At 38.8% G+C, this 71,501-nt stretch overlaps 5 protein-coding genes across 10 annotated transcripts in view; all 5 read right to left on the bottom strand.

Moving 5' to 3' along the window:
* LOC104116221 (protein WVD2-like 7) overlaps positions 1-6,246 on the bottom strand; it is a 6,815-nt gene extending 569 nt beyond the window's left edge. The window contains exons 1-10 of one of the 4 annotated variants that reach the window (XM_070196041.1): positions 6,194-6,246; positions 5,844-5,908; positions 3,515-3,616; positions 2,770-3,213; positions 1,876-2,247; positions 1,555-1,613; positions 1,365-1,439; positions 503-605; positions 336-398; positions 78-188 (exon numbers count right to left, since the gene is read on the bottom strand). In XM_070196041.1, the coding sequence (XP_070052142.1) occupies positions 78-188; positions 336-398; positions 503-605; positions 1,365-1,439; positions 1,555-1,613; positions 1,876-2,247; positions 2,770-3,213; positions 3,515-3,583 (1,296 nt within the window). In that variant the 5' untranslated portion in view covers positions 3,584-3,616; positions 5,844-5,908; positions 6,194-6,246. Of the gene's footprint in view, positions 1-77; positions 189-335; positions 399-502; positions 606-1,364; positions 1,440-1,554; positions 1,614-1,875; positions 2,248-2,769; positions 3,214-3,514; positions 3,617-5,047; positions 5,187-5,470; positions 5,621-5,843; positions 5,909-6,193 lie in introns of those variants that run through there. The other 3 variants (XM_070196040.1, XM_009627038.4, XM_009627037.4) reach the window with 3 other exon arrangements.
* Positions 5,616-9,910, bottom strand: LOC104116220 (uncharacterized). Its single transcript, XM_070194034.1, has 4 exons — positions 9,670-9,910; positions 6,194-6,339; positions 5,844-5,908; positions 5,616-5,763 (listed from the first exon to the last, which is right to left on the bottom strand). Exons 1-4 carry the CDS (start codon positions 9,908-9,910, stop codon positions 5,616-5,618), a joined length of 600 nt encoding a protein of 199 aa, XP_070050135.1.
* Positions 9,271-11,889, bottom strand: LOC104116223 (uncharacterized). Its single transcript, XM_070196039.1, has 6 exons — positions 11,454-11,889; positions 11,275-11,369; positions 10,728-10,864; positions 10,557-10,606; positions 10,374-10,448; positions 9,271-10,148 (listed from the first exon to the last, which is right to left on the bottom strand). Exons 1-6 carry the CDS (start codon positions 11,762-11,764, stop codon positions 10,100-10,102), a joined length of 717 nt encoding a protein of 238 aa, XP_070052140.1. The 5' UTR covers positions 11,765-11,889; the 3' UTR covers positions 9,271-10,099.
* Positions 11,890-18,741: 6,852 nt separating this feature from the next.
* Positions 18,742-26,723, bottom strand: LOC104116224 (serine/threonine protein phosphatase 2A 57 kDa regulatory subunit B' theta isoform-like). Its single transcript, XM_009627039.4, has 4 exons — positions 26,441-26,723; positions 26,229-26,352; positions 24,192-25,605; positions 18,742-19,636 (listed from the first exon to the last, which is right to left on the bottom strand). The coding sequence occupies exons 3-4, from the start codon at positions 25,404-25,406 to the stop codon at positions 19,277-19,279; spliced, it is 1,575 nt and encodes a 524-aa protein (XP_009625334.1). The 5' UTR covers positions 25,407-25,605; positions 26,229-26,352; positions 26,441-26,723; the 3' UTR covers positions 18,742-19,276.
* An 8,373-nt stretch (positions 26,724-35,096) lies between these two features.
* On the bottom strand, positions 35,097-42,924 carry LOC104095620 (AUGMIN subunit 6-like). 3 transcript variants are annotated; one of them, XM_009601783.4, is made up of 14 exons: positions 42,341-42,924; positions 42,202-42,258; positions 41,699-41,793; positions 40,157-40,307; positions 39,597-39,722; positions 39,324-39,480; positions 38,907-38,967; positions 38,530-38,827; positions 37,950-38,075; positions 37,468-37,629; positions 37,124-37,379; positions 36,785-37,046; positions 36,573-36,670; positions 35,097-35,833 (listed from the first exon to the last, which is right to left on the bottom strand). In XM_009601783.4, the coding sequence occupies exons 1-14, from the start codon at positions 42,554-42,556 to the stop codon at positions 35,793-35,795; spliced, it is 2,106 nt and encodes a 701-aa protein (XP_009600078.1). In that variant the 5' UTR covers positions 42,557-42,924; the 3' UTR covers positions 35,097-35,792. The 3 variants fall into 3 exon arrangements, with proteins under 3 accessions (XP_009600078.1, XP_009600076.1, XP_009600077.1); XM_009601781.4 differs by having other exon boundaries at positions 36,573-37,046; positions 42,341-42,923; XM_009601782.4 differs by having other exon boundaries at positions 36,573-37,043; positions 42,341-42,923.
* Between the last annotated feature and the right edge of the window lie 28,577 nt (positions 42,925-71,501).

The raw sequence follows: 71,501 nt of genomic DNA, 5'->3' as shown, positions 1-71,501 counted from the left end.
TGACATGTTTTGACAATGGGGGGAAATTGGTTTTTTAGGAATATCTGAATTGGAAATACAAACGATTATGGTATTACCTTTTTTGTGTAATTTTTTGCTGTTTCTCTTTCCTTGTAAAACTTGGGCAGGGGACGAGCTCTGAAACAAAAGCTTTGTCGAAGTTTCCTAATCTCCATTTCAGCTTTCTCCTGCAAGCAAAAGGGCATTCATTCATGCCAAGTTAATTTGCTTTGCAACTGAAGAAGTCATGCCAAGGCACATTAAAGAGTTAAGTGGTTGGGAAGCCAATAAAGAAAGAAAAATTGCACAAGCCAATAAGGAAGCTCAGGAAGAACCTTGATTGTTGTTTGTAGCTGAACTTTCTGTACCTCCTTTGCATTGAATTTCTCCTCAAGCTTCTGAAGTAAAATTACAGGCGTAAGATGGGATTGGACTTAGAAAGGCAAGGAGATAGTCCTGATCTGAAGATGCCAAAACATGTAAAAAAAAAAAAAGGCCTTACCTGTTTCCTTCTTGCAGCTCTTTCTTCTGTCCTCAGGAGAAAAGGAGTGGATAAACTAGGTGATTGTAATTTGTTACGGCAAGCTGTGAAAGACTTGGGACAACTGAATAAAAATACTAAGGTGAGAGAGATTCAGTGGCACAACAAACTGACAAAATCATATAATCTCCATAATTCAACTTGGATTCATGCGCAGCTTTTTCCACACACCTGGTATATGATGGATTTATGCACCATTTCTTATTTGGCATATAGATTTTGTGCGCCATAAAGAATCACTTTACTATGTAGTTTCAATCTCCACTCACTTATTAACAAGACTATGGCTGTCGGCTGTCTGAATATAGAACTATGTTTTAGTAGAATCAACTGCTCTTCAACCTAAAATTCTAAAAGGAAAGCACGGTGTACAAGGCATCCCGCGTTCACTTAGGTCCGGGGAAGGCCGCACCCCAAGGGGTATGATATAGACAGCCTACCTTAATGCAAGCATTAGTGACTGCTTCCATGGCTCGAACCTAAAGGTCATTGGGAGACAACTTTTTCGTTGCTCCAAGACTCCCCTCAACCTAAAAATCTAGTAGAAAGAATATCAAATTATTTATCTTTCTTTATGAATTACAACTTTTTCGATAGAATAATTCTAATGCCAACCTATATTAGCTTTCATCCACTTGAATTTATAAATGAAAGGAATCGTATAATGGTAAAGTGCATTGACGATTACTGGAATGTCGTATTGGCAGTTTTACATGTTAACTCAACGCCCTTCTACCAATATTTTGCTGTCATAATATACATGTAGTCATCTACTGCCCGTAAAAAGTTAAATCTAAGGCCATTATTTCAAAGATATACTTACACAGCTGACAAAATATTCCATTTAGGACTGGCTGTTTGACTTCCTGAAACTGTCGGATGAATTGGTGTTGTCATGCTGTAAGGCAGTGGGAAGACAAAAGAACCAAGTTAGTGGTTGTTGCTGAAGTGAAATTCATGCAGTAATTTCGCAGTCAGAAAGCTCATACTGTCTTAATATGATAATTATATACCTTCTATTTTCAGAAGACGGGGTTGTCATGGGACGTTTGGTTGCACCATCTGAAGTTGCCTGCAGGTTTTAAACGAACAAAAGTCCAACAAAATTATTACGAGTTTAAGTTCTATCCATCGATGGTGTAGATCATTTATAATAATTACAGGGTAAATCTCTTTAACAAGCATTAATTATTAACCAGAAAAATATAGTAAGTTACTTGCTATCAGAGGTTAAACTATAGTGTTAGACTAAATAAGCAGACAACTGTTAGTGTAAAAAATTCAGGATTAGCTTTTAGTAAATGAGTGATAAATAAGCAGAGAAAAGTGAGTACCACAGTAGTCTTGAGAGGAGTTGCACACTTCTTAACGGCATTGGGAGCGACCTTTGAAATTTCCTTCTTGAGGGTGGTAGGAGGGGGAGGAGGCACCTTATCTGGCTCTTTGGCAGGGGTGTAATTCATCAATTTGCTTAAGGAATTTGAGCTTGATCTCTTTTCATTCGCCAAGACTGATGTTTGATTCTTGGTGATTGGAGTGAAATTGTTTTCTTTATTGACATGACATGTAATGTTATGCCTAGCTGGTGAAGATGGGAATTTCGTTTTTATTGAGTGAACGGATGATTTGAATGAAGAAAAAGCTGATCTTTTCTTGCTCGTAACACATGTAACATCATCATCGTCTTGCTTAGAGCTGGAACTCTGCTGAATCATTGATGAAAATCAGTTTCCATATACTTCTAGTAGGAGTATATTTTAGATCAATCAATGACTTAACCAATCCATCAATTAATCAACTAAGTCTCAGAATCTCAACTTAGTTGGAGTCGGCTAGATGAATACTCTATATCCTTTCCTCCCTATTAGAAGCCATTTCATGCAAGTAAGTTCTAAGTAGTAATTAATTTCTCTAAAACTAGAGGCTCTCGACATCTCACACGGACAAGTTATAACCAAACTACAAAAGCGTTGAGTGTTGACACATAGTATAAATTTAGTATAAGTAATAACAATAATACCACTAAGGGGTGTGGTGGGACGAGTAGGATCCTCCACCCTTAATCGAACGGGTGTGATTGGAATAACCCACCCTTTAATGGGAGCTACACAGTGCAAATTTGGACTAGTTGGGCCAGTAGGCACCGGATACCACATGGTTATAACAATTCAACAACTTACTACCAAGAATAGAAAACCCATACATAGAGCTGTGTAGTTCATATTTACCTTCACCTTGAGCAAAGGTTTGTCCGTATGAGACATTTGACTAAGCTCTGATCCTGAAATTGTTTCTTTATTCTCACGCACAATACCATTCGTTAGTTCTTTCTCTGGAGCAACAGTAGTTAAAGGACCCTTCACTGGGGCAGCATTTGCTGCTGTTAGAGTATTTTGTGTGATTTCTACATCGGGGTCTTTTTTGGTACTGTTAGAGGAGGGAGTAATATTGGATTGTTCAAGCAAAGCAGCAGCAGCCTTTTGGGCAGCAATTCTCTTGTAATGAGCTTCAAAGAAAGCTTTCTTTTGGGCAACAGAACCTGGTTGTGCATACCTCTCTGCTTCCTCCACGTAGCGTTTGTGAGAGAACGTCGACCATTTCTCCCATGCCAATGATTCATTCGTAAATCTCCCGAAAGAAATGGACTCCCCTGGAGCATGCATGCGGTTCCCCTGTATTTACAAGAAGAGGAAAAAAAACAATAACCTTTCAAAGGAAAGCTATGAACAACAACAACAACAACCTAGTGGTGTCCCGCAAGTGATATCTGGGGAGGGTAATTGTGTACGCAGACCTTACTCCTACCTATGAAGGGTAGAGAGGCTGTATTCGATAGACCTCGGCTCAAGAGCAAGGAAGGAAGGAAGGAAAGAAAAAGGAAAGCTATGAAGAAAGCAAGAAAATATGGTATATGTAGAAGCACTTGCGCAGTGTGTGTGTGTGTGTTTTAAGTATTGAAAGAGAGTAAAGTACCTGTTTAGCTTCATTGGGTATGGCAGAAGCGTAAGAGAAGGCATGCATAAGACAAGCTGAATCTCCCATTACAGGACAAAGCAAGAAAACAAACTGAGGAACCTGGAACAGTACTATAATGTTACCAGAAAAATTTACTAGGATTATTGTACTGCATAAAAAAATTTATTGGCATGTAATTTCTCTCTCACTTTACTCTCTGTATGGATCTGAGCATTTAAATTTGAAATTCAAATGGAAAAAAGTGTAAAAGAGAAACGTTGTTTAAAGGTAGGGACCCCTGCTAGCTGGTAGGGTAGGGAAAGAAAAAGTCGATGAAAATAGAAAAAGTTCTTGTTCTGCTTGCTTGACCAAGTCAGAAAGCTTGATTTCAGCTGAAGAGGTAGGGCCCAACTTTTGAACTTGATCATACTTCAAAGTTTCGACTGTTTTGAGAAATTGCAAGTGGCAGATGATTTTCCGATTAATGTTGTCCCACAATTTGCTTCTCTGAATGTTAACGAATATATATTTTGGATCATTTGCAAATAATCCAAATATAGTACTAAGCGAAGGAGTAACAAAACTTCATGTGACGTCTGGGCAAGAAAATAGTTTTGATTTGCATGTTTTTACGGTTTAGGTAGATTTTTTGGTGTGTTTTGTGTTTCTCATTAGTGTTTATTTTTTGTTTCCCAAAACATGCTTCTTTACATAACAATATTATTTGAGAAATTAGGCAAGAGAATTTTCATGTCACTTGCAACAGGGCTGAACCACCAGCTGTTACAATGTCATCCTTTCAAGTGAAAAACTGGAGTTAGCAGCTTAGCTTTGGCCTTAGGATACCATTTGAATTTTACCAAGAGTGAAAGAGCCATATCAATGAGCTGGACCCAAGCAAAGGCCATAATTATCAATTGCTACAGTTCAAATGCTATTCTATCACATGCTAACAACATTATAGTTTTGGGATAGAAGGTTAATACTTAATAGGTTATCGAACGTTTCCCTTTGTCTTCCTTAACTCGATAGCATTAGTGTTAGTATGATATCGTTTTATCCTTAGATTGCTATTACTATCTACCGCTCTATTGCTATCTTGGCTTCGATTTTCTTAATATCGTGTATTGTTACTACTTGCTGTCAATGCTTCTTTCATATTTTCTTTAGCTGAGGGTATATCAGAAACAACATCTCTGTCCTCCTAGGGTAAGGGTAAGGCTACGTACATCTTACCCTCCCGTAACCCCACCTGTGGGAATCTACTTGGTGGTGGTTGTTGTTGCTAACAACATTCTAATTTTGTGCTTTATTCGGCATCATTCATTACAAATAGTATCAATCATATGTTGTGTTCACGAAAAGGAAAAAGAAAACAAAAAGCAAGAAACCATATGTCAAGCTCCTGCTGTATTACTTCGCTTTGAATTAAGAAAATATTGGTTGTTAAAATTGCTGAGGCTTCTCAGAGCATTTGTGAACAAGAAGTAAAACAGAGGTAACAAATGAGAGTACCAATAACCAAATTCGTTCTCAAATTTGACATCTTACAGAGATCTAAGATTTCCGTGTTGTGTCAGCAGTTCAGAGTTGCCTCATCTGCCCATTGAGATCTCATTAATCATACTGTGAAATAGTTCTCTACTTCTCTTTCCCTTGTAACCCCGCTTCTTTTTCAGTCCTTTATTGCCTAATTGCAACAGTTACAGTAATAGTAAACAAACCAAAGATCAAAAAGTTGCACAACCTCATGCAATGGAATGAACATTTTGGCGGTTCTACAGGGAAAGATTAAGAAACCATGAATGTCATTAATTTTTTCAAGTCCATTGATCCTTTTTTCAAACTGCAATGCAATTCAGCTTTTTGTAATGTAGTTTCTTTTGAAATACCAGAATTTCATTGCTTAAAATATGCCACAAACTTGACTGCACAAATGACAGATATGAAGAACTAGTCATTGCCATGCCTTACCACAGCCTACTTAAAGAGGGTGGTCATTGTCCTACCACTTTGAGTGCGTGAGAAGATTGTCCTCTAACCATAAGTAGTGCAATTCTATTGTCTTCTAACCATCATCGATGTATAATATTAGTATATTCATGGGTTGATTCAAAAATCACTTTCTTCTGGGAGGATCCCGGCTCAGTCCATGTTTCTTTAGAGTTTTGATGTAATTTCTCATGAGCGTGAACTTGTCGCTCCCAAGATGGTAGAGGTAGTCCCACGTGAAGATGCCAGTCTTATGCAAGTCATCAAACAATAACCTATATTGAACCACATGGAAGATATGACAAAAAATAGCAAATGAGACTCCATACTGAAGACAGTTATGTGCTATTATTACCTCATCCCATAATTTCCAATAGGTTCAGCAGACATGATTCCCACATGTCGCCTCCCAGATATGACCTGATCCACAAGCACATAAAAGAGGAGAAATTTGAGTATAATAAGACTTCTTAAATACTAAATAAAGCTACATCAAAGAAATTTATGCTTGGTAACTGAATAGTAGCTCGCATAGCTTCATTGAGCACTGTTGTAACTTATAAGAATGGTCCAGTAAAAAAAACCAGGATGATGAACTCTCTAATGTGGAACAGCAGAAGTACTTATAAATCATCTAGGCATGGTAAAAACTAAATGTTCATCTCGTTTAACTAACAAAAAAGAAAGAAATTTACATCTAGTTACCTTCTCACCACCAACTGATCTGATCTTACTATCAACGGCTGGGCTATATATTCTCAAATACTCTGCTGACAAATTGTAATGACTACCATTGTCAAACTCCACCTCTACCTGGAGAATATTCACCAGACAACAAGTCAGCCCAAGTTCTATAATATCAGAAACACACAGTAAACAAGGTTCCAGAAACTTAAAATTTGAAGTGAATATGAATAATTTACCTACCATTAGAGACTAAATATTACTAGTAGATTCACTTATTCTGGAGAACTTCTCAAAAGAGCAGCATACCAGCATTGGAGTGTTAAATAGGTGGAACCATCACTTTTCAAGAGTAATAACATTGTGTATTTTAAACTGACATCGTAGGTCCATGTAATATGGTGAATCGTGAATATCATTTCATCCTTCTTTATTTTTTGATAACGAAAATTGGTGTTCCAAGCTCTTGAATATCATTTTATTCTTTCAATAGCAAAACAGCTACATTGCCTGTGAAATGCTTCATTAAGTTCAGTGAATTGCCATAGGTATCAATTTGAATCCAAAAAACGCACTTGCAACTGATGTATACTTCCAATTCAAGAGTAAAATACACAATGATGGGTTCATATGCCTCACACCTAAGCATATAATGCTAATAAGCGTGCATAGTAAGTGACTTACTAAGTTAAAAAAAATGAAACAGTAATTTTAGCATGGGGTACATTAGTAAACAATACCAAAATTTATCCTAAAGTTTGAATCATAAGGGAGTTAAACAAACTTCCTTTTCAATTCAAAATCCAAAGCCTAACATTATTTTTCCAATGTCCATATTTACTGCTCAAATTACTCTAAACTCCTCCTCATACGAACATAATCACCACGAGGAGTTGGCTAATAATCCAATGGAAAAAAAATAAAGTGAAAGTAACTTTCTCGAGAAGAAGTATCATCAACGTTCTATTTTAATATAATTTCCATGGATACTGCTGCAATTGCACACATCTAATACTTTCCATAATCCTATCCACTCACAGATATACTATATTGACAGAAAGCAGATTTATAGAAATTAATACTGCTATCTTTCGAATAACACAGTAACCATTTTCTTGGGCAAATTCTTTTGCAGTGGAAGTTAAAGCATGTTAATAAGCTTTAATTAACCAAGTAATAAGTTTAACACAAACTTCAAACTAAAATCATGCCCCAGAATTCTTTGATTAAAAAATATTAAACTTTCATTAAGCACACTTGTATGAGTAATTTCTTCTTAAGGGGTTAAAGATATCTATTTGATTGTTTTGCTAGGAGCTGATAAACGCTGAGATGATGTAGTTCTAGACAGTAAGCCAATTCATTGGTCTTTTAGGATGCAGAATCAGCTCTCAAACTGATACTAAATACATTATCAACCGTATTCACCTTTGAAAGAAAACTACTCTTGTAATTAGACAATTACAACTTAACTCCATCAGAATGAAATTGGGGGAAAGGAAAGGACTTGAAGCCTCCTACACCATACGCAAAGCTTAAAGTTGATGGATTCAAGAAATTCTTTTTCGGGGTACTCAAAAATCCTTTTCAGACAAGAGTGAGTTGCTAAGGTATGCCCTCCCCAGATCACATACTGAGTTGTTGAATCCAAGAAAGACATCAGTAATCTCAGAAAATCCACAGAAAGAAAAACTTTATTGATCTTATTTGAAAGGAGAAACACACATTATTGACCCAACATTAGAATAAAAGCAAAAAGAGAAAGAGAAAGTCATCAATCAACTGCACCTCAATAACAAATTAATTCGAATCAGTTCTATGTAATTCTTTTCTAAAATCTATTTTTCTATTTGAGTTCATTTCATTTCAATACTAGAAAAAGAAAAGGATGAAAGGAGAAAATCTATAAGAAAGAAACGTACAAACTTAGGAGCGTGAAGAGCAAATTTGGTGAGGCGTGGACAGTTTGCAGCAGTTTGTATGCTTCGAAAAGTCGTTTGTACAACATACATCTTTTTGCTTCTCCTCGTATACAGGGAGTCGGCTCATGGGCGGACTATGTACGTTCGGTATGAATTGGGCCGGGTACCCGATATAGTGGTTTGGTGGGTTAAATTAAAAAATAGCGAGATTTATAAGTGTTAATTGAAAAACAGTCACAGTTCCAAAAGTAATTGAAATTTAGCTACTTTTTATATAATCTGAATGAAAACACTGTTCAAAATCCAGAAAATATTTCAGCATAATATACTGGAGTTCGAACTTTTTACATGTGAACTTCCATCATAATATATTGGAGTTCTAGCATAATATACCGGTCCAACATAATATGTTGAAAGTTCATACGCAGGTGCTCCAATCTCCAGTATATTATGCTGGAACTTTCCGTGTTGCAGCAAAATAGTGGTTATTTTTCAATAACTTTGCAAACGCTGGCTATTTTTCAATTATCAGTCCGAAAACTGGCTAGCCCGTGCTATTTTTACTGGTTTATAGCTGAAAAGTAGCTCCGTGAGTGAATATGGGCTGTGTATTGGATCCGGGCCTTCAGATCTAGCACTTGACTGTGCTGCTTGGTTCTAGCAGTGAAAATGGTTGTTTGTGCTGCTTAGGGAAAGTGCACAAACAGCCATTTTTAAGGCTGATATTAGGAATTAGCCGGTCCTTATTTTGTCCTGAAAATTTAAACTAAAAATTTTAATTTCAGGATAATTCAGAACATTTGTGTCTCAAAAAATTGAACTAAAAAACTAAAATTCAGAATATTTTGGCTAATTCCTAAATAGCAACACTTTAGAGTGGCTACCTGGTATCATTTCTACCACCCTTTAAGCTTCTTTACTTTTTAGTACATTTTTTTTTTCTTATTTAACACCTACAACATTTGACCAACATCGTTTATTTTTTCTAAAAACATTTTATGATTTTATGAATTATCAGTTTGTATTTTGTATAGTATAATATAAAGAGGTAAAGTACAACTTTATACAGTATTATTTGAAATTTGATATAACTTAAAGGTAAGTAATTCAATAAGTTCAAGCAATAATAAGTGCTTCACATATAAAATCTAATCAGGGAGATGCAAGCATCGGACAACAGGGATTAATCATGGCTTCTTTCGGAACAATTGTCAAGAACTATAAAGCATAGACAGAAAAGAGAAACAGATATGCTGCTTCAAATGCTGTGTTGTTGATGCGAAATGATTAAGTGGCCACAATGACTTTCCAGTAGGGATGATTAACTCAGTGCTTTATGAAATTGTTGGTCTCCGTTTTCAGCCGTGTCTTCTGCAGACACATTTATAGCTTGGACTTGCTCACTCGGAGTTTATCAATAAAAAAATATGCATAAGAATTCAAGCAGGCAAGGAGGTCCAATACTTTGTTTGAACTATCAAGAATACATCATTCTACAAGTTTGGTTAGTTTTCACTATTGCTTTAGTGGCTTCACATTAGGAAATCTAAGTTTATGTTCTTCGGTCTCTAATACGAATGTTGTTAATGGCTCTTGATGCCATGGCCCTCAAATTCGATCTGGCCAGAGCAAGAGAATTCCTATACTGCTCATCAGAACGCCTTGTCCTTAAGTTCCTCGTGAACTCCTCTCTCTGCAATCGCAATGCTAATGCAGCATCCTGATATTGGCTTGGTGGTAACTCTCTCCTTGCCCTTAGGCTAATCTCTCCACCTCCGTTTGATGTCCCAGATGTCCTGACACTATGTCTTCTCATAATGTGAGAATTCCTTCTTTGTGGATCTCGAGAGCCAGATTCTGGACTATGTAATGCTAGGACCCTATCTATTCTACTTCTTGAAATATTAGAATGATTAGCAATTCTTGCTGGACTTTGATGCTGAGCTTCTCTACTATTTAAAGCTCCAGCTGTTTTTCTTGCTTCTACTTCTTTAGGAAATAGTAGTTAAATCGTATTCCAAAGGACTGTGTTTACAGTGCAATACCTCCCATTGCTGCAAAATCAAGTCAGGGTGATCATATCAATTCTGGAAGTCTTGAAATTTCGCAAACCTAAGATAAAAAAATTAGAGTGCCATCTCTCTAAAAACACGTAATCTTTTAGATGTGGCAATTCACAAAAATCGACAGGAAGTCTAATCATTCTTTTCTTCCTCAATAAGATCTCCCCTCCAGCGTAGTAGAAGTGTTTCGCGAATGCTAATAAATAGTAGTAGTACCTGATAAGCTGTCTGCACTTGGGGCATTTCTTCCCGCATTTGTCAGTAGCAGATCGCAAACACTTCCTACAGAAACTGTAGACATAATTGGACCAAATAAGTTAGAACCTATTACTGAAAATTTCTACTAAGTATTGTTGTATGAATCTTAGTTAATGTGGATGTCAATTAGATTGTACGTACCTGTGTCCACAAGGAGTGGTACTAGGTTCATAACAAATCTCCAAACAAATCTGCAAATACAAATAAAATAACTCAAACTTGAAATTTTATAAAAGGCAATAAGCATTCCTGTGGATTTTGGACTAAAGAAAATGCACATCAACATTCAAGAATGGACTCCTTGACACTTACAGCGCAAGAAAGCTCTGCACGAAGTTGATCCATGCAGAGATTGGCTGAAGCAGAAGAGCTTTGTTCTTTTGATGCTTCAGCCTCTTTCTTATCTCCTTCTCCTGTGGATTTTGGTTCTGTCTTCTTCTTCTCAGTTTCTACTCAACATTGAAATGAAAACTATTTTACTACTTGTAACATGTTGAAATTAAGGTTTACTCAGAGGATTTGGCTCTGGCTTCCTTTACTCAGTTTCGGCTAAACATTGAAATGATTTTTTTTTTCTAGTTGTAACATGTTGAGATTAAAGTTGCTCAATCCTTATGTTGGTACACTTACACTAACTATGGTGTTTGGCAGAAGTCTTTTTAATTTGTTATTTTTATGTGTCAGTAGAAAATATAGATGAAACTATAGTATTGAAGAACCCAAATGAAACAGTTCCTAATTGAACAAAGTGAATATTAAGAATTCATACAAATGACTCCAACTAATTCGGAATTGAAGCATAGTAATTAGTATTTACTACTAAACAATTCACATTTGAGAAATGATAAAAAAGAAAAACCTTGTTTTGCAGCGTCGTCATCATCATCATCATCGTCAAGATCAAGAACAACAACACGTACGGAAGCAGGGCTCTTCTTCTGAGCCCTTCGTTTCCTGGAAATGTCAGAAAATATTAAGCATTTCCAATCACCCAAATAAAAATTGCCGAGACAATGTTCAATTTAACAGTGTAATTACCTTCTGGAATTAGAAGGCGGAGTCACAAAACGCTGCAAATCAGGAAGTTTGTTTTGTTTACGTTGGGATTCAGGAGTGTCTTCGACAATAAGAGTAGCCATCAAAAGCGCCTCTTCGTCCCAACCCGTCATTGCAGCCACTGATCTGAATCTTGGGCTGAACAACAACGCCTCACGTTTTTCTCCATCTTCGGCTTTTGCGTTACTGGGGCTTTTCTTCACCTCTTCATTCACCATTCTGTATTGTGATTCCCTGTTTCTTGGATGAAATGAACTGTTGCTTAAGAGAAAATGGATGCAGGTTTTTGGCATTAACGGTCAAGTATCTCGAATGTAACATGGGCTTCTTTCTGGGCCTAACGGCTATTTTTGGGGGATGATGACGATGATGACACTGTTTAGGCTTCTTTCTGGGCCTAACATGAGTTTTTCGGCTACCAACTAAATAGTTTCTGGCGTGGACATAACACCCCTAATTGTTTTTCTCTGGATTCGTTTTTTTCTCTCACTTTTTGTCCTTGTGCTTTAGGTTAACTCTAGTTTTAGTCCATCTATTACAATATTTAATACATTTACCCTTAGATTCTATGAAGTTAATGAGTTTAGTCCTCCAATTCCAATACATGCAAATCACAACCTTGCCGGCTAAACTAAGTCCTCCAAGGCTTGAGTAATTATGTCTAGCAACGAACTCCGTTTTTATGTTCAATTTTGGAAATGCAAGACTTATATAATCACGAACCAACGTTTTATATGACAAAAATGAAATTAATTATCTTGCAAGGTTGTGCACTTTATTTTTGAAAAAAACTTCGTGAACTTTCATCCGTTAAGAGCAAAGAAATGAGGAATTGTCATTGTGAGGGAAAGCCGGCTTAAGGTCTAAGCCAAAAAACCTTTATTTTAGGCCTCCAAAACATTGAGATCTCAGAAATTATTACTTATTTAATGACCCTATCTTTTAAAGAATAACAATTTCGATTATACTGCTGTGAATGAGCTTGAACCGCTTCAATGGAGATTCCATAGAATGTTCTCGAAACTCAGAAGCAAATGATATTGAGAGGAAGAAGAGAAATATTGAAGCAAGAATCTCAAATTTTATTTTGTAAAATGAGGACTTATATACAAGAAGTTTTAACAAGAAAATAACAACCACTAACTAACCTCCAGCTGGTATAAGTAACTGTCAGCTGACAACTAACTCACTTAACACACTAACATCTAATAATTAATAATTTTTGCATCTTAACATCCCCCCTCACTCAAGTTGGAAGTGAGTGAAGCACATACAACTTGTGCAATATAGCAGAATGTTTGATGCCTGTTAAGGCCTTGGTCAGTATGTCTGCTAGTTGAGCACTGGTGGTGATATGGTGCAAGGAAATGAGACTTTCCTGAAGTTTATCCCACCCAAAGTGACAATCAACTTCGATGTGTTTAGTTCGTTCATGAAAAACTGAATTCCTGGCTATATGAAATGCAGATTGGCTGTCACAGTAGACGTCAATAGGATGAAGGAATGGAACAGTTAACTCTTCAAATAACCTGCTCAGCCAAACCAGTTCTCCTACAATATTCCTCAATGACATGTACTCTGCCTCTGCAGATGATAGTGAGACAGTTTCTTGCTTTTTGGATTTCCAGCTAACAGGACTGTGACCTAGTAAGACAATATAACCACTGACAGATTTTCTAGAATCTGGACATGATGCCCAATCAGAGTCACAATAGGCTCTTATAGTATAGTCTTCATCTTTGAAAAAGAAAATCCCCAATGTTGGATCAGTTCTCAGATATCTGAGCAAGTGAAAGGGTGCCTTAAGATGAGGTTCTCTGGTGTCTTGTATAAACTGACTCAGGTGTTGAACTCCATAGGCAATGTCTAATCTGGTATTGGTTAGGAAATTGAGTTTTCCTACCAGCTTTCTATAGTAAGTAGGATCTTGTAATGGAATGCCTTCCTTGGCCTTCAACTTGACAGTAGGATCTAAGGGAGAAGAGAAGTCACTCTGAGATAAGCAATCATATTCCTTTAATAAGTCTAATGTAAATTTTCTTTGTGATATTACTACACCATCTGCCTTATACAGTACTTCCATTCCCAGGAAATAATGCAATTTGCCAAGGTCCTTGATTCTGAAACTGTCATGAAGAAAACTCTTCAGTCTTTCTAATTCTACTACATCAGTCCCTGTCACAACTATATCATCTACATAAACTGCATTAGTGCCTTCTTTCTTATGGAATAATAAATAGTCAAGCATAGAATGTGTATAACCTCTGGAGAACAATGCCTCACTCAGCTTGGCATACCACGGCCTGCTTGCCTGTTTGAGGCCATATAAGGACTTGTTTAACTTGCAAACCAGTCCTTCCTTAGTGACCTCTAGTCCTGGTGGGACCTCCATATACACTTCCTCATGAAGATCACCACGGAGGAACCATCCCTTCTTTACTGCAGTTGCAATCAAAGCTCTCACTGTGGTCATTTTTACCACATGGAGAATGTCTATGTGTAATCAATTCCAGTTTCTTGTGTGTATCCCTTCACAACTAGCCTTGCTTTAAACCTTTCAACACTTCCATTTGCCTTGTGCTTGATCTTATATACCCACTTACACCCTATAGCTTTCTTTCCAGGAGGCAAAGATACTAGATCCCATGTGTGATTGTTGTGCAAAGCATCAAATTCTTGAGTCATTGCTTCCTGGCAGGCAGGATTGATGACAGCTTCCTTATGTGAAATTGGCTCCCTATCATGACAAATGTTTCTCACAAGAGCTTGACTGTCATGGGTTAATGCCTCAGTAGATATAGAATTGTGATTTGAGAATAATGCATTGAGTGAGAAAGAGTTAGCATGGCATGTGGGTGCATTGTCTATTGGTTTGAGATTAGGAATAGAATGAATGTAGTCCTTCAAATGTACTGGTGTCTTAGGTTCTCTAAGTGATTTTCTAGGGCCAACATGTGATGTAAGTGGTACAGGACTGTTAGGAACAGAATCATTATGTGTGTGAAAATACTGGTCCATTGGTGGTATAGGTAGTGTAGGACTATTGGGAGTAGAGTTGTTTTGTGTGTGGAAATATGAGTCCGTTGGTGGGGAGCTACTATGTGTAGGGAGCTGGTCATGTGAAGTAGTAGCTGGAGAAGATTCCAAGGGTCCTGTAGGCTGTGTGACACTTGACTTGTGCTGACTAGTGTGTTGTTTTGGCTCAACTTCTAAATGGTCAATAAAGGGAATGGAATTGAGGACTGATGGGAAGGAAGTGGTGCTATCATGCATAGCAAAAGGGAAAATATATTCATTGAAAGTGACATCTCTGGAGATATGTATCTTTTTGGTGGCTAAATTCAAGACCTTGTATCTTTTTGTGTTAAAGGGGTAACCAACAAAAATATGAGGGGTAGTTCTTGGCTCAAACTTGTCTCTGTGAGGTTTAGGAACTGTAGGATAGCACAAACATCCAAAACTTCTCATCTATGAGTACTTAGGCTTCCTTTTGTATAGAAGTTCATAAGTGCATCTGTTGTTTAGGCTGCTAGAAGGTAGTCTGTTTATAATGTAAGTTGCACAAAGAATACACTCACCCCGGTATCTGGTTGGTAATTTTGACTCGAACAAAAGAGCTCTAGCAGTTTCTAGTAGGTATTTGTGCTTTCTTTCTACTATACCATTTTGCTGGGGTGTGTAGGGACAAGTCCTTTGGTGTACTATGCCCTTGGATTGGAAAAAGAGATTGGTTTATGTATTGGTGAACTCCAGCCCATTGTCTGATCTAATGGTTTTGATTCTAATGTTGAATTGTTTTTCTATTAAGATTACAAAAGCCTTAATAGTTTGAAGGGCATTACTCTTGCATGACAGAAGTTGAGTCCAGGTTAATCTACTGTAGTCATCTACTATAGTAATGAAGTACCTATGGTTATCATGTATGGTAATATGGTAAGATCCCCACAAGTCAATATGTAACAATTCAAACACTTTGGTGGTAATACTGGTCTTTTGAGGAAAGGGAAGTCTTTCTTGTCTGGCCATGGGACAAATGGAGCAAAGGAAGGGTTGTTTGGATGAGAAGCTTGCAGGTATTGAGACAATATTTTTCATCTTAACAAAAGGCACATGCCCAAGTCTATTATGCCACAGGACATTCACATCATTTTTAACAAGTCCAAGAGAGTTCAGAGAAAAAGACTGTCCTTTATTGCTTGCAGATGAGTTATTTACAAATGAAAGAGGAACACACTTATTTTTGAGTGATGGCTTATTTACATTGCTGTGAAGATGACACTGTGTGTTGCAAGCACAACAACAAGCTGACAAAAAGGGAACTTTGACTGTAGGACCTTATTGTTTGTTCTGCAGATATCTTTGACATAGGAAGTATAAGCCATCCATGGCTTTACCAATCACAAGAGGCCTTTTCATTGAAGGAGCCTGCAGCATACATGAATTATTAGAGAAGGCAACTAGACGTTCAGGTTTTGTTAGAGAATGAACAGAGAATAAATTATACTTGAAAGAGGGTATAAACAGCACTTTTTCCAAGATGATATCAGGTATGAGTGTCACACTGCCAATTTATGTTACCCTTACTTTATATACATTTGGAAGAATGACAAGGATAGGATATGACAAGGTTATAATTTTGGTCAACAAGGATTTGTTTAAGGTCATGTGATTTGAGGCTTCAGAATCCAATATCCATGAGTCAGCTCTATTTTTGAAACAATTACATGACAGTTTACTAAAATTAATTGAGGATGTACATGCAACAATACCTGCAAAGTTGGCAGTTGCACAGCCTGAATTCACATTGCTGGTACTTTCTCCTCCATTTCCTATCTGAAAATGATGTAGTAGGCTCATGATCTGCCCATACTGTTCTTGAGTCAGGTTGACATTTTGATTGTCCTTTTGTGCATCAAACTCATCATGTGATGGCATATCTACTTGAGGTCCATGTACATTAGCAACTGTCCTGTTTGTTCTGTTGAAACCACCACTAGGTCTGAAATTCTGATTTGAAGTGTGCTGACTATAGTTATTGTTACTCTTGAAGTTTTGTCCATAACTCTGAGGGTATCCATGCAGTTTGTAGCACTTATCCTTAGTGTGTCCCGGCCTCTTACAATACTCACACATTGATCTTGACTTGTTTGTACCATTGTAGTTATTGCTAGGAGAGTAATTTGTTCTATAACTGTTCTGCTTGAAAGTGTTCATATTCAGAGAAGTTGATTCTAAGGCAAACTGATTATTAGGTCTAATTTCCCTCTGTTTTTCTTCTTGAACCAACAGTGAAAAAGCTTGTGCCATTGAAGGCAATGGATTCATCATCAAGATGCTGCCTCGCACCACAATGTAGACCTCATTAAGTCCCATGAGAAAGTGTATTAATTGCCTATCTTGTTCTGCCTTGTGCACTCTCTTTTGCTCCACATGTGCAATGACAAATGCATTGATTCTTAGCACTTAGGTTACTCAGTTCTTCCCACAATTTCTTCATCTTAGTATAGTACCCTGTGATGTCAAGAGATCCTTAGGAAAGATCATTAATCTCCTTCTGAATTTGATACAGTTTTGTACTATTGGTCTGATCATATCGATCTTCCAATTCTTTCCACAATTCTGTTGCATCATTCACATATTCCACGCTATCTGCAATTTCCTTAGATAATGAATTCAGAATTCACGATGTTACCATATTATCACATCTCTCCCACAATCGAAGTTTTTGAGAATCTGGATCTGGCTTCTTACATTCTCCATTGATAAAACCTACCTTGTTCTTCACAGAAAGTGGACGCAACCCACTTCTCCTCCATGATCTGTATCCAACACCATTAAAAGGAACTGATACTAACATTGCCCTGGGATTGTCTGAGGAATGCATGTACAAAGGACTACTCAGATCCACACCGGATTGACCATTCCCAATTGGCAAATCAACCTCTAAATCATTAGATCGTTCGTTTTAATCTAAAATCTCCATAACTGACTCGATTGAGCTAAGTATTGAAAAACAAAACTACCAATTCTGCAATTGAGATTTGTAGTCGAAGAAAAATAGTGAATCATTCGAATGAATTCCAAAATGACTCGAATTTAGGTTTGCATGTGACAAAAAAACAAAAAGGATCAGTGAATTGATCGATCAAATACAGAATTACAGTTACCGGAGAAGAGATTCCCACCGGCTTTGATACCATAACAATTTCGAGTGTTCTGCTGTGAATGAGCTTGAACCAAGCTTCAATGGAGATTGTTCTCAAAACTCAGAAGCAATGATATTGAGAGGAAGAAGAGAAATATTGAAGCAAGAATCTCAAATTTCATTCTATAAAATGAGGACTTATATACAAGAAAATAACAACCACTAACTAACCTCCAGCTGGTATAACTAACTGCCAGCTGGCAACTAACTGACTTAACACACTAACATCTAATAATTAATAATTTTTGCATCTTAACAGAAAATATTGAAGTTTGTAGAGAATAAAAAGTACAAAATCTTTATGAGAAAGAAAGAAGCCAATCAACTTTCTACTTGATGATTACCCAAAAGGAAAACTTTTTAAAAAATGGGTTTAAGACACAAATTTTATTGAACCACTGTTTTTTTTCAGATTGAGATAGTGATGGACATGAGAAGTCCTATAGTTGTTGTAGTAGAAACAAAATAATAACTATGTCATCCTACAAGCACCTTGATGTTATGGTGTTTCAGAGTTATCAAGTGTTTTATAATTGTTTCACCAAATATCAAAGTTAAGAAAAGACTAGTGCATTCGATTGGACGAGCAAAGCAAAGGAAGCAGCCGTTTGGGACAAATACGGACATGAGTAAACATTGAGATCCCATTGATTTGCATTTAAACGAAACCTTCTGAAAAAATAACAAGTGGCGTTTGGACTTCTTGCAAGAAGTTTTGCGTTGACTCTGGATGACAGTTTTAGTGTTTTACAGAAGAAAATTTTGACTTCCAATGATTATTTTTTAATATTCAACTGCAACTTATGAGTGAAAATACGACTCCGATAATAGCTTTTCATCTACCTAAACCTTAGACGGTAAAGTTGCCTAATACTTGTACTAGTAGGAGAATTGATGTGCGTACAAGCTGGTCTAAATACTATCGCTAGAAGAAAAAAAAATGAGCCTTACCAAACATTATACTAGCTGGTCGAAATAATCAATTTTTTTTCCCCAACAGCAATTATAAAAGAAATATCCCAACTCCAAGCCACACCCTCCAGAATATATTTCTGACAAACTCAATGGCAAGCAATGGTAAATACAAAAGAATAAGGTCATTCAACATTGCCTTTCCTGTGTTAATTTGGAAAGTTCAGAGGATTATCTACAGAAACATTATGCCAAGCAGCAAATGCCAAACATACATGTGATACTACAGGGATTTATCTGCAGACTAGAACGAAACTAGATGCAAAAATAATCTTAACAGATACCTGAAGAATGATGTTCTTTTAATCTCATCACTTGTAAATTCAACTAAAAAAATACCAAATTAACTCCAGCTATGGCTGCACTGCAGAATATAAAACATGGAGGCTCTGCCACGCAATTCCATATGTACAATAGTCGCATCTGAATGCAAATAGAGTCGGTATCCAGTTCTGTTCACTGAGAGACCTGGGAAAGCAAATTTTTGGTGAGTATCACAGTATGAACAGACACGGAGACGTGGCTCATTTTGTTGATTCCACCTCCTTTGGCACAATTCCCATCCTCGATTAGCATACAGGTCAGCTCATCAAGGTTGATGTACGAGTGACAAATATACTAGTCTCTACTAGCCAGTGGATGAATGAGGGGTTGTCCTAAGAGAAACGAGCACTGGCTCATTGCTAGCAGCTTTTGTTGCAGCGATTTCCTCTAACCGTTTCCAAGTCATTTCACGTTTTGTCTTGTTCTCTTCTTCATGAGCCAGATCTTCTTCAAATTTTTGCAAGCATTCCTCAAAAAGTTCAGGATCTATATCAGAGAATATTTTGCGGACATTTAATGTCAAGCTTTGTACTGCCTGATTCCAGTGGCCTCTAGTATTCTTCTCCAAGGCAGGAAAGATTATTGGCAGTATAACTTTACGATTTTGTTTGATTAGGTTCTCAATATGATCATTGTTCCACAGGAACAAAGCCCTCTCAGCCACCTGTCAATGCAAGATTTGAACAGATTGAAAATGAACTAGAATTTTTCACACACAGAGAGGGGGAAAAATGGAAGCTGCAGATAATGGATCTGGTCTATCTCATTCTATCAAACAACCACATTACATTACATGTCCAGTTTCATTGGTTTGATTTCAATCATAGATGTCAGAGAATACACTTGTCCATCATTGGTCATATAAGGGTTTTGAAAAGGGTTTATAATGTCCTGGGCGGCTCCAACTATTGCCTAAAGATTTTGGGTCGGATGCTTATATTAGTTAACATGGTAGCAGTGAGCTCATTTGACAACTGTTTACTCTCTACCTACTGTATTGCTCTGGGATTCTGTCTCTCAACTCAGTCCATCGAGCCGCTCTAGAGCCCGTTTGGATTGGCTGAATTTAAGTAGCTTTTAAGCACTTGGTGCTTAAAAGCACTTTTTAATGCTGGAGCTGATTTTATAAATAAGCAGTTAGTGTTTGGATAGAAGTGTTAGAGCTGAAAAAAAGTTGCTGAGGTGTTTGGTAAAAAAGTAGGTGAAAAGGCAATTTTTTCTATTAAAATGACTAAAATATCCTTTAAAATGTTAGTTACTATAAAGGAACTGATTATTCAAGATTTCTATTTCGAATTTACTCATATACAAATAAATTACTCTATATTCAATTCACATTCAGTTCTACGTTGATTGCAGGAAAACCATTTTACCAATAAATATAGATTATGTATTTGAAGTGGCTATGTTCTAGCTGTTATTTGGTTTTAAAAATTTAACTAATTTATAAACAAAGTTGCTCAAACTATTACGTGCTCTCTGCTATTAGTATGCATATGGATTAATGCTAACCAATATTTCATATACACAACAGTGCACTAACTGGTGGCTTTCCAAAAAGTTTCATTTCCCACCAAGCCAACGTAATGGAAACCTTTTATAAATGAAGAACAAATGAGAGAATCTACATTCACTAGAAATTTTTTACTAAAGGTGGGTCATCTATTTACCTACGGAGCTTAATTATGCATACAAGCTTCTTCAAAATACTCATTTCGATTTCTTGAATTAATCAGCAACTCTGGATACTTCACAGAATCCAAATCATGAGAAGAAAGTAATGCCACAAAAATCTCAAAAAGAAAGACAGAGAAGTGATGTAGAGATTGCGGAAAGGAAGAGGAAAGAAGAAAGGAAACCAAATAGTAGCACAGAGGAAGAAAAGAAGACGGATGAGTCTAGGGATTTTGTTAGTAAGGAGTATTGTTGGAATTAGGAAATATTATAAGGGATAAAAAGGTAAATTATTGGTCAAAGTAAAATGGCTTTTAAGCCAAAAAACAATAAGTTGGAGTAGTCCAACTTATTGCTTTTGGCTTGTTTTGGACCTTTTGGCTTAAAAGCCAAGTGCTTTTAAGCATTTTTTTTTATTTTAACAAACACCCAAATAAGCTAAAAAGAGCTTAAAAGCTGGTTCTAGACTTCTCTCATTTATCTCTCCCAGTTCAACTCACCGAGCCACTAACATTACTCCATACCCACTCCTTAGCCTGTTGAGCCTACTCTCTTTTTCTCTCAGCTCCAGGCCCACTTTAGCCTATTGAGCCTGCTCTCTCATGCTCCAGGCCCACCCTCATCCTATCGAGCCTAATCTCTCCCTGCATTAGGTCCACTGTTAGAAAAAACGCAAAATAGAAGTCTTCAACACATGCAAACCGTAGAACATGGTTACCTGTGTGGGAGGGTCTTAGAACGCACTAGTTTCCATTGGTTGTGAGAGTTTCCAAAGGGATTTAAAACGGCGTGGGGCCCTTCACCAATTGCCTTAAGGTTTTGGATAGGATGCTTAATTTCACAATAGATATAATTAGCCAAAGTGTTGCTTCGCTGGTAGAAGGAGTACATTCTATCAAGTTATCCCAGGAAGTTACAACAGAGAATGTGTAAGTGAGTGTTATGTTATGTGAAGTTGTCGCAGTCACAACAGAAAAGTAGCAAGTTAGAGCATCTCTAGGAGAAAGGAAATCAAATTGGTCAAAAGACATGCACAAATCCTGACTGGTTAATAACGTATAGAAACAAAAGAAAATTGATAAGCACCGCCTTACTCTCTTTGGCAACAGGAGTGGAAAATAAGACGTAAGAGAAGATGCTTATATAGGCAAAAGAATCTCCAATGGATCCTAGGCTAATAATAAGCAACATAAAAGTCTTCTAAGAGATTTCAGGACTAAACTTTGTCTGGTGTTCTCCATTTTTTCCAGTAGATATGCTTTAACTAGGTTACTTCTAAAATGCGCAGACTGTGTCCCCTTCCTGAGGCTACTCAGATAGTATAAATAACAACAAGAACAACTATTCGTTTTGACTCATTTTTATGCTCCATAAGAAATGTGGTGCTTATCATCCTATACATGCATTTACCGCTGCAATTGTTCTTTTGGGAGCCAAAGCTGAAACTTGATCCTTAATAAAAAAAATTGCGGTCTGCACCGACATTAATATTGGGACAGATCATATACAAGTCATGTAGTTCTTACAACTTTATGTTGCCCAGACTCGTATACAGGTACGTAAGTGGCACAGTTGTGTGGAAGTATCCAATAAGTACCTCAAGCTTTTGATAATTTTTAGTGTATTTTGAAGAACCTGCACGAAGTACTCACACCCTTATCACACTCGTGGGAGAAATGAGGATTCACTAGGGATGGCAAGCGGTACGGGTGCGGTGCGGATTCTACATAAAGCCACAAAATTTCAACCCACCCCGCCCCGCATAGCACTTCCACCCGCACCACAATCACACCCGCATCCACCCGCCTCGCCCCGCTTCAGTTTTTATTTTTATTTTTATTATTTTATTATTTTTTATTTTGTTAGTTTTGTTTCTTTTTAAATTTTTTTGGCTAAAATTCTCCATGTCAATTAAGAATTTAAGTTTGGGTGCAACTGCTTTGTTTAGTTTCTCCAATATATTGCATAGGATTAAAAGTAGACAAAGTCTAAAATAATAAGGATATCTAGAAATTAAATTCTTTTTAAAAATATTTTGAAGTAGTAAAATTATATAAAAGTAGTAGGTAAACATGAAACTAATTTGTATGCATAAAGACTTGTGCGGCTTCCGTACTCCATAATAGATTAGTACACCATGTAATAAGACATCGTTAATCCTTGTAAATTATTTGTTATGAATTACTTATTAAAAAAATACGAATTAGGCTAATAAATTTAGGATTGTTTATTATGATATGAAGAAAACCTTTCTAATGCATACAAACATATTTTGACATGAACAATGAAGCTTAATATCTCAAAAGTAGACTGAAGTCATCACTGAAATGTTGTAATTTTGTAAAAGATTTAAGCTCTAACCCGCACCCGCCCCGCCCCGCACCTGCATACACTTAAAACACGCCCCGCCCCGCCCCGCCCCGCATGTATCTAAACCCGCCTCGCACCCGTCCCGCCCCATTGCCATTCCTAGGATTCACGCAACATAGCTTACAACCATAAGACATTTTCTGGTCTATTTTCCTTTACTGGCTCTCACTGAAAAGTTTACAGACTTGAAATGATAATATGTGCAGTTGGTGCTATATATGTGAGAAAGAGGAAGAACAGTGAACCATCTGTTGCTTCACTGCAATTATGTTTTGATGTTTTTTTAATCTCTTCGGTATCCAATGGGTTATGCCAGCAAATGTGAAGCAGCTTTTGAGCAGCTGGCAGAGGCAAGGAATGGAACATCTGGCTCGAGAGGAATAGAAGGTCCTTTGAGGGAAAGGAAGAGAATGTGTTTATTATGAAGAATAAATGTACTCAAAGTTATAAAGTCCTGGTGTAATGAAAATTTGTCTCCTGATAAATGTGATGCTGGAGTTTTGGAGTCCTTACAACTTTAGAGGACTCATATCCAGTAATGCTTTTGTACTATATCTCAATACTAGCTTGGTGCTGAGCTTTTACAGATTATAATATTACCTTTTTTCATAAAAAATACATTTTCATATTCATAGAATCATGTGAGTGGATATATCACAGTTTAATTATCGTACAAAAATCCATGTTTAGAAGCCTGTCCCAGCAGCTTCAGAAGTTTTGAATCTTTCAGTGGTAAGAAAACCAACAGCCTGCTTTGTTATAAGTTCTTTGGCATTTGTGCGGTCTCAATTTTCAAAGTACTGTATCGCGTAATGATTAAATCAATATTTTGTCCCATTCTTCTCCAAGTTTATACAGTTATGTCCAAATGCTATTTAGTCAAGTAATTAACGCTCATAAAGTTTGGATTTTAAAACTGTATTTCTGATGCTACACAGAGAACTTCCCATCATGCTTTTTAATTTAATCTCTGTCAGTTCCTACACATAGATTCTTACTAACATGTTCTCAGCGCTCTTTGGTGATTTTAGCAACTTTTAGCTTATTAGGAACCTTATATGAGGTTCTACATTTCCAAGCATATCAAGATTCAGTCTGGTGACCCATGAATTCTTTCAGGAGCGAACAAAGAACAGAAAAAAGAAGAATATGTCAAATCAACCAAAAATACCAACCTGAAAGTGTGAGCTGCTCAAGCAACGACTGATCTGATGAAACAATGGAACCATACAGCGCTGAAACTCTGGGGGCTGAGTTGCTTCTAGGACCTCTTCCAGCTCACCTAAGAACATTACCTCCTTTGAGCTGTTTGTGATAGGCCAATATTTCAACAGACCCCTTATGACAGTATCAGCAAGCTTGCAGTCCTTTTCCACAAATTGTATTATGCAGTAAGATAACTGCTGATGATACATTTGTGCGCACTTTGGTTTATGAAGTGGGATAAGAGCTCGAACGAGGAACAACTTGTGCTCTTCCTTGAGTGGTAGAGCAAATCCATTGATTATACTGCCCAAAATTTCTAAGAGTTCTGCTATTCCATTATGTTTCTCAGTTTCAAAAATAAACCGATAAAATATATTGTTGATTGATTTCCTAATGAATGGACGGTGCACCATGAACTTTCCATATATCCGGTGAAGTACAGTCTTCAAGTACTCTCTTTCCCTAGGATCTTCTGAATCAAAGAGATCTAATATTCTTAGAACAAATGAGTGATCAATGTATCTCTTAGCCAATTTTGCATCTGTCTCTGGTGATGCCACAAACCTGAGAAGGAACTCATACACAATTTGCAAATGTGGCCATGCAGGGTCCATCAATGGTTCATCTTCTTCTACGTCAAAAGCTTCTAAAACTTTGTTTTCGGGAGGCTGGGGAGTAGGAGGCCTGAATAAATTTGAGGATACCATTTTAATTACTTCTTGCATGACAGCTTCTGGAAATTTCCCATTTGCAGAAGTAACGTAATCAACTAGCTCCACCAATGTCTGCCGCTTGATGTCTTTCTCTTTCAAGTTTTTAGTTGGGTCAGAAAAGTCAAACAAGACACAACACAAGTTCAGCTTTTTGATGAACAAGTTTTGCTTCTCGGAAGCTGGTACATCCCTCAAATTAGGCAATGCCTCGTATGAGAAAACTGATGCATTTCCATTCACCTTAGCATTTATAGCCTGTGGAAGCCTATCCCCATGATTCAGTCCTGGAGTTGAAGAACCAGTGACGCCTGAAAGAGACGTAGCACTCAAACTTCCGGATCGGGAACTAGACAAGTCAACGCTTCTTGAACTATTTGAAGCATTTGACTGAAATGTAGAGCTTCCTCCATCACGATTGTCTGCTGACTTGGATGGCTTCCGTGGGAGCCTATTTAGTATCTGCTTGATCATCTCCTTCAAGTAGACCTAAATGCTTTGCTGCTCAAAATACTCAAAACTAAAGACGCATCGTCAAATCAGAAAGGTCTAAGCTGCAGAAATCCAATTACTAAACCAATTATAGTGACCCATGGGGATCATGCACCTCACAAAATTCTTATCTTCACCACCCTAAACCAACATAAAAGCTTTATATGATCCACTGTTGTGCCTGTATAACCAAATAACAAATGAATCTCCTCATCATCTCAAAACAAGATTAACATAAAGGGAAGTAAAATGAAGAAAATCCCAAATATCTACTAACGCAGTTTGACTCTGCACGGAGTTTTAAAAAGGAATGAAGACTTTTGACACATGTGGTCACAAGCATGCCATGACATTTGTGTGGCGCTAAGACTGTTGAAACTTGTGTCGTCATAACATTTGTAATTTTGTATGGCTATAAAGCTTCACATTAAGGGTAAACTGGAAGTTTAGAGTTAAATTATTACCAAATATAGAAATGTATCATTCTTTTTTGAACGGACTAATAAGAAAATAGTGTCACATATAATTGAGCAGTGTGAATAGTTTCTTTCTTATCCGGTAGGAATAACGCTAAATTATCAACTCTTCCAACCAAATCCATCTTTTTCTTCAGAACTATCAAGGCACTCCCATTAAAAGCATTAAAAAGTAGCACAAAAAACAAAACCCAGATGCAGCAAATGTAATCTAACCCATAAACAGATAAAGAGTATACAAAAACATCAGAATTTAAATATCAAGGATTACAATTCTGACCCATTAATTTTCTTTTGTACCTATAAAAGGTGAGAAATGTGAACCAACCTTGATTTTTTCTTGTATCTGAGGCTCAAACAACTCAAAGGTGATGTATCAAGATAAAAAAAATGTTAAGATCTGGGCATGATTTTTAGAAAAATCCCAGATGAAATTCCACACCAGGAATCACCTGCAAGAGAGCAAGAAAAAAAAGACTTTCAAAGAAAAATAACAAAGCAGCATTAAAGGCAGAGAAATCGTGAGCTTTGAATGCTTACATTAAGTTGATTTGGTGGTGACAAGAAAGAAATAAAGCTGGAGAGTGAAAAAAGAAAAAAGAAAAAAAAAGATTGAATTTCTTTTATTAGAGAGAGTTGGATGAGTGATTTCAAATCTGAAAACAAACCCAACTGAGGGGAGGGAAGACAGGAAAAGGGGATGATGGATTTGAGGAAACCAATCTCTGGTTGTTAGTTTCCTGATGAATGATGATGATGATGTGTTTGGTTAGCAAGAATTATTGTTCTTCCCATTTTGTCTCCAACTTTCCTTTTTTTCCTCTCTCTAACTTTCCTTTTTTCTTTTTCTTTTATTTTATTTTCTTTTGGAACATGGGTCAAATTTGCCCATATTATCCAAATTAAATAATTTTATCTTCCGTTATGTTATAAATATATTATATTATGGATGTTTATTTAATACTCCATTGTAAATAAGCTTCCTGAAGAAGTTTATCCATATGAGACTCCACCGTAAATATGTTTATCTATTTAGTACTCTATTAAAAATAAGCCTCCTGAAAAAGCTTATCCTTTCGTTACTCCGTTATGGATAAATATTACCCATGGTAGAAGATTATCTATATCTGGCACAACAGCTTAGAGTAGCAACTTACACAGTAGTTTTCTTTCTTCTATAAATAGAGGAGGATTCAGTTCATTAAATACATAAGTTTGAATTTGAATAATATATCAGTCTCTTTATACTTGTCTTCGGTTTTTTTACTTTACAGTCTTTATTTTATAACACGTTATCAGCACGAGACGTAGAAAATACTTTGAAAGTATCAGAGGTACGAACTTTCTTTTTCTAAATAATGTCATATCTTTCTAAACTTGAGTTTGTAGCCTTGGATATATCGGGCAAAAGCTACATGTCTTGGGTACTTGATGCCGAAATTCATCTTGATGCGATGGGTCTGGCAGACACCATCAAAGATAAAAATTAGGCATCAAACCAAGATCGTGCCAAAGCAATGATATTCCTACGCCATCACCTTGATGAGGGCCTGAAAATGGAATATCTTACTGTTAAAGATCCAGTCATACTGTGGAATAATTTGAAAGATAGATATGACCACCTGAAGATGGTCGTTCTTCCACAGGCACGTTATGATTGGACTCATCTAAGGCTACAAGATTTTAAATCTATCAATGAGTATAATTCTGCTATGTTCAGAATTATTTCCCAATTGAAACTATGTGGTGACAATATTACTGATCATGATATGTTGGAGAAAACTTTCACCATTTTTCATGCCTTGAATATGCTCCTGCAGCAGCAATATCGAGAGATGGGATTCAAAAAGTATTCTGAATTTATCTCACATCTTCTTGTAGCCGAGAAACATAATGGGCTATTAATGAAAAATCATGAAAGCCGACTTACTGGTTCTTGTCAATTCCCTGAAGTGAATGAGACGAACTTCCACCAAGCTAAGTGTGGAAGATGACGTGGCCTCAGTCGTGGTCATGGTTGTGGTCGGGGAGGAAACTCTAAGCGTGGTAATAACAATGCACCAAAGAACCCTCCTCACCACCAGCAGTGGAAAAGGAATGAACAAAAGCATGAAGCGGTGCAAGCAGCAAAGTCAGAAAATGCATGCTATAGATGTGGAGGAAAAGGGCACTGGTCACGTACATGTCGTACGCCAAAGCACCTGGTTGAGCTGTATCAAGCCTCCCTGAAGAAGACAGAGAAAAATGTTGAAGCAATTTTTATTTATGAAGATAATTTAGACTTCATGCATTTGGATGTAGCTGATTATTTTGCACTCCCAGAAGGAGAAACAAGTCATGTGATCGGTAGTGAATCTGTAAAAATATAAATATTTTAATTTTTATTATTTGTAGTAGATAGTATGGTTATGTAATTGTTATACATAAATAAAAGTTATGTTTTGAAAATGATATTTACTATCATATTTATTTTGTTTATGTCATTTTGAAGAATATGGATAATCCTCAAATTATGTTTGGATCAAAGACCAATCACGAAGATATTTGTGTAATTGATAGTAGAACAACGTATGCCATATTCAAAGATCAGAAATACTTTTCTTATTTGCATAAGAAAAAAGTAAATGTTTCAACAATTTCTGGTAATATAAGTTTGATTGAAGGCTCCGGAAGAGCTACTGTATTTCTGTCTAAGGGAACAAAACTTATTATCGATAATGCATTGTTCTCCTCCAAGTCCCGAAGAAACTTATTAAGTTTTATAGATATCCGCCGAAATGGGTATCATGTTGAGACAATAGATGAAATGAACGTGGAATATCTTTGTATTACAAAGAATATTTCTGGCGAGAAATGCATTGTAGAAAAGTTACCAACTTTATCTTCTGGCTTATACAATTCAAAGGTTAGTACATTTGAAGCACACTCTATCGTAAACCGGAAGTTTACTGATTCAAATACTTTTGTGCTTTGCTATGGCCGTTTGGGCCATCCTGGATCAATAATGATGAGACGAATTACTGAAAATTCGAGTGGGCATCCATTAAAGAACCTGAAGATTCTCACAAATGATGAATTTTCTTGTGATGCTTGTTATCAAGGTAAAATGATCACTAGACCATCACCAATGAAGGTTGGCATTGAGTCCCCTGCCTTTTTAGAACGTATACATTGGGATATATGTGGACCTATTCACCCAGTAAGTGGGCTGTTTAGATATTTTATGGTCCTAATAGATGCATCTTCAAGATGGTCTCATGTGTGCCTACTATCATCTCGTAACCTGGCGTTTGCAAAGTTATTAGCCCAAATAATTCGATTAAGGGTACAATTCCCAGATTATCCTATAAAGGCTATTCGCCTTGATAATGCTAGAGAATTCTCATCTCAAGCTTTTGATAATTACTGCCTATCAGTTGGAATAAAAGTTAAACATCTTGTAGCTTATGTTCATACTCAAAATGGCCTTGCAGAGTCATTTATTAAACAGCTGTAATTGATAGCAAGACCACTACTTATGAAAACAAAATTGCCCGCTACTGTTTGGGGCCATGCTATCTTGCACGCAGCATCACTTATCCGTCTCATACCAACACATTATAATAAATATTCTCCGTCACAATTAGTTTTTGGTCATAAACCAAATGTTGTCCATCTACAAATTTTTGGATGTGTTGTATATATGCCAGTTGCACCACCACAGCGCAGTAAGATGGGCCCCCAAAGAAGGTTAGGAATATATATTGGGTTTGAATCACCCTCTATTATTCGCTATCTTGAACCATTGACGGGAGATTTATTTACTGTTCGATTTGTAGATTGTCGATTTGATGAAATAAATTTTTCACAATTAGGGGGAGAGAAAAAGGAAATCAAAAGAGAAAATGTGTGAAAAGTTTCATCATTATCTCACTTTGATCCACATACCCCTATATGTAATCAGGAGGTCCAGAAGATTATCCATTTACAGAATATAGCAAATCAAATGCCCGCCGCATTTACTGATTTGCTATATTTCTGTAAATGGATGATCTTCTAGACCTCCTGATTACATATAGGGGTACGTGGATCAAAGTGAGATAATGAAGAAACTTTCCACACAATTTCTCTTTTGTGATTTAAAAAGGATAACTAAGTCGCATATCCCTACAGAGAATGTGCCTATCTGAATTGATATCCTAGCAGGACCATCTACTAACATGAGAGCTAGTGAACCTAAAGCACGTCTGAAGCGTGGTAGACCTTTGGGTTTTAAGGATCGAAATCCTAGAAAAAGAAAATCGACAAATGATCAAAATGATATTATGAAGGGATCTCCTGAAGAGACCCAAGATCTGATTAGTTCTGAGATTCCTGAAGAAGTCAATGAACCCGAGACTCAAGTGAGTGAGGAACTTTTAATAAGTTCTACTGGTGATGGGATTAATTTAAATTGATCTGAAATAGTGGTGGATAATATTTTTGCATATAATGTCGCACTTAACATTATGTAAGATAGTGAGAATCTTGAACCCCGATCTGTCGAAGAATGTCGACAAAGATCTGATTGGACAAAATGGCAAGAGTCAATTCAATCGGAATTGAAGTCACTTGCTAAAAGAGAGGTCTTTGGACCAGTAGTCCAAACACATGCTGGTATAAAGTCAGTTGGTCATAAATGGGTTTTTGTGCGAAAAAAGAAATGATAAAAATAAAGTTGAAAGATACAAGGCTCGCCTTGTTGCACAAGGATTCCCACAACGACCTGGAGTCGATTATGAAGAAACATATTCACCAGTTATGGATGCCGTAACATTTCGATATATCATCAGTTTAGCCTTACGTGAAAGGCTTGAAATACATCTAATGGATGTGGTTACAGCTTATCTGTACGAGTCACTTGATAATGAAATTTACATGAAAATCCCTAAAGGATTTAAAATGTGTGAAGCATATTCAAAATCTCGGGAAATGTACTCAATCAGATTATAAAGATCTTTGTATAGTTTAAAGCAATCTGGGCGCATGTGGTATAATCGCCTCAGCGAATATTTGCTGAAAGAGGGTTACATAAATGATGTTATTTGTCCATGTATTTTTATAAAGAAAATGACTTCAGAACTTGTTATACCTGTTGTTTATGTTGACGACATAAATCTTGTTGGAACTTCAGAAGAGCTCCAAAAGGCAATTGAATATCTTAAGAAAGAATTTGAGATGAAAGATCTTGGAAAGACAAAACTTTGTCTTGGTCTGCAAATTGAACATTTAGCAGACGGGATCTTTATCCATCAATCTGCCTATACAAAAAGGGTCTTAAAACACTTTTACATGGACAAAGCGCACCCATTGAGTACACCAATGGTTGTTTGATCACTTGAAGTGAATAAATATTTGTTTCGACCTCCAGAAGAGGATGAGGAACTCCTTGGTCCCGAAGTACCCTATCTCAGTCCAATTGGTGCACTAATGTATCTTGCTAATGCTACAAGGATTGACATAGCATTTTCTGCTAATTTACTAGCAAGATATAGTTCTTCTCCTACACGGAGATATTGGAACGAGATTAAGCATATATTGCGATATTTAAAGGAAACTCTTGATATGTGTTTGTTTTATGCTAACAAAGATAGTGCAGATCTTGTTGGTCATGCAGATGCAGGTTATTTATCTGATCCCCATAAAGCTAGATCTCAAACCGGGTACATTTTTACATGTGGAGGTACTATCATATCATGACGTCCCACAAAGCAATCTATTGTTGCTACTTCTTCAAATCATGCTGAAATAATAGCTATTCATGAAGCAAGTAGGGAATGCGTATGGTTGAGATCAATAATTCATTTTATTCGAGAAAAATGTGGTTTGGAATGTGAGAAAAGACCCACAATTTTATACGAAGACAATGCTGCATGCATAGCCCAATTGAAGGGAGAATTTATAAAAGGAGATAGAACGAAGCACATTTCACCAAAATTATTCTACACACACGATCTTCAGAAAAATGGTGACATTGATGTGCAACAAATCCGTTCAAGTGACAATCCGGCATATTTATTCACTAAATCTTTACCAACTTCAACTTTTGAGAAGATGGTATACAAGATTGGAATGCGGAGACTTAAATATTTGAAACAAGGTTTTCATCAAGGGAAATAAAATACGCGATGTACTCTTTTTTCCTTACTAAGGTTTTTTCCCACAGGATTTTCCTTATAAGGTTTTTAATGAAGCAGCTAGCAATGCGTATTACTAAATATGTGTACTATTTTTCCTTCACTAGGATTTTTTCCCACAAGGTTTTTTTCTAGTAAGGTTTTAATGAGGCACATTATTTTTTAATGAATATCCAAGGGGGAGTGTTATAAATATATTATATTATGGATGTTCATTTAATACTCCGTTGTACATAAGCTTCCTGAACAAGCTTATCCATATGAGACTTCGACTTAAATATGTTTATCTATTTAGTACTCTATTGGAAATAAGTCTCCTAAAAAAGCTTATCCTTTCGGTACTCCGTTATGGATAAATATTACCCATGATAGAAGATTATCTATATCTGGCACAACAACTTAGAGTAACAGCTTACAAGCAGCTTACACAACAGCTTGCAGCAGTATCTTACAAGCAGCTTACACAACAGCTTGCAGTAGCGGCTTGCACAACAGTTTGCAGTAGCAGCTTACACAACAGTTTCCTTTCTTCTATAAATAGAGGAGAATTCAGTTCATTATGTACATAAGTTTGAAGTTGTATAATATATCAGTCTCTCTATACTTGTCTTCGATTTCTTTACTTTACAACCTTTATTTTATAACACGTTAAATTTTTTAATTTAATATTATCTTGTTGTTAGGAAAACGTTTCATATTTGTTCTTAACTGCTTAATAGATCTAGTTAAAAATTAATGGGTAAATTTAAAACTTTCTTCTTGCAAAAATTAGATACGTGGAGTCTATTTATTTTACACTAGAGCTACCTTAATTGTAAGTATAAATACGAGTATAATTTATTTTTTTTTTTAAAAAAGATAATCTGGTGCACAAAGCATCTCGCATTCATGCAAGATCCGTAACGAATCGCACTCCAAAGGATATGATGTAGACAACTTACTACTGCAAGTACTAGTGAATGCTTTCACGGCTCGAACCAGTAATCTATAGATCACACGGAGATAAGTTTACTATTATTTCAAGGCTCCCTTCCAAAAGTATAATTAACGACAGATTTAAATAACTTCGAATAATACAATGGTAAATTTGAGCCTTTTTCTTTTTCCTCATTCTATTATTGGTTTTGTTCTTTACCCCTTTGGTCCTTTTTTGGTTTATATTTTCGTTTTTTCCTAACAGATGTCAACTTTTTTTTTTTCCAACACATATGTAACCTCAAAATCCACAAATCTAATTATATTTTCTGAAATCTCCAGAATCCAGTTTGGTACCGTTTGTTATTTGACCATTTTCAGAATCTAAGAGCAAAAGTAAAGAGCCTGATGCAAGAGGCTTACCAAATACTACCAATTGTAGTGTAACATGGGAGATAAGACATGTTCACTCCTTTTCCTGTTATAGAGAAGGAAACATTCTGATTATTTTGTCTGTTTTATTCTTCTAATTGATTGAATTTAAATATCAGAAAATTGTTTTTATGAATTATTGTGAGAGTTGGTTGTGTATTTTGTTTCAATTTCGAAAGAAAAAGAACCTCGGTGTTGTTTCTACTTTGGTCACATGAAAAAATGTTAGCTTTCAAGCATTTATTTGAGAATTTCATTACTTGGATCAAAAGTGCTCAAAAACTACAAACTTAAAGATCATATGTACTCAGAACAATTTACTAACAACAAAAATATGCATATCTCCAAACTTAAAGAACCATTTCAGTTAAAAGCTCACGAGAAAACTACGCAATCCCAAAATGTCCAAATCCCTCTTAGGTTGTCATTTAACGGTTGTTTGCCATTTCTGTTTTCCCCAGTTAGGAAGTCTGGAATTTAGTTAGCTTGAGCAACTTCCTGTCTTGTTTTTAATTGGTCCAATCTCTTTTTCGCATCTCCGCTTCAAATCATAAACATTGTCTTATTCTCTTCCTTTTTCTTTTTGTATAATATTGGTCATTGTGAGCCTGGATTTTTAAAATAGAATCATCAAATTGCACCAATCCAACTCAAAGTTTTCCAGAGAACTTGTGTCTTTGCTACTTTTGACCCCCAAAAAGAAATTAAAAGGGAGCAAATTAAGGCTTAAATCTGAAAACCTACAATCTTCTCCAAAATATAAAAATACAAAAAATAAAAACAATGATAAAGATCTTCCTTTCTCATAAATAAATGAGACAACATGAGGTGGTACACTGGTACTTGCCTCAAAGTCAAGTTATTCGACGGCTACATTACCTTCAGAATATGGCAAAACTAAGGATCAGAAATTAATCATCAAGATTATTGGGATCCTCAATATTCAGATATTGTTAGATAATAGAGCATATGAGCAGTCCACCTCTTTCCAATTGTAACCCTCCAGCTGTTCCTTAGCTCACGCTTGAAGATTTTCCTATGATACTCCAATTAAAACACTAGAACTGTTCCTCCAGTTGTTTAACTTGGATTTCATTATTTCCAAGTTTTTCTTTCAAATCCCTGTCAATGGCCAAAGGAGCAGACAACCTTCTCTTCCAATCTATTTGATTGGTTTTGTCGATAGCACCCAAACTGTGGGCATGTTGTGTAGCAGAAAACCTTATACTTATAACCTACGAACGAAGACCTACTGAAGAAAAGATAACTAGAATATTCAGACACAGACAAGGTTCCATCAGAGGAGGTTACTATCATTTCACATTTTACCCGAAACACTAGGGACCGCACCGGCCCTAGGTCTATAAGCCAACAGATCGACGCCACATATAACTCGAAGAAGTAAACCAAAGATTATCTTAGATAAATAAGCAGTTGGATAAATAAATTCAGTTAAAAGGATAAGAGCTTTGAGCCAGAAACAGAAACCTTTATAGGTACTTGGTAAAATGTGCAGTGAAAGGTGTTTTAATGGTACAAGTGTGCAATGAAAGGTGTTTTAATGTCTAGAAGGGAAAGGCAATTCATACATCACAGTATAATCCGTTTTGCAGGCAGTTGCTTAGTGCGCGAAATCAAAAGATAAAATGGAATGTCAGTTCATAGAGGGGAGAAGAAGACAAGACAAAGACAACTACAACAAGGGTTGTTAAAAGCTTCAAACTTATAGTTGTACAGATTTAAGAGACATGGAAATTGTCTCCAAGTACAAACACACCAAAGAATATAGGACAGAAGTTTAAATCCTTCGCCAGAAAGCTGAAGAAGCTTATACACAGGCTTGTTAATATATAACAAGGGAAAACTAAGAGGTCTTGCAGTGCAGTAGGGAGACTCAATTTTCCATCCACGCATTAACTGAACATTTCTTTACTGTCTGGATCAACTAAAGGCATAATAATTACTTATCTACAATTAAATCTTACTATAAAACTGACAGAGGGTGATGAACATAAGCTTAACTGCCAAGAGATGGAAGTGTAGCAATCACAAAAGTAAGATGGCACTTTTTCCCTTCAGTAAAGAATACATTACACATCTGGTGCAGTTCTGGTGATCTCCTCCAGAAGAGCTTTATTTTTATGAACCCAGGTTGACAGTGGTGGGTGAACATTTAAAGATCACAACAGTCTGTCAAGCTGATTTAAGAAATGTCGAGATGTCAAATTCCCTCTGCTCCTCAAAACAAGATGAGACGCCGCGTGAAGAGGATAAGCATAAACAAATGAAGAAAGAAAGTTGGAGGTTATCCCAAACCACTGAAAGATTGGAAGTACAAGATTCTGAGCATCTGTTGTAGGCTGAGCAGCAAGGCAATTTGAACTTTGATCTCAGCGCTCCATTAACGCAGTTTCAGTTTCTGACAAAGGTGCTGCAAGAGTAAGATGTTTATTAAACTATTAGACAGTCAATAGTCTAGTAAAGGAAACAAGGCAACAAGGCAACGGAAGTAGATCATAGCATCCAGGGATGCAAAGCAAAGTGAACAAAGAGAGATGACTCTCTCTCTCTCTCTCTCTCTCTCTCTCACACACACACACCCAGAGAATGACCAACAATAAACATTCAATAAAATTTAGCAATGAAAGAAATTGGTCCAAATAGAGCAAAATGAATATTTGAGGATTCATACAGCCAATGCCAACTAGTTTGGGGTTGAAATACAGTTGGTAATTGGTATTTTGATTGATTGAAGCATTTAACAAACAACAATTCTCTTTTTGATCATGAAGCATTTAACAAAGAAAAAATGGGAAGCCATTTAATGTCCAGAACTAGGAAATGCTTTCAATAATCATTCATCCACTGCTACCAGTTAGGGTCATGGAACCTATATTTTGAACTTAAAAAAAATATAGCATTGGCACAGTTATGGAAGGTAAGTTGCTAATGAGCTCCACAAATGATACCCTTAACTCATAATCCCCCAGTCAAAGAAAAAAGAAAACAAAGGTAAACCAAATGGATTTAAATTAAGAATCTAAACCATGTCTATTGTCTACAGCATTGTCTTAAGAATAAAAAAATCAGCTTTGATAGATAGCCCAGGGAATGTAGATAGTAATGTGACAGTAGAAATACCAAAACAATAAGCAATTGCTCACACATACCAAGTAAATCCTCGTATGACTCTGCCAACAGTGATGTATCCATAAGCAAAGGAGGAGAAAATACTTGTTCTTCAGCTTCCTCCATATCATAAAATGACCTGCAAGCATCAGAAACTGAAGAGTTTGAACCCATGGTTGACAGAAAACTATCTATGCCATCATAGTCATCAAGAGACCGCAGATCATTAAATAAGTCAAGAAGTCCATCTGACTTGATGCCCACATGACTTTGTGGAAGATGGTTCCCATAAAAAGATGAATCTGGTTCAGACGCGAGCAGCTTTTTACTTCTCAATAAGTTTGGTTTGCTACCAAGATGAGAAAACCCAACCCCGGGTACAGGTATGAAATAGTGCTCAGAGCTATCATCAGAACGACTATCTTGAGATGATTCTGGATAGTAAGATTGGGAGGAAAGTGCAGCTTCTCTGACGGATCTCTTCAAATTTTTGACAAAGCTAAGGTCATCATCTGCTGAAATTCAGACAACATATTTTAGAGATTCCAAACTGAAGAAAATCAGTGCACGCATTTAGAAGGAAGAACAAAACCTTGTCGCGGATTATCCATTGAATTATTTGAAATTGGCAGATCTGGAGATTTTTTCTCATGCAGATTTTCTATTTGGCTGGTCTGAGCTGAGACATGTCGCTTCTGCATGTTCCCACCTTTTCCAGAAGAATTTGGTGTTAAACCAAACAAAGGTGGGAGCTTTAAAGCAGGGGGACTGGCTGTAGCTGATGCCTTTTCAAAATGCATGGATGACATTTTTGAGGTCATCTCAGCTACCTCATCGGTGCTGTTCTCCTGTAGAATACCTATTGTTTAAGTTCTGTTGTGCGTTGCAGAAGGTAGGTAAGTTATAAATCCCATTAAATGCTTCACAAAACATTACCGATATCGTTCTGCTATTCTGTGCTTGGACCAGTGAATGTGATCTAGCATGATGCGTGGCCATGGGGAGAAGACTGGACGAAATACTATCAACTTCTTCTGTCAGCTCCGTAATTGAATTCTTTATAGCTGGAGCAACTTCCTTCAGTTGATTTATGAGCACCTGGAGAACAGTTTCAACAGTATATTATCATCACAAATACACTAATATAGCTTTTATGCAATGCTGAGAATTCCAGGAATACCACTTCCACTTTTCAGATAATCAACTTTCCAAATGCTAAGTTAGAATCTTCAATGGCCCCGAAACCAGTTTCAACGGGTAGGACATGAATGAAGGCACTTTCATACGGATCCTCCAAAAAGACAAAACATGCTGGAAATTACCAGAGCCCAATGACCAATGCATGCGATATCTCGTACTCCACTTTAGACCATGTAAAATAGTTCAAACATGCAACCAACTTGACGGACTGCACAAACCTGTATACTTGCTAGGTGCTGCCTATGTTCAGCAAGTGTTGCAGCCAAGGATTCCACGTGACTGTCTGTACCACCATCATGTGAACTTCTCAGAAGCTCTGGACCCTCTCCGTCATTTACTTTTGCCTGAATGGAATTATTGTATTAGGAAGAAAAAGAAAAAGTGAGGAGAACATACTTTTAACCTAATTATTGACAAAAAAATAGATAGGTTCCAGTATTATACTTCACCACATATGTGAAAGCTTCATATGAACACGGAACTCTGGAAGTTTTTCCTTAAGACATCACTAGATAAAGATGCTACAGATTAATTTCTCTTAAGCTCAAAACATAAGCAGATACAATACTCTATCACATGCTAAGACAGATTATACACATTCCTTGACTGTAGAGTAAGCTTTGACATCATAGTTAGACTCTAAGAAGAAGCCCAGAACACCACATAATAAGAAACATCACAAACATACAGAAAAAAGAATGACAAATTCCATCAAAGTAGTTAAAGCTTAGAGTTTATTGGGGTCAAAAGCGCTCTTCAAAGACCTAAAATCTTGAACCAACATAGAAAATAGCGTACCAATTGAAGTGACTGCTTATGAATTCGTTGTAGGGCATGTGTCCAACGCCTCAAAACTTCAGCTATATCAATAGTTGGATGGGCTCTTGCAGTCCTTTCATCAACTCGAGAAAAACTCTCATCATTTGCTTGAGTATGAGAAGAATCTGGATTGTTCACATGCTTTTCTCTATTAAAATCTGCTTGTGATCTTTCAGATTGATCTTTATTATCTAGATGTGATGGAACTAAATCACGAGGTGGAGCTACAGAACTTTGATCCATGGCTGCAAGCAAAGCTGACCCAGATATACGATACCTGAACAAGAATATTTAAAAAACAATATGAAGGTAAGTCCAGCTTTTGAAACCCAAGATCATACAGAAAGTGACTTTACCTATGCTCACGATGAGCTATAAGATCCTCTATTGGGCCAGAAGCGAGAATCTCGTGCTGAGCTGCACGACATATGCACATAAGTAATATGATTTCGAAGACGTTAAAACTGATCTGGGACCACTTTAATAGCTAATTATCACATTAATTGCAATATCAAATGTCTAGCATTTTGTACCAAGGGAAGGATAGCTAGTGGAAAGGGTCCTCCACCTCCAACCCTGAGGCTGTGGGTTCAATCACCAAGAAAGCGAAGTGGGAAATGGCCACTGTTGACTCCCAGGCAGGGCAATGGCATTGCCATATGAAAAACAAACTATGGAGTATATAGCATTTTGTAGAACACATACTAATAGAGCCTTTATGGATTTTACATATGATAGACAACTTAAGATAACCATCAACTGTTTGTACTCACTTTGGCGAGATAGCAAAGAGTCCCACAAGCGAGTAGCTCTTTGGACCATATGCGAGTTTTGGCTCGAGCTTGATACAAGTTCATCCCACAGTTCACCTTCCAACTTTACTTTGTTTCTAACATCATGCAGTTTTTCAAGTTCTTGCTGCAAATAAGCCTGAGACCGAGGGGATGAAAGATGTTTTCCGGAAAGAGTTACTCACCAGTCACCGCTGTGAATATAAGAATATAAATCAACTCTAAAGTTCTCAGAGAATAAGATTCTTATCTTACCTCTTCAGCACAAAGGCCTCGAAACTCAGCTGTCATCTCATGAGCCAAATTAGACCATGTGGCCTGTCTTTGAACTGCTGTTTCTGCATTTTTCAGAAACCTTCTTCTTTCAAGTGCAATCCTAGCCTACACAGACAACAAGGACACAATTAGATCTGCAAACTTGCAATATTAACTTACACAAATCATGAGAGTTTTCCAGATAACATATTAGCTTAAAGATTAGCTAGGTAAAATCATTATAGCCCCACTCAATACCTTATTACGGAGTATTGAAAAAGTAAAAACCATTACTCCAAGGTATATTATCAGGATTAGTAACAGGAAATAGCTTCATACATAAAGAAAACTAAGCCCTCAAACGTGAATAATTAAGAGGATTCATGCATTGCTTCTTTGAAATGGCAGAAATTGAACCCCGGTCTTCAGATATAACTACCCGACAGACGCATTAAATCATTAGAGATCAAGAACCCAGCAACTCAGGATGTAGACAAACAATGAGATGATTTTCAAAGTCCCTTGTTAAATGAATGGACATAAAGCCAGAGGAGGATGACCTTGGTTACAGGAAGTAAGGTGGCTGCATGTGAGAAAGCTACATCTGTCAATGAAGCAGGTAATGGGTTAGAAGCTACATCAGCAGCAAATGTTCGCCTATGAACTTCCCTCAAGGCATGCAGTGAGAGTTGCCACAGAAGTTCAACAAATCTGCAGTGCATGTGAAGCAATTATGAACACTAAGTACATCAAATGCTATCATGTGTGCTTTTACATGTGAGTGTTTCTTTTTTCAACAAAAGCTGGAAGCGGAGGATCGAACCTGCGCATACTCATGTGAGTATGCACTTACAGAACAAAATGCAAAGTGAAACTACAGACACACAGGTAGATAATAAGAATAACAAGCAGCCAGTGTTAGAACTGCCAATTGCAAGGGCAATTAATTCCTATGCCAAAAGATCATGAAATTAGATGATTAAATAACAGCGCTGATAAAACTCAATAATACTTGTTTATTCGTAAATTTACTTTTTTATATAACAGAGAAATCCCGAGGGCTAGCCGGCGCATGGTTCAAAACCTGGTAAATGATGGATCCACCCTTCTATCCTTCTCCACTTAAATACCACGATTTTATCCGCAACAAGATTCGAACTCATGATGTGTGTCTAACCCACACATCACGCGTTGCGCAATTACCACTGGACCAAAGCCTGGGGTCAGTTTCAAAAATTAACTCAGTCAGGTTGTGTACTGAAATCACAGAAATAACCTCTAAGTTGCGCATTTTCAAGCCGTGCTTACTTAGGAGTTATGTCCCTCCCTGATGCTGCAATCTAAGTATTTTCCACTGATAACCTACTTCTTGATTATTCCTGCCCAAAAATATCAGGCAATATGTCATCTTCTGTGTGATTAGTCAAAGAAACCTAATAGTTGAACCATAGGATCAAAGGTCCGTACAAACAAAGCCACTTCTCCAACCCTAGTGCATGTGCCGATGCGAAACTTCTTGCACAAACACCTATCACCAAGTCCTAAGCCCTTTGCAGTGGCAATAAGGTGACCAGCCAAATAGTCTTGGATAAAACCAAGCAAGAGATAACTTGATTTCACCCACTTTCAAGCAGCGACACCAAATGCAGTGAACAAGACAACTGTAACCGCAGCAATCCGACTCCAAGGATTTTGTCCTGGCTTAGAGGAGTTTAGATGGTAGGACTTATCTTGATATACATTCAGCTTCATATTTGAATATGGTAGCTGTTTCAATTGGGTGCTAAGTCACTAAAGTGTAGAATGCGGTGCCAAACTGCACCGCTTAAATGTAACCTGACTTTGAATGCAGAAAGACATTGAAGTTGCAATCTTGAGGGTGAGTTAATTACTCCAAAATCGATTAGGTAGTGAAATCAAAATTAGCCTCCACAAAATAATCTTCACTTTGCTGATGACAACCGGTGCTATAACAGCTATGTGAGAAAGATACTTCAATATGTAATCAAATGGTCCAAATGATAGCTCAAAATAAAAATAACCAAAACGCTATCTCATAGAAACCAGAAAAAAAATAATATTAGTGATCTTCAAGAACCAACCTCGGTCCACAACACGTCGCAAGAGATGAGACCCTCGAATTGCTTCTAGGAAGCGCCCCCTGGGATTCCAACTCGCTTATAATTCCTTGCACAACCTGCATTTCCACAAATAAAAAGAAAATGAAGTAAATTAGCCACAAACAAAAAAAGCCAAACTCAATTCACGAATCACATCTCTTTAGAAATAAAGCATAATTCAATCAACTTAAGTTAACTTGGTCAGACTATGCTTCAATCAGAATATACTTATCCATTAGCTCTATTCTGCATGTCCCGTAAAATAATTTACTCTCGGTCCCATTTTATGTGACACCAAAAAGAATGATATTTTTCTATATTTAGAAATAATTAAACTTTAAACTTCGTCATACAAATGTCTATAGCATGTTTAGAGCACAAGTTTAAAAAGTCTTTCTTGTTTTCTTAAATTCCGCGCCCGATCAGGCACAAAAATTGGGACATAGGGAGTACTATCTTTTAAGGAAAAGCTAAAGCATAATTACCTTTCGAAAATCACGAGATTGAGCTGAATCAAATATAGGCCAGACCTTATCGAAATCCTGAAAGATCAAAAGGAAACAAAAATGAACATAAAATATAAATCCATAAGCCTGTATAAGCTAAAAAGTTCATTCAGAGTACCTTCGCGGATTGAGCAGGGCCTCTAAGAGAAGAAAGTAAGAAGTAAAGAAGCTGTTCTCCCAATTTAGGGTTTGAATGACGAAAGAGTCCAACACGAGGAGTGCCATTGTTAGCTCCGATTCCAATGATGGATGGATCCAGACCTAGTAACAAACAGTTAGTGTACATTGCACTCTCTAACTCTATCTCCCTCTCCTTCTCTCTGTCCATCGTCATTCCACACCTTCACTCTTCTACGCCGGCATAACTGGTTGGTTTTCCGATTTGATTACTGTTTTGTAATTATGAGAACAACAAGCCCTTCTCGATAAATTAAGAATGCCCTGGTTGTTGGATCAGTTGGACTTTGGAGAGTTTGATCTGAAAAAATTCGGGGTGCATTTCTGAATTTTCAAGTTCTTATGTTGTAGTGGGGTCGGGAGGGATAAAAGAAAAAGTTTGAAATGCGTGGGAGGGGTGTCTTTTAACGTGAACCGCTGAACTGTTGAGTCAATGCGATTATTAACGCTTACCGGTCGGCTTGGTTTCTTGGTTTCGCCTTTTGTTTGCTTGTCTACATCATGGAATTTGTTTAGGCCTGACTTTAGTTATCTTTGAAGACAAATTCTCACAATGTTAATTTCTCCAATGAGAATATAAGGTGACATATTGTCTCGTCTCTAATAAGTGACAGTTCAGTTTCCAAGAAACAAGGGAGTAATATTTGCGACATGGTTATTCCCTTATTCGATGTTTGGTTGTTTAGTGAAAACAACCTATTGTTTTATCGTCCAAACGCAATAGGGGTTGTTTGGTTTAAAAACATTTATGCATGAGTTGTATAAATTAGTAATGCACTGATTAGCAATATAAGAACTATAATATAGTGATTAGCAATACAACAATTATAATGCAAAGATTATTTTTTTCATTGGGTGTTGTATTGAAAATGAGATATGTATGACATTGATTGTATGGGTCAAAATCTATCCCTAAAATACTTAAGTCAAGATGACATTAGCGAAACACTCCCAGACTGCCACGTGTTGAAATGGCTTAAAGAACAGTAAAGGTCGTGGTCGAAGAGTTAGAAAGGACTAAAGTCGAGGGGTCGTCAAGGATCGAGGCCGAGGTCGAGAACCCTTAACAGAGTCATAACGGCTAGTCTCCGGATATGACATTAAATAGAATATTCTAGTGGATATTCTTTGCACGTGTACTATTAGGGTTTTTTGGAACATGTTCCGTATAAATAGAAAGAGACACGATAATAGGAAGGGGAAGAGATTCATTTGTAAAATATACTTTGACTTTAAAGAGAGAATCTGATCTTATTGTAAACCTACAAAAATAATATTTTTACTAAGATTTTTGTCCACACTTTTCTACTGGATCCGAGAATAACTCGGATATTCAAAGGCTTGTCCATCATTCATCATTGTCAGAAAGAATATCCACAGATTTCATCCTTTCTTGGGTGACTCATTCGTTCTATTTACATAAATGTCATTTATTGTTATTCATCATTATTTAATGCTATATTGCTTCTGCTTGGGTTTTTAGATATTAATTATTGTACACTGTTATAGCTTTTGGAATAGATCTATGTATTATTTATCGCTCTTCCGGGAATTTCAGCTTTGGGACATTATTATTAACTAAGATTAACCCTCATTTGTATAAATTTATCGCCATCACCAGCTCGTACTATCAACATGATCATCGGCAGCGGCGGCGCCTCTATCAACGGTATGAAGTTCACCACCACTCACAAGCTTAAGTGGTCTATCACCCGCGAACTGTATGACAGCCTTGAAGAATGTATCATCTTCGATGAGTCGGATGCCGACGGTTTGACTTTCCCTCATAATGATGCCCTCGTCATTACTTTACTCATTTTAGATACTGACCTCAAACGTATCATGGTGGATGATGAAAGCGGAGCGTGCATTATCCATCCCCGAGACCTCACCCAAATGAGACTCGAGGATAGGATAGTGTCGCGCTGCATCACGCTAACCGATTTTAATAATGCAGTTGAGCGGACATCAAGGGAAATTACACTCTCCGTCTTGGCCGGCGGCGTGACTCTAGAGACGACATTCCACATCATGGACCAGGCCATCGCATATAACACCATAGTGGGACGACCATGGATAAATCCGATGAGAGCCATCCCCTCAAGCTTATACCAAGTAATTAAATTCTCAATACCATGGGTAATATTCAGCATATGCGGAGAATATCGCACGTCCCGGGAATGCTACCACATTGCCTTAGACAACACGGTAACCCAATAGAAAAAAGACAAGGAAAAAGAGGCATAGTAATCAACAAGGTCAAGGTCGACGCAAGGAGAGACCAGGGACGTCATCATGGATCCTGAAATGGCCGAGGCTGCAGATTCGACCATAGAAGACCTCGACCTCGTTCAATTGGACCTCAATGACCGTAGCAAAAAGGGCCTACATCGGCTGCAAACTCTGGAAACCAGGTAAATTCAGTCAATTCTTAATAACTAGTGCATATTTGTTTGCCTTCATCCATGCAGATATGTCGGGCATCCCAAGGGAGATCGTCACACATAAATTAAATGTTGACCCGTTCCACCCCCCCAGTAAAATAGGTCAGGCGTAAATACAACCCCGCCATAAATGATGCAGTCCGCGAGGAGGTGGAAAAACTGTTAAAAATGGCTTCATCAGGGAGTCGAAGTACCCTAAGTGGATCACCAGTGTAGTGATGGTAAAAAAAAGGGGAAAATGGCAGATATGCGTGGATTTCACAGACTTGGACAAAGTATGTCCGAAGGATTCGTTCCCATTACCCCACATCGACACAATAGCCGGGCACGAGCTATTGAGTTTCTTGGATGCGTACTCAGGCTATAACCAAATACTTATGGAGGAAGAAGACCAAGAGAAAACCATGTTCATCACCCACCAAGGAACGTATTGTTATAGGGTCATGTCATTTGGGCTGAAGAACGCGGGGACTACATGTCAAAAATTGGTGACAAAGATGTTCAAAGACCAGCTCGGCAAGACCATGGAGGTATATATAGATGGCATGTTGGTCAAGTCCGTAAAGGTAGAGGACCACATCGATCATTTGAAGGAAGCTTTCAACATACTAAGAAGGTACAGAATGAAACTAAACTCGGAGAAATATGCGTTGGCGTAGCCACGGGAAAGTTCTTTGATTTTTTAGTGTCGCAACGGGGGATTGAGGTCAACCCAGATCAAATCAAAGCTATTGAGGGGATACCGGAGCTCTTGACTGCCAAGAAGCAAGTCCAAAGGTTGACTGGTCGAATCACCGCCCTATCGAGATTGATCTCGTGTCATCTGATAGATGTCATAATTTTTTTAGCGTACTCAAATAAACTGTCGAGTGCGTCCAGGCTCTACGAGAACTGAAGGCATACCTATCATCACCACCCCTACTCTCAAAACCCGAACATGGGGATGCCACGACCCCAAATTCCCTCTGTAGGATGTCGTGATGGTACTTAGTCTCTAAGACTAGGTAAGCCTACCAATTATGCGGAATAACTGAATATAAATATGAAACTCAATTCTTATTAACTTAAATAAATAAGAACGACAACTTAAATAATCACAACTCCCAAAACCCGGTAGAAATAAGTCACAAGCTTCTAAGAATTTATTCTAAGTGTCTCTATTTATCAGAGTCTAAAGAGAATAAGGAAAGCAACACAATAAGGATAAATGGAGACTCCGAGGTCTACGAACGCTGGCAGATATACCTTGAAGTCTCCGCGTGCAGCTAGTTCACTGATACCTGGTCTGATATGAAGTACATGGATCTGCACAAAAAGATGTGCAGAAGTGTAGTATGAGTACACCACATCGGTACCCAGTAAGTGCCAATCCTAACCTCGGTAGAGTAGTGACAAGGTCAGGTCAGGCCCTACTGAAAATAATAAAAAGACAGGGTGAAAAGTTTAACAATATAATAATAAAAATAACAATGGGAATGAATCAAGTAGTATGTCACAATTTAACTACACAGAACAAGGGCAATTAATACCTCACGGAAGGAAAACAGAAATTTACAACTTTAAGGAAAACACAAAATAACCAAAAGAAAATGCAGTCATAAAGAAATATCAACAAGGTCACTCCCGAGGTACCGTCTCGTAGTCCCAAATCACAAATAAAACATCCCGGGTCTTCCCGTTCCGTTATCTGGCTTATGTTCTTCATGTAGTACATTATCTCATTTCCTTATATCACTACTGGATCCTTCACATTTAATTTTTAAAGAAAATATTTTCCGAAATAGCATCCCGCATTTTAGCCACCCTTATCACACCGTATGACTTTTAGTAGTTCCCCTACTAGCCACGCGTATCAAGCCACTCTTATCTCACCGCATGCGTTTCAAGACCCAGACCTTTTACCACCGCATGCATATCAATATCACAATATATCATAATTTGCACATCAAGTACCAAAATATTTCAACTTGCCAGATTAAATCAACAACAATAATATTTTTCACAATAAGGAACTCACGACTCAATCACAACGAGTATAAAAATCTCACAAAATATTCGGGAATGAATAACTCAGTAAAAATAATATTTCACAATTTTTAGCATGTTGCCTCAATACCAAATTTAAAAATGTCAAATACTTTATAATAATAATATTTCAATTAAGAAATTCAACCTTCGATTAATGCACAGAATCAAAGAAACAAAGTTTCAACTAAACAAGTAAGGCAATTAGCGAGAAAAGGTCACGCAAATTTCAAAAATATAAAAATAGATCAATGATGATGAATATAACAGGATAAAATGATTTAATTAATACGCAACAGTGATCTACACAATTTAAAGACATAACCTTCCACATTTAGTCCGTGTACACACTCGTCACCTTGCGTACACGACTTTCAACACATCACAATTATCACATCAATACCAATCCTAGGGGAAATTTCCCCCATATAAGGTTAGACAAGTCACTTACCTCGAACCGTGTAAATATTTACTCTGCTATGCCTCATGAATTGGCCTCCGAAAGCCTCGTATCTAGTCATAATTATTTTGATTCAATCAATACAAATTATTGAAATTAATTCCATATAAAAATATTAATTTTTCAACAAAATCGGAAATTTAACTCAAAAATCGCACGTTTCGGAACCCAACAAAAGTTACAAAATATGAACGCCCATTCAACCACGATTCTAACCATGCAAATTTTACCGAATTTCGACATCAATTCGATCTCCAAATCTAAAATTCTTATTTTGAAATCTTTAAGCTCAAATCCTCTAATTTCACCTCAAAAACATGTAATCTGGTCGGAATAATCGATGATAATCCAATATTATTGACTAACAATGATCATAAGTGACTTACCTCAAATTTTCCCGTGAAGTTTCTCTGAAAATCGCCCCAAAACCGTGTTGGAAATGTCCAAAAATGACAAAAACTCGGAACCCTCTATTTTTGTAGATTGTACAGTGTTTTTGCTTCTGCGGAACATTTAACCGCATCTGCGAAAAATCTATCGCTTTTGCGGTTTGCCAAGGCTCATGTGCCTCCCGCTTCTGCGATTACACGGCCGCTTCTGCGGTCTCTCTTCTGCGAGAATCAATCCGCTTATGCGGTACAATGTGCATTCCTTAGCACCTGCGGCCACTGCTCCACTCTCTCTTTTCCGCTTATGCGAGCGCGCACCTGCGAGCCAATTTACGCATGTACGATTGTATCAGTAGGCAGCAATAAGTTTCAATTGTTCTAAGTCCAAAATTTATCCGTTAACCATCCGAAACTCTCCCGAGGCCCCCGGGACCTCAACCAAATACACCAACAAGTCCTAAAACATCATACGAACTTATTCGAAACCTCAAATCACATCAAACAACGCTAAAACCACGAATCATACTCTAGTTCAAGCTTAAATGAAATATAAAAATTCCAACTTCTACATTCGTTACCGAAACCTATCAAATCAAGTCCGATTGACCTCAAATTTTATACACAAGTCATAAATGACATAATAGACCTATTACAATTTCCATAATCAGATTCCGACCCCAATATCAAAAGGTCAACACCCCGGTCAAACTTCCAAACTTAAATTTCTATTTTAGCCATTTCAAGCCTAATTTAGTTACGGACTTCTAAATAATTATCCGGACACGCTCCTAAGTCCAAAATTACTATACGCAGCTATTGGAATCATCAAAATTATATTCCGGGGTCATTTTCACATAAGTCAACATCCGGTCAACCTTTTCAACTTAAGTTTTCATCTTGGAGACTAAGTGTCTCAATTCATTTCAAAACCCCACCGGACCCGAACTGACTATCCCGACAAGTCACATAACAACTATAAAGTACAGAATGAGTAGTAAATAGGGGGAACGAGGCTACAACTCTTAAAATGACTGGTCGGGTCGTTACTAGGGAGCAACTCCTCTTTTATCTAGTCGTCTCTGAAAAAGCGATAAGTGCAGTCCTGATCCGCAAAATAGAGGTACGCAATCTCTTATCTATTACATTAGCAAAACACTCAATCGATGCCGAGACGAAGTACCCACACCTCAAAAAATTGGCTCGGTCATTAGTCGTAGCTCCACGCAAGCTTAGACCCTATTTCTAGTGCCACCTTATCTCGGTCGTTACAATATTTCCCCTAAGGAGAATTTTACATAAAATCGAGCTATCGGGGAGGCTGGCCGAGTGGGCCATCTAGATAAGTGAGCACGATATCACATACCAGCCGTGAACGGCGATAAAGTCATAGGTGCTCGCCAACTTCGTCACCGACTTCAGTGCAAAAATAATATCTGAAGTCGAAAGGGAAGCCGTCCAAGCTCCCCCAAACACAAGACCTTTGGCTCCTATACACCGATGGCACATCCAACGCATCAGGATCCGGACTGGGACTCATACTCGAGGTTCATAAAGGCAAAGTAATTCACCAGTCCATAAGGTGCCCGGATATGACTAACAACAAGGCCGAGTATGAGGCCGTAATTGCAGGGTTGAGGCTAGAACTCAAGTATGAGGCTAAGTTGTTGAAACTTCGTTGTGATTCCCAGCTCGTAGTCAACCAAGTCACAAGGACTTTCCAAATCAAGGAACAAAGGTTGCAAAAATATCAGATCGAGATATGCAAGCTGCTGCCTGAGTTCGACAAATGCCAGCTCCACCAGATCCCACGTGCGCAGAATGCCGAAGCAGACGGCCTCGCCAGATTGGTCGCTGCTACCAAAATCATCACAACTGGGGATAAAAGCGTAGTCCACATCCTCAACTCATAATTAGAACAAATCGATGTAAGAACCATAAACTTAACATGGGATTGACACAATCGTATTATCACTTATTTGTAGGACGACACACTCCCATGCGACAAGAAAGAAGCCAAGAAACTAAGAATGGAAGCGGCCAGATGCAATCTCCTTTATGGCGACCTGTACAAAAGGATTTATGGCAGCCCTCTGGCGAAATATTTGGGCCCAAACCAAACCCAGCACGTCCTCAAAGAAGTCCATGAAGTCCATTGCGGTGCTCACTCCGGTAATCGAGCACTAGTCAGATACCTCATACGGGTGGAATACTATTGGCCCACCATGAAAAAGGACGTCGCATACTTCGTGGGGAAATGCCAATAGTGCCAAAAGTACGCCCCAATGATTCACCAAGTAGAAGAACACCTCCACTCAGTCACCTCCCCGTGGCCGTTCATCAAATGGGGAATGGACATCGTGGGTCCCCTCCCAGCAGGGCGAGGTAATGCACAATTCCTTTTGATTTTAACTGACTATTTCTCTAAATGGGTGGAAGCAGGAGCATTCGACCAAATACGGGAACAAGAGCTAATCACCTTTATATGGGGAAACATCATTTGCTGATTCGGCCTACCCCAAGGAGATCAACTGTGACAACGGACCCTAGTTTATGGGAAGAAAACCTCCATTTTTTTTTTAGAAATGGCATATTAAGAGGATACTCTCAACCCCATATCACCCAGCGTGTAACAAGCAAGCAGAGTCCTCCAACAAGTCCATACTAAGCATTATGAAGAAAAATCTCGAGGACGCTAAGAGATTGTGGCAGAAAATACTACCAGAAGTATTATGGGCCTACCGAATAACTCCGAAGACGAGAACATGAGAGACACCCTACTCCTTGGTCTATAGGACCGAGGCAGTAATACCGGTCAAAGTCGGAGAACCTAGCCTAAGGTACTCCAACAAAAGCGGTATGAGTAACAACGAGAGTAGAAGGCATGAACTCGATGAAATCAACGAATGAAGAGATATGTGTACATAAGAATGGTCGCCCAAAAACAACAAGCAGAACGATATTACAATAAGAAAGCAAAGGTCCAGCCGCTTAAAGTTGGGGACTACGTGCTGAAAACCAAAACTCAAGCGAGCAAAGACCCTAGGGAAGGCAAGCTAGAAACACACTGGGACGGTCCATACAAAATCACAGCCAAAGCGAACAAGGGCTCATTCTAACTAGAGACAATGGAAGGAAAGCAACTACCAAATAATTGGAACATCAGCCACCTCAAATACTTCAACTTCTATGAGAAAAAGTATCCCCCAAGTCGTACTCTTTTTATCTCACTTGAGTTTTGTCCCATTGGGGTTTTTCTCAAGGAGGTATTTAACGAGGCGGCGAAGGGAACACTTCAAGTCAAAGTACGTGAGGGAGGGACCATGTAACGATCCGACCGGTCGTTTTGAACATTTGTACTTCGCTCGGTTGTTTGAGGGCATGAGTAGCTCTGTATGATATACTTTTACTTGTGTGAATCATCATTTTTGGTTTCGCAGGTATTTCGGAATCGAATTGGAAGAAAGAATTTTATTGTTGAAGCTTTAAATTGGGAGAGTTCACCAAGTTTGACTTTTTAGCATTTGACCTTGAATTTGAATTCTGATGGTTCCTTTAGATCTATTAGGTGATTTTGGACTTAGGAGTGCGTCCGGAATATGATTTGGAGGTCCGTGGTAGAATTAGGCTTGAATTGGCGAAAGTTGAAAATTTGGCGATTTTGGTCGGCAGTGAAAAATTTGATATCGGGGTCGGAATGGAATTCCAGAAGTTGGAGTAGGTTCGTAGTGTCATTTATGAGGTGTGTGAAAAATTTGAGGTCATTCGAACGTGGTTTGGTTTGTTTCCGCATCGGTTGTCGAATTTGGAAGTTTAGAAGTTCTTAGGCTTGAATCCGAGGGTAATTTGGTGATTTGATGTTGTTTTGAGTGATTCGAAGGTTCGAATAAGTTTGTATGTAGATATATGACTTGTTGGTATTTTTGGTTGAGATCCCGAGGGCCTCGGGGCAATTCCGGGTGGTTAACAGATTTGTTAAAGTTGGAAAATGCAGCTAAAGCTGCTGCTACTGATATTTTCGCACCTGCGGAAGGAGGAGTCGCATGTGCGTTTGGGGTAGCTGCAGATGCAAAAATGGAAGGCCAAGGTTGCAAACGCAGGTGCGAAGGATTCGCCGCATCTGCGAGCCAGCAGGTGCGAGGCCTTGAGCGCAGATGCGGAAAGGAAGGGTTCAGCCAGTTCCGCATAAGCGAAAGTGTTGCGCAAGAGCGCTCCCGCAGGTGCGGAACCTGGAGTGCATATGCAAAATTTGAGGCCTTAAGTGGTTCTCGCAGGTGCAAGGATTCGACCGCAAGTGCAGTTCCGCAGGAGCGGACATTTGGCCGTAAGTGTGAATGTGATGGGCAGAAAAGCCCCAGCTCGTGGTCTTGTCTTCATTTTTCAATTTTTGGATTTGAGAAACTCGGGAGATAGACGATGTTTCGAAGGTTTTCAAGGAGCAACATTGGGGTAAGTGATCCTAACCCATAATGGTATAAATTTCGTGAATCTATGCCTTTGTTCATCATTAATTAGTAGGATTTGGGAGTGAAAATGGGGGTTTAGGGCTTGGGATTTCGGAGAATTTAAATTAAGGTTCGAGGGACCAAACGATGTCAGATTTTGATGAATTCTATATGTATGGATTCGTGAGTGAATGGGCTTTCTAGTTTTGTAATTTTTGTCGGATTTCGAGAAGTGCGCCCGGGAGCCGATTTTGAGCCAATTTCGAGTTTTTGGGCCAATTTGATAGTTTTTCTTGTGGAATTTATTCCATTAGCGTATATTGATGGTATTGTACTGATTGTGAATAGATTTGGAGTATTTGGAGGCCGAGTCCAGAGGCAAGAGCATTGTGGGGTAGAGATTTGACCGGTTTGAGGTACGTAACGATTATAAATCTAGTCCTGAGATTATGAGGATTTTTTGTATCATTTTACTATTTTGAAGTGACGCACGTGCTAGGTGACGGGCGTGTGGGCATGCACTGTTGGGGATTGTGACTTGGTCCATCCCGTAGCAACTATAAAGTTGCATATTTTGTTGAAATAATATGATACTATTATGTTTTAGAAAGAGTTTCTGTAAATTGGGCTGAATGCCATGTTAAGGGCCTTGTGCCGATATTGTTTGGACCCTTATGGGCATTTCCTTACTATCCCCTCACTATTTTCGATTGAAAGTTTATACTCAGTCGTGGTTATACTTGTTTACCGCATAATTCTGTTTTCCTTACTCTATTTTGATGCATATAAATGTTGTTTTGGGCTGAGTACCCTGCTTTTACTGAAATGTCCGAGTGGCTTGAGAGGTTTATGACTGAGTGAGGCCGAGGGCCTGATTTGTGAGAATATTTATGGGATCGGGCTGCACGCCGCAACATGTTCGATATAGGCCGAGAGCCTGAGTGATTTATGCCATGATTTGGCTTGATATAGCGCTTGGGCTGAAGGAGCCCCTCCGGAGTCTGTACACATCCCCCAGTGAGCGCATGTACCTACTGAGTGTGAGTGCCAAGTGACTGAGAGGCATGAGTGATTGTGATGTATGCCTCAGTGGCAAGAGTAATTGTGAGGTATGCTCGAGTGGCAAGAGTGATCGTGAGGTATGTCCGAGAGGTATGAGTGACTGTGATGTTTGCCCGGGGGGCTGTATATGAGTGATGTTTTTCCCGAGGGACTGTTTATGATTTCATCATTTTTGCTCACCTTTGCATTGAGCCTTTGTTTGAAAAAAAAAACTGTTGAAAAATATCTTTAAATGATTTTTACTAGAATCTGGTTTAAACGAGATGATTTGATTCAAACACTGATTTTTAAAGCATGATGTACTTTACTGAATTTTTGTGATACGAACTTGTTATGCTTTATTGCTCGTCACTACTGCTCAGTCTTTATTTATTGTTGTTACTTACTGAGTTGGCATACTCACGTTACTCCCTGCACTTTTTGTGCAGATCCAGGTGTAGCTGGATATGGTAGTCATTGTTGATTATTCTGGTTGCAGATCTTTCTCGGGGATAGCAAGGTAGTTTCCTGGCGATCGCAGCCCTGCTCTTCTCCCTCCTATCTTCCTTTAGTTGTATTAGCTATTTTCCAGACTATGTTAGTCTTGATATTGTTAGATAGATTGTAGTAGATGCTCATGACTAGTGACACCCCGATGTCGGGCTTTCCTTTTCCGTATTTTTGTTTTGATTTGAACTCCTTTACAAAGGTTTTTATGCTATATAGCCTTGAAAGTATCCTTGAAATGAAAATATCAATTTGTTTTGGAATGAGTTGGCTTGCCTAGTTCCACGATAGGCGCCATCACTACAGGTTAGGTTTTTGGGTCGTGATAGACCGTTGTTACTATTTCATTGCTCAACTCCTCAATACTCTCCAAGTCAAACAATGAAGGGACTAGGTAGACTGGGACTGGGACATGAATGCCAGTCAACACCCAAAATCTGTAACTTTCTCCAAGTATGTAACTAAAGCAACAATGTCGAAGTAATAAGAAACTTACGTTTATTAGGACACCTTTTTTGTATTAAAGTTATATTCTACCCTGCTCGAACAACACCTACCGGCCCTCAGCCGTAATTTAACGAAAACGTTATGTTCGACCTCGCTCGAACAAATACCTACCGGCCCTCGGCCATGATTTTACGAAAAGGTTATGTTCGACCTCGCTCGAACAAACACATACCGGCCCTCAGCCACGATTTAACAAAAATGTTATGTTCGACCTCACTCGAACAAACACCTACCGGCCCCTGGCCACAATTTAATACTTCATTATGTTTGACCATACTCGAATAACACCCATCGGCCCTCGACCACGTTTTAACACTAGGTCGTGTTCGACCACACTCGAACAACACCGATCGACCCTCGGTCACACCTTAATAATGGGTAAAGTTCGACTCAATTCGAACAACACCCCTCTGCCACGACATGGCAAAAAACCAAAATCAACCAAGTTCAAACAACACCTATAAGCCTAATAGGTACACCCGACTTATATATAAACAAAAGGCGGACACATACCACAAATGACCACTAACAAGGCTACGACCAACTAGGTGACAATGATAATGTAAAGAGCAGAAGTTGTAAACAAGCAAACGGAAAAGGAAAAGTACATGAGCACAAAAATAAATAACAGGTATGGAAGAAGGTACAAAAAACAACTTAAGTTCCCATATACAAAAAACTACGAAGTTCATTACAAGGGCTTTTAAAGAGGAAGACAAAATACAAAATGAAGTATAAGAAAGAAGTTACTAGCCCTCGCCATCACTGGCCTCTACAACCTCACCTTCTCGACCCCCGTTGCCATCTCCACCTTCCCTGAGGATAAGTGGTTTCATACTAGACGTCCTCTTCGAGTTGGTCCATACCCTCCTCCACATCCTCCTTATCAGCTTGAGGCGCTGAGGGATCGTATCTACAAGCGACTCGAGCTTCACAAACCTTAACCTGAGCATCTCTAAGGGCAACCTTAGAAATGAACCCCGACGCATGCAAATCCCAAAACACATCTAACTGGGCCTCAACATGGATCCATTCTTCATATAACTCCCGAGGTACATTTTAAAATTCAGAAGCATGGGAAGAGGACTGCACTGCAAGTAAGTGAGCCTTCTAAACCTCCAAAGCGACCACTTGATCATTAAGGATGGAGTTATCTTTCTCCAGCTCCCCAATCCTCTCCTCGAGCCAATCTTCGTTAGGTCTCACCGTTGATTGATCGTTCTCCCGCTTGGCTAGAGAGTCTTATTCGCCAACTCAAGAATCTTTGTCTTCCTCCAAGCATCCAAACGATAGGACTACGCCTTCTAAAGCTCCTTTTACTTCTCGACAATCTCACTATTGAGGGCCTCCAGCTGAAGTCGACACTCTTCCAACAGCCATCGCAACTCGACCGCTTGTGCTTGAAGCTCGCTGCATTGGGCCTCCATGCCCCTACTGACCTCGAGCTTTTCTTCCCTATTCCCCAACGTCCCCTCGAGGACGCTACACTTCTCGATGGCCTACACCAGCTCATCATCATTCTCTTTCAACTCGTCCTAAAGGGCCTGCATGTCGTCGCCTTCGCGAAATTGCCTGCGGAGATCTCGATACTTGCAGCGATACTCAAAGTACTTATATTTCAATTTTACAAAGATTTCTTTATGCCTCTTCTCCCTCCGGGCGCTCTCGATATCCAAAATCACCGTCTGCAATCATGAAAAGGAAAAATAAGAAAGAAGTCAGAACCAAGGATGTTACGACCCAAAATTCAACTAGTAGAGATGGCACCTAACCCAGCCCGTCAGGTAAGCCAATTAACAACTATCCAATTTAATGAGATTTATTAAGAAAAGAAGTGATAATACAACTACTTTTATACAAGAATTTTCCAAGGACTGATAGTACAAATCATGAGCTTCTAAGATATAGAGTTTACAAAGTTGGTTTAAAATAAAATACAATATTTGTTTGAGATATACATGAACAGATCTGAACTACTAAAACTGTCGAGTTCAAGAGGCAGCTATGACTGGAATGCATGTATATCTTTAGATATAGCTCCCGCGGTACGCAGCCACATCAGCATCCAACATGTGCACGCAAGGTGCGGAAGTGTAGTATGAGTACAACCAATCTCATATACTCAATAAGTAACAAAAATAACCTTAGGGTTGAAAGTAGTGACGAGCTGGGACAAGGGTCAGATCCCAAATCTTTAACCCAAAAAAACAATCCCCAAAGTTATATGAGCAAGCTTGAAAACTGTGATTTTTTCCAAAATCTTTCAACAATAAATAAGATATTTCATTTTCAGATAGCATGAGTAAAATACATATTTATGCTTACATGTCAATATACAGGTGAAATCAATAATGTCACCAAAAATCGGGTAGCAGAAGGAAATTGCATCTCTATGCATGTATCTCAAGTACGCACGTCAAATGCAATGCATCTCAATGATGAACTCATGTACTCACACTCTCAGAGTACTCAATCTCACTGTCTCGTATTCCCTCTCACCATGCTCAATACTCAGCACATTCAGTCACTCAGCACTATACAATACTTGTTGTGATGTGCAGCTCGGTCCATATATATATATATATATATATATATATATATATATATATAGCCATAAGGCTCGTTGCGGTGTGAAACCTGATCCACATATATATAGCCATAAGGCTCGTTGCGGCGTGAAACCTGATCCACATATATATAGCCATAAGGCTCGTTGCGGCGTGCAACCCGATCCATATATATATATATAGCCATAAGGCTTATTGCGACGTGCAACCCGATACACATATATATAGCCATATGGCTTGTTGCGGTGTGCAACCCGATCCACACACATATAAAAATATTTAAAAATATTACTTTATCCGTCAGGGCGATTAAACCGTCTAAGCTAAAATTTTACTTATATGAGGCGAAGGCTAGATCTTACTTTATTTAAAGATTTGGCTTTATTTTATCTGAGGCATAGACCATTACACCGTCTGAGCTAAGAAATTTACTTTTTCTAATGTAAGGATCATTATGCCATTTAAGACAAAAAATTTACTTTGTCTTAGTAAAGACTATTGCACCGTCTGAGCCAAAGATTTTACTTTGTCTGAAGCGAAGATCATCACACCGTCTAAGCTAAAGACTTTATTTTGTCCGAAGTAAAAATCATTACACCATCTAAGCTGAAGACTTTATTTTGTTCGAAGATTTAACTTTACTTTATGTGAGGCAAAGATCATTACACCGTCTAAGATAAAGACTTTATTTTATTTGAAGCAAGATCATTACACCGTCTAAGTTGGAGATTTTTTTTTGTTTGAAGATTTTACTTTACTTTATCTGAGGAATAGACCATTACATCGTCTAAGCCAAATATTTTATTTTATCTGAGGCAAGGATCATTACACCGTCTAAACCAAATATTTTACTTTTTTTCATGCTTGATAAGATTAGCCTTGAGATAGGACATATTATATTATGGTTTTAAGACCATGAATATTATCTTTCTAATTTAAGTGCTAATAATACTTTTTCTCTCTTTTTTGCAGTCTAAACATGGTTTACTTCAAAGACTCAAAATTTTCGTTCTCCATTTCACAATAATTTATTATTTCGGACCATAAGGGGATCAATGTGGAGATGAGGTTATTAGTTGATAAGCCACTAGTCAGCCAATATGCTGCAGCTTTGTGGGTACCTTTGAGGAATCCACCTTATTTAGCAGACTAGATACTTAAATACAACATCCATCCTCCCAAGACATGGATACGTTTCACCCCTAGTCATCATTCTTGGGGTGATGATTTACCGTTAGGCGGTGAATTTCATTACGTTCCTGGCTACTAGGAATGGGCAGAAGATGTCTTACGTTTTTGTGAGGCATCGTGCCGTGTTACAAATACATTGCTAACCTATGCTGGAGAACTACCTATATTATTTTGGAATTTATGCAAGATCGGCAGTTTGCCTATAATGGGATCTCCTTATAAGGAAGTTGTACCAAATGTTGAAGAACTTATATGCTCGTATGACAAGAGGAGAAGGTTTCTTTCCCAGACTTGTGAACATTTGTTTGATGCCTTCTATCTACTCCAAGAGGGAAGTAGTAACGACCCAAAGGTTTATGTGAAAAAATGGGTAGAGTTCTGATGTAGAAAGAAAATGAAGTACATTTAACCTCCATTAAGGAAAGAAAAGAAGTCTTTTCGTTTGAAATTTACGCACAATCCTACCAGAGTCGTAGATGAAGCAGTTAATTGGTCTACTAGTGAAGAAGCCTTATTCCATAAGTTAGCAATTATATGTTACATGAAAGATGAGACATACTTGACTGTTTTTCTATCTTGTTGGTTATGTATTTTTGTGCTCCCTTCATAAGAAGGTGTCTTCATTCGTCATGGGACCTTTAAGATCGCGTGTCATTTGGCTTGGGGACGAAGAGTTAGCCTCGCGTCCTGGTCTTAGCTAGCATCTATAAGGGTTTAAATACGATTTTCAGTTGCTTGTTGCTTGATCCTGCCTAAGCTTTATTTCTGGCCCATTATGTATGATAGGTTAGCCCATTACTTTAAGACTCATTTCCCATATGCAAAGGGGCCAGCTGTTCCTCTCACAACCGCATGTTCTGGTGAAGGTACTGCTAGATATTTTGGGAAGGAGGAAGCAAGGAAGCGTATTGATAATAGAGAAAATATTATTTGGACTTCGACGATGTCCCACATATCTGATTTATTCCACTACTATGACGATAGTATGATTGAAGAATTTGAGTTAATTTTTTTTACGAGTATTCGCTCGGATTATCTTCCTTTGAGGGAGCCTTATAGCCATCATCATTTTATTCGCCAATTTGGTTGCTATCAAGATACCCTTGGTCACTTGGAGCGAGATTTTCGTGAGGCATTATTAGAAGAAGGGTTAAGAATTGCATGAATTTGTGTGTTGATTAGATCTAAGCTAAGGGCGGTATTTCCTCCTATTGAGTCCAACATGAAAAAAATTTGATTGAACTACATGTCCTGGTGGGCAAGGGCGCATAAAAGGTTTCTTGTATACCTCTTATAATTTTTTATGAATACTGTTGAGCCAATTATAAATACTCTTCAAGAGGGCAACAAGAAAGTCCTAGTGATAGACAAGCTTCCTTCTTCAAAGTCTAAAGTAGTTGAGATACGCATAGGCAATGGACCTCATCTACAAAATAAAGTTCAAAGAGAAATGATCCATGCTCCCGTTGACAAAAATATCATTCTATTGGATGTAGTTGTTGATGCATCTAATAAGTGATTACCCCAATATGAGAGTGACAACAATAAAGGAGATCAATGATGGAAAAAGAAAAGGCCTAACCCAAAAGAAGTTGTAGAGGTTCAAAGTGTTGATAGTCATTCAAGAACACTAACAACTTGTAATAAAAAGGTAAAAAAACATAAACTTTTCATTTTCGAACCATGGCCAAATGACTTTGCTAAAATTTACTTATATTTTTTTATGTAGCAAAATAAGACTGGAGTGTTGCAACGAGGAACGCCACAAGAAAGTGGTGAGTCTACAGCGGGACCAGAACCGCAGAAATTATCTTCTATAGCTAAAGCAAATCAAAAGGCACCTTCTATTTCTCGTGATGGAATTAGGGCACAGTTGGGCTCTGATTTACGTAAACAATCAATAGTTGCAGAGTCTGTTTTTTTATGGGAAAAGGTTATCTTGGACATTCGAAAGGAGTTTACCTTGAATGTCACGACTCAAATCCGTAAGAGGTCAAGACTACACCTAATGCCGTTGTTAGGCACGCCCACAAGTGAAACTACTAATTATTTACCCCGTTGTAACATATTTTAATACGAAAATGCCTTCTTTTTGAAGAACAATTTAAACTAGCTTTCATGCAGCTGTGACAAGTCTTTTTAAATAAAGTCCAACAAAATAAGTACATACTTGGCGATGGTAGAAATGACGAGTACAACAGTACATAAATGCTACCAATCCCAAAACACTGGCGTCACAGGTACATGAGCAATCTAGAGAATATACAAAACTACTAAAACTAACGTCCGAAAGTGATAGACAGGAATAGTAAATAAGATAGAAGGAGACTTCGGTGCTGCGGATCATAGCAACTCAAGCAATTCACCATTAAGTCTCCGTAGATGATCGACTACGCGCCCGCGTGACCACTAGTGGAACCTGTCTCAGTACCTGCACATCAGTGAAGAAGTGTAGCGTGAGTACGGAAAACAACGCGTACCCAGTAAGTATCTAGTCTAACCTCGAAGAAGTAGTGACGAGGGGTCGACTTGATACTTACTAGAGGTCAATAATAATAATATAAGTGCATAAAGTAGATATGGTGAGTATAAAACAGGTATCAATGAAACAAATAAAAGCAACTACAATAAATACAACATGAGTCCGTATCACATCACCAACATCTCATAACTGGCCGTGAAGGCACTAACTCAATTACCCAAACTGTAACCCATTTTGATTATTAAGCACGAAATTGCTGGGATGAACGAACCGATCCCATAAGAATAGTGGTACTCAGTACTACCGAGGCGAATGGACCGATGCCATAAGAATATTGTTACCATCATACTGTCGAGGTGAACGTCCCGATCCCATAAGAACAATGTTATTATACTGCCAAGACAAACGGCCCGATCCCATTAGAGTAGTGTTATCATACTATCGAGGCGAATGACCCGATCCCATTAGAGCAGAGAAGTTTACCTCGCTCGCGGAAGTACTTACAAAATGAGAAGGCATGGATTTTTCACAGTTTATTAAGTATTCCCCAAATCCTCAAAAATAAGAAGTCTAAGACGATAATTGCAATTTAAATCCCTAGTCTCGGCTCTAATCAAGACAATTAATACTCATGATAATTACAATAGTACAATTAAAAGCATGATGTGAATCTAAGTCTACCCAGACATATTATGGAATATAGCTACGTACGGACTCTCGTCACCTCGTGCGTACGTAGCTCCCCACACAAGTAACACACAACAATAATATCCCCAAGGGGATGAATTCCCTCTTACAAGGTTAGGCAAGAGACTTACCTCGGTCCCAAGTCTTCAATCAGATTCTCTAACCTCACTAGAACTCTTCAAACGGCGCCAAAGACTCAGGAAATTAATCAAAAGTCATATAAACTAGTAAATATATGCTCAAGGTCCATATTTTAACTTTTATAGTAGTTACCCAACTCAATTTGGAAGATTAATGAAATTCATCCTCGAGCCCGGATTCCGAATTTTTTTAAATATAATTATTACCCATGAATCCCAAACTCAAATATATAATTTGTTCCCATTTCCATCACTAAATTCATGGTCAAATCCCAAATTTACCAAAACCCTAGGTTCTTCACAAATCCCATAAGTTTTCACAAATTTTCCATGTTTAATCTACATAAAATCTGCATACTTAACTTGAAAATGGGTGGGAGTTACTTACCTTAGGTTATTGATGAGAACCCCCCCCCCCCCTAAAATGTTCTCTCAAAATCGCCCAAGACCAAATTAAATGTGAGAAAAAATGGCCTAAGTCTTGGATTAAAAGGCCTCACTGCCAAGCGATTTCCGCTTCTACGGACCTTGGGTAGCACCTACGACGTCGCACCTGCAGAAACTCCATCGCAGGTGCGGTCCTCACCAAGATTGGCCAAGTCCCGCTTCTACGGAGAAGCATGCGCACCTGTGCATCCGCTTTTGTGGAGATGGTCCGCATATGCGCACACGCGTCTGTGGAGAAACCCATGTTCCTGCGACCCCAGCCTCCATGGCCTAGCCCGCACCTGTGACCACTTTCCTCACACTTGCGATCTCGCAGGTGCGATAAATCCTCCGCTTCTACGACCACCGGCCAGCCCTCTCCAGGACACTTCTGCAATCGATGGGTTGCTTCTGCGAGCTCGCACCTGTGGCCAATTCCACGCAGGTGCGAACGCACCAGACTTGAAGCACCAGCAGTTTCCCCATGCCTAATTCCGAGTCCGATTCCAATCCATTTTGCATTCGGGTCCCTAGGGACCTAATATAATTACACTCACACATCCAACAACATTATACGGACCCGCTCGCGCGATCGAAACACCAAAATAACCTTTAGAATTACGAATCGGACACCAAAATGCATGAATTCGACATAAAACTCAAAACTTCTAAAAACACTTCCGTGTATCCGATTCCTATCAAATCAACTCTGTATGATGCCAATATTTGCGTGCAAGTACATACCTAATTATTCCCAGGCTCGGAATCCCAAACGTACCTCGATAACACCAAAGTGTACTCCAAACCAAACTTAAAGAACTTGGAAAACCTTTAATGCGCCAACTTTCAATATTAAGCGCTGAAATGCACCCGGGTCATCCGAAACCCAATCCGAACACATGCCCAAGTCCAAAATTATCATACAAACCTATTAGGTCCATCAAATCTCGGTTCTGAGGTCGTTTACTCAAAACGTTGACTAATGTTTAACTTAACCATTATAGGCTACTATTAAGGAACTAAGTGTTCAGATTTCAACCCAAACCCTTCCAAAAACCTAAACCAAATCCTTGCATGTAATAAAATAATAAAAACACGTACGAGGAGTCTTAATTAGGGGAACGAGGTTCTAGAAAGCTAAATGACCGGTTGGGTCATTACATTCTCCACCTCTTAAACAAACGTTCATCCTCGAACGGGTCTAGAATCATACCTGGAGTCCTGAAAACGTGTGGATATCTGCTCTTCATGTCCTCCCCGGCCTCCCAAGTCTCTTCCTTGACTGGTTGACCCCTCCACTAGGCCTTCACCACATCAATCTTCTTGGACCTCAACTGGCGAACCTTCCTTTCAACAATGGCAATTGGCTCATCTTCTCTCATCTAACTGAACTGTGCTATAATCTAGCACGTGCAACTCGTCGGCATGATACCTCCGAAGCATAGACACAAGGAAGACCAAATGAACTACCGATAAATTGGGAGGCAAAGCTAGCTCATTAGCAACCTCCCCAACTCGCCTCAACTCCTCAAATGGGCCAATAAACCTGGGGCTCAGCTTGCCCTTCTTCCCGAACCTCATCATTCCCTTCATCGGTGAAACTTTCAAGAGGACCTTCTCGCCCACCATAAATGATAATCACGTGCCTTCTGATCCGCGTAACTCTTCTGTCTGGACTGTGTTGTGCGAAGTCGCTCCTGAATCAACTTTACCTTTTTCAAGGCATACTTCACTAAATTAGTACCGTATAACTTAGCCTCACTGGGCTCAAACCATCCGATGGGCGAACTACCTTGTCGACCATTTAAAGCCTCAAATGGAGCCATCTCAATATTGAGCTGATAGGTGTTGTTGTAAGCAAACTCGGCCAACGACAAGAATCTATACCACTAACTTCCGAAGTCAATGACACATGCTCTGAGCATATCCTCCAGAATCTGAATTGTCCACTCTGATTGCCCATCAGTCTGCAGATGAAAAGTTGTGCTGATCTCAACTCGGGTACCTAACTCACTTTGTACTGCCCTCTTGAAATGCGAAGTAAACTGAGGGACTCTATCTGATATGATGGAAACATGCACACCATGCAACCAGATAATTTTCTGAATGTAAATCTGGGCCAATCTCTCTGAAGAGTAAGTAGTCACCACCGGAATAAAATGTGCCGACTTGGTTAACCTATCAATAATGACCCAAACGGCATCAAACTTCCTCAACGTCCACGACAACCCATCAACGAAGTCCATAGTGATGCACTCCCACTTTCGTTCTGGTATAACTATCTGTTGAAGGAGGCCACTTGGCCTCTAGTGCTCATACTTGACCTGCTGGCAGTTTAGACATCTCGCCACATACCCAACTATGTCCTTCTTCATTTGCCGCCACCAATAATGTTGCCTCATGTTGCGATACATTTTGTAGCCCCTGTATGAATAGAATACCGAGAACTGTGCACCTCTTCTAGAATCTTCTCCCTCAAGCCCCCAACATTAGGAACACATAGGCGACCCTAGATCTACAGAACACCATCCTCTCTGATAGTAACCTCCTTGGCACCACCCTGTAGTACCGTCTCTCTGAGAACCAACAAGTGCGGATCATCATTGACGAGCCTTGATCCGCTAAAGTAATGAAGACTTAGCCACTATGCATGAAAGAACTCTACTGGGCTCAGAAATGTCCATCCTCACAAGTTTGTTAGCTAAGGACTGAAAATCCAAAGCCAATGGCCTCTCCTTTGCCGAAATAAATGCCTAACTACCCATACTCTCAGCCTTTCTACTTAAGGTATCTGTAACCACATTCGCCTTGCCTGAATGATAGAGGATGGTAATATCATAGTCTTTTAGTAACTCATTCCACATGTGCTTCCTTAAATTGAGATCCATCTGTTAGAACAAATGCTGCAAGGTGCGATGATCGATGTAAACCTCACATGACACCCCATAAAAATAATGCCTCCAGATTTTGATAGCGTGAACTATCACGACCAACTCCAAATCATGCACGGGGTAATTCTTCTCGTGGGGCTTCAGCTGACGTGAAGTATATGCAATAACTCGCCCATCTTGCATCAATACACAACCTAGGCCAACACATAAAGCGTCGCAATATACAGTATACATCCATAAATCGGAAGGCAAGACTAAAATTGGTGTTGTAGTCAAAGCCGCCTTGAGCTTCTGAAAGCTCACCTCGCAGTCATCAGACCATCTGAATAGAGCACCCTTCTGGGTCAATCTAGTTAAGGGCGCTGCAATAGACGAGAAACCCTCCACGAACCGATGTGGTAGGATGAGGCCAACCTCGGACTGCCTCAATTTTCCTGGGATCCACCTTAATTCCCTTACCTGATATAACATGCCCCAAGAAAGCCACACAATAATGCCAGAACTCACACTTGGAGAACTTAGCATAAAGCTTCTGTTCCTGTAAGGTCTGAAGCTCTAAAGCTCTAATCTAAAATGTTGCTTGTGCTCCTCTTTACTACGCGACTAAATCAATATGTCATCAATGAAGACAATGACAAATGAATCAAGATACGTCCTGAACACTCGGTTCATTAGATCCATAAATGTCTCCAGGGCATTAGTCAAGCCGAAGAACACCATCAAAAACTCATAGTGACCATATCTAGTCCGGAAGACCGTTTTCGGAATATCCGAAGCACGAATCTTTAGCTCATGATATACAGATCTCAAGTCGATATTAGAGAACACCTTGGCACCCTGTAACTGGTCAAACAAATCATCAATACGAGGCAACGAGTACTTGTTCTTAATGGTGACTTTATTCAACTGGTGGTAATCAATGCACATCTGCATATTCCCATCCTTCGTCTTCACAGACAACATTGGTGCACCCCAAAGCGACACACTAGGTCTAATGAACCCATTCTCAAACAACTCCTGAAGCTGCTCCTTTAACTCTCTCAGCTCCTTGGGAGCCATACGATAAGGCGAAGTAGAAATAGGCTAGGTGCCCGACACCAAATCAATCCCGACATCAATATCCCGATTCGGCGGCATACCTGGTAGATCAGTAGGAAATATGTTAGAAAACTCGTACCACTAGCACTAAATCTAAAGCGAGAATCTCTACAGTAGTATCCCGAATAAAGGCTAAGTAAGCCAAAACCTTTCTCGACCATATGTCGAGCCTTCAAGAAAGAAATAACTCGGTTAGAAGTACCGACAGACAAACTCCTCCACTCTAATCTGGGAAACTCAGGCATCGCTAAGGTAACAGTCTTGGCATGGAAATCAAGAATTACATGGTACGGGGACAACCAGTCCATGCCCAAGATAACCTCGAAATCGACCATATCGAGCAATAGAAGATCTACTCGGGTCTCATATCCGCAGAAAGTTACCACACAGGACTGGTAGACCCAATCCACAACAACAGAATTACCCACCAGCGTGGATACATATACAAGAATGCCCAAGGACTCGTGAGACACATCCAAATAAGGAGAAAATAGAGAAGAAACATAGGAGTAAGTAAACCCTAGATCAAATAATACTGAGGCATCCCTCTTGAAAACAGAAATAGTACACGTGATCACTGCATCTGAGGCAATTGCCTCTGGCCTGATGGGTATATCATAGAATCTAGCTGAAGCACCACCTGACTGGCCTCCCTTCTAGGACGACCATTGCCCGCCTGCCCTCCACCTATGGCCGGGTGGTCGGGCGGTGTGGTAGCTGGTTCGGTAAGCATGGGCTGATAGTACTACTACTCAGTCTTGCCCCGAAGTCTGGGACAAAAACTCTTCATGTGGCCAGATCTCTGCACTCGAAACAACCCCTCAGAACGATGAACTGCTGACCTGAAGTATGAACCTGAAGGCCTGAATACCCACTGGAGGAACCCTAAATAGCTGGTGGGTGGTAAGTACTCTCTGGACTGGCACTAAAATAGTCATGTTGGAGCACTCCGAGCAGGCGATGGTACTGACTGCATGGGCCTTCTGGACTGACCCCTCATGAACTGACCTCTGCCCCCAGGTAGGGCGCTACTGAATCCTCCAAACTGCCGGGGCCACTTGTCTCTCAGTGCAAACTCTCCACTGCAGTTGCGAATATGCTCGATCCTCCGATCTATATCCATAACCTGAAGAAAATAAGTCCCCATCTCTACCTCACGGGCCATAGGTACCTGAATCTCAGGGTGCATACCTATAATGAACATCCACACCCTCTCTGCGTCTGTGGGGAGTATGATAGCTGCATGGCAAAACAAGTCAGTGAATCTCGTCTCACAGTTGGTGACCGACATGTGACTCTGACGGAGTTGCTCAAACTGACCCCGAAGCTTCTCTCTCTCGGAAGGTGGTATGTATTTCTCCAAAAACAGATGTGTAAACCGATCCCAAGTCAAGGGAGGTGAACCTACTGGCCTGCTAAGAAGATAAGCCTACCACCATATACGGGACTTGTCCTCAAACTGAAAAGTGGTGAAGTCCACCTTGTTGGACTCCAATATCCCCATGTTCCGGAGCCCATCCTTGCACTAGTCAATGAAATCTTAGGGTCCTCTGACTGCTCACCCCCAAAGGTAGGGGGGCGAAGCCTAGTCCATCTGTCTAGGCGCTTCTGCTGATCATCGGTCGCGACTGGTACGACCTCTGGTATAGCTGCTGCAACAGGCTGGGCTCCGCCCGCAGATAGTGCACCTGAGGTCTGATAAACGGCAGCGGCGTGCCCTGGAGCCTGAGCGGTAGGGGTCTGTGCTCCCCCTCCTTCCTGATATGTGGTAGGGTCCGCTGGAAATAAACCAACATACGTCATAGAGTCCATGAAGCGTAGCATACGACCCATGACCTCCTGGAATCCCGTCGCAATCATGAAATTTGCTAGGCCTGGTACAGTTGCTGGCGCCTCATCCTGCTCCTCAATAACATGATCCTCCACCAGATCCACTGGTGGTACAACATGAGAACTTTAGGGCACCCTCGTCCTTTGATTGGAGCAGGATCCCTCCCCCAACCCCGACCTCAAGCAACGGGGGGAGCAACCCTTCGACCGCCTGGTACATCCGTTGTACGCCCTCTCACCATCTGTGAGAGATCAATAGAAAGACACTTAGTATAATATCAACTGCACGATAAGAGGTGAAGAAAGAGAAGTTTCCTAACACCCTATAGCCATTCGAAGATAAGCACAGACATCCCCGCACTGATCCACAAGACTCTACTAGGCTTGCTCACGACTCGTGAGACCTATGTGAACCTAAAGCTGTGATACCAAGCTGTCATGCCCTAAATCCATAAGAGGTCGAGACTGCACTTAACACAACCGTTAGGCAAGCCCATTAGTGAAACTACTAATTATTTATCCATTTGTAACATATTTTAATACAAAAATTCCTTCTTTTTGGAGAATAGTTTAAACTAGCTTTCATGCAATTGTGACAAGTCTTTTTAAACAAAGTGCCAACAAAATAAGTACATACTCTGCGATGGTAGAAATGACGAGTACAACAGTACATAAATGCTACAATTCCCCAAAACCCGGCGTCACAAGTACATGAGAAATCAAGAGAATATACAAAACTACTAAAACTAACGTCCGAAAGTGATAGACAGGAATAGTAAATAAGATAGAAGGAGACTCCGGTGGTGAGGATCGTAGCAAGGCAAGAAGCTCACCACTAAGTCTCCGTAGATGATCGACTACGCGCCTACGTGACCACTGGCGGAACCTGTCTCAGTACATGTATATCGATGCAGAAGTGTAGCGTGAGTACGGAAAACAACGTGTACCCAGTAAGTATCTAGTCTAACCTCGAAGAAGTATTGACGAGGGGTCGACTTGACGCTTACTAGAGGTCAATAATAATAATATAAGTCCATAAAGTAGACATGGTGAGCATACAACAGGTATCAATGAAACAAATAAAAGCAACTACAATAAATAAAACATGAGTCCGTATCACATCACCAACATGTCATAACTGGTCGTGAAGGCACTAACTCAATTACCCAAACCAGAACCCGTTTCGATTATTAAGCACGAATATTTCGAGGAGAACGACCCGATCCCATTAGAGTAGAGAAGCTTACCTCGCTTGCGGATGTACTTGCGAGACGAGAAGACATGGATTTTTCACAATTTATTAAGTATTCCCCAAATCCTTTGAAATAAGAAGGGTAAGCTGATAATTGCAATTTAAATCCCTAGTCTCAGCTCTAACCAAGACAATTAATACGCATGATAATTACAACAGTACAATTAAAAGTATGATGTGAATCTAAGTCTACCCAGACATATCATAGAATATAGCTACGCACGGACTCTCGTCACCTCGTGCGTATGTAGTTCCCCACAAAAGTAACACAAAATAATAATACGTCTAAGGGGATGCATTCCCTCTTACAAGGTTAGGCAAGAGACTTACCTCGGTCCCAAGTCTTCAATCCGGTTCTCCAACCTCACTAGAACCCTTCAAACGACGCCGAAGACTCCGAAACTAATCAAAAGTCATATAAACTACTAAATATATGCTCAAGGTCCATATTTTAGCTTTTATAATAGTTACCCAACTCAATTTGGAAGAATAATAAAATTATCCCCGGGCCCATGTGCCCGGATTTTGGAAATTTTAGAATATAATTGTTACTCTTGAACTCCCGAATTCAAATATATAATTTGTTCCCATTTCCATCACCAAATTTGTGGTTAAATCACAAATTTACCAAAACCCTAGGTTCTTCACAAATCCCACATGTTTTCACAATTTTTCCATGTTTAATCTATCTAAAATTTACATAATTAACTTGAAAATGGGTGTGAGTTACTTACCTTAAGATATTGATGAGAGTCCCCCTCAAATGTGCTCTCAAAATCGCCCAAGACCAAATGAAATATGAGAAAATGGCCCAAGTCTCGGATTAAAAGGCCTCACTGCCCAACGATTTCTGCTTCTGCGGACCTTGGGTCACACCTGCAGAAAATCCATCGCAGGTGCAGTCCTCACAAGCTTGGCCAAGTCCGCTTCTGAAAAGAAGCATGCGTATCCGCTTCTGCGGAGATGGTCCGTATCTGCGCACACGCGCCTGCGGAGAAACGCACCCCAAGCCTTCTTGGCCTAGCCCGCACCTGGGACCATTTTCCTCGCACCTGTGAGCTCGCAGGTGTGGTAAACCCTACGCTTCTGTGACCGTTGTCCAGCCCACTCCAGGCCTCTTTTGCGATTGATGGGTCGCTTCTGCGAGCTCACACCTACGGCCAATTCCATATAGGTGCGAGCGCACCAGACCTAAAGCACCAGCAATTCCCCCATGCCCAATTCCGAGTCTGATTCCAATCTGTTTTGCATCCGGCCCCCCAGGACCCTATCTAATTACACTCACACATCCAACAAAATAACCTCTAGAATTACGAATTAGACGCCAAAATGCATGAATTCGACATGAGATTCAAAAACGTCTAAAAACACTTTCACGTATCTGATTCCTATCAAATCAACTCGGAATGATGCCACATTTTGCGTGAAAGTCATAAATTATAATATGAAACTATTCCATGCTCGGAATCCTAAACGGACCTCGATAACACTAAAATCTACTAACAAAACTTAAAGAACTTGGAAAACCTTCAATGCGCATTATTGGTTGAATTTTTATTAGAACGAGAATTGATAACAATATCTAACGATTTATCTTTTCCTGATCAAAAGGTTAATAAAAAAGAGAAGGGTGGTAAGTATTACAAACAAAAGCCTATATATGTAATTTGTAATTTTGATATAAGCATTCTGCCGATCCAGTTAAGTCTACCTATGGTATGCCCTCCTGAGGTGACGAGAGCTGAAGCCAAGGTTCCTTGCTATGCTCCATAGATGTTCGTACGATTCTTGTGGATTTTGGGTGTGTTTGAATTCAGCCTCTCGTTAGTTTCAATATTAAGCGCCAAAACGCTCTCGGGTCATCCGAAACCCGATCCGAACACACACTCAAGTCCAAAATCTTCATACAAACCTATTGGGATAGTCAAATCTTGATTCCGAAGTTGTTTATGCAAAATATTGTCTTAAGTCAAACTTAACCATTATAGGCTACTATTAAGGAACTAAGTGTTCCAATTTCAACCCGTACCCTTCCAAACCCAAACCAACCATCCTCGCAGGTCATAAAATAATAAAAGCACATACGGGGAGTCTTAATCAAAGGAACGAGGATCTAAAAAATAAAATGACTGGTCGGGTCATTACATTGAATCTTTGGACTTTAATCTAGTGTAACATGAAAGTTAGATATGCAGACAAATTCTCTGAGCTTAAAGAGAATACAAAAGTGATCCTTGAGGCAATGGATAAGGATGATGTGGATATTTCCCCATTGAGAAATTTACTGAATTCTCTTTTTGACCTTGCTGCTTTATATGACAAGATATTATTTGCTTTATCCGAAAAGGTTGAGGAGACTGCAAGATCAGAAGTTGAGGTACACTTACAAATGCAAAGATCAATACAATGTCTAAGCTGAATACTTTACTCTGATGTGAAGATCATTACATCTTCTAAGGAGGAGACTTTATATTGTCTGATGCGAAGATCATTACACCGTCTAAGCAAAGACTTTACTTTGTTTGAGACGAAGACCGTCACACTATCTAAGACAAAGACTTTATTTTATCCGAAGCAAAAACCATTACACCGTCTTAGACAAAGACTTTACTTTGTCTAAAGATTTGACTTTAGGGTGTAAATATATGAAAATTCGCTCTGTCTTAGTTAAGGTTGAAGCTTTTATACAACTGCTGTCAAATAAACCATGAGGAAGTTGGCCA

This window comes from Nicotiana tomentosiformis, chromosome 2 (genome assembly GCF_000390325.3).
Source record: "Nicotiana tomentosiformis chromosome 2, ASM39032v3, whole genome shotgun sequence".
Lineage (NCBI taxonomy): Eukaryota > Viridiplantae > Streptophyta > Magnoliopsida > Solanales > Solanaceae > Nicotiana > Nicotiana tomentosiformis.
Note: the sequence above shows the minus strand (reverse complement) of the source record. Positions and strands in the feature narration are given on the sequence as shown.

Bases quoted from the DNA above. Each gene is read 5' to 3' on its own strand.
- LOC104116223 (XM_070196039.1), bottom strand. From the start codon at position 11,764: ATGCCAAAAACCTGCATCCATTTTCTCTTAAGCAACAGTTCATTTCAT. The intron at 11,370-11,453 runs GTAATTACACTG...TGACATTTCCAG, and splicing joins CCGCCTTCTAATTCCAGAAG to GAAACGAAGGGCTCAGAAGA. The intron at 10,607-10,727 runs GTAAGTGTCAAG...TTGTATTTGCAG, and splicing joins GTGCAGAGCTTTCTTGCGCT to ATTTGTTTGGAGATTTGTTA.
- LOC104095620 (XM_009601781.4), bottom strand. From the start codon at position 42,556: ATGACGATGGACAGAGAGAAGGAGAGGGAGATAGAGTTAGAGAGTGCA. The intron at 38,828-38,906 runs GTAAAGTCACTT...ATTCTTGTTCAG, and splicing joins ATAGCTCATCGTGAGCATAG to GTATCGTATATCTGGGTCAG. The intron at 38,076-38,529 runs GTACGCTATTTT...AATTCCATTCAG, and splicing joins ATAAGCAGTCACTTCAATTG to GCAAAAGTAAATGACGGAGA.
- LOC104116224 (XM_009627039.4), bottom strand. From the start codon at position 25,406: ATGATCAAGCAGATACTAAATAGGCTCCCACGGAAGCCATCCAAGTCA. The intron at 19,637-24,191 runs GTTGGTATTTTT...TTGCATTGACAG, and splicing joins TGAGCAGCTCACACTTTCAG to GTGGCTGAGAGGGCTTTGTT.
- LOC104116220 (XM_070194034.1), bottom strand. From the start codon at position 9,910: ATGAGAAGACATAGTGTCAGGACATCTGGGACATCAAACGGAGGTGGA. The intron at 5,909-6,193 runs GTAACTAGATGT...CTTGTGGATCAG, and splicing joins GATCAGTTGGTGGTGAGAAG to GTCATATCTGGGAGGCGACA. The intron at 5,764-5,843 runs GTAATAATAGCA...GGTTCAATATAG, and splicing joins ATTGGAAATTATGGGATGAG to GTTATTGTTTGATGACTTGC.